The following is a 72,089-nucleotide window of genomic DNA, read 5'->3' as shown; positions in this document are numbered from 1 at the left end:
TGTTTACCACTGTATAATTCTGGATTCTGTTTTGGGAGACAGGGTCTCACTATGCAGCTCAGGCTGATCTTGGATTCATGTCAGCTTTGTTGCCTCAAGAGTGCAAGTCAGTCTCCCTCACCACACCTGGTTCTTCCAAAGCTCCCGGATTTACACCTTACATGCATCATGTAGTCCAGGCCTTCGTGTGTGTTGCTATCTGAGTCACTGGAGGATGGCCCAGGCATAGGTGAGATGTTTGCTGAAAATGTCCTGAGTATTGTAGATTAGCAATAAAATGCAATTATATTTTGATGAGTTTTCTCTTGGTTTATAATTTTTCTTTAAATTTCTGTTGATTGGATGGTTTGTGACCCACAGTGACCACTGAGCAGAGACTGGTGGTCAGGGAGAAATTTGTCCTTGCATGGCACACAGTGTTAGTGAAGCAAAGCTCGGTGGGGTGACACCAGGGGCCTGCATGCGGAGCAATGTGCCTGTAGCCTTGGTCTCTCTCCTAAGAAGCTGGACACCCATTTCCCATGCATGTTGGAAAGCAGTTCTTTTCAGTGAGGTAAAACAAAATTTAGCAAATGCAAGAGTGGGCTTGTATTGGCGTCGTCTCTGGGGTCTGCAAGCCATGCTTCTCCAGAGGCCCCACCAAGCACTTCACAGTAAGATTCTGCACATTCACAAAAGTGCCTTCTGGAACTTTAAAAGATGCGAATGTGTTTTGTTTCCTTTATTTGAAATCCCTGTGTGTTCCAGTGATTGCTAATGACAATAAAGATGCATTTGTTGCTGTGTGATGGAGCAGAGTTGGCTGGTGAGTATTGCCTCCGCTGGTCCAAAAATGGACTCTTTAAAAACTCCCTAAATAAATTCCCTGAGTGTTCCAAAAGCAGGGAACAGTGCCAAGGGGCAAGAGCCCAAGTACTGCCAAGAACTGAAATAGATGGGCTGCCAACGATGTATTAAGCACAAATAACAAAGAAATATGGTGTGTCTGGGTCTGTCCTGTCAGTTCTAAGTCTGTCCCCCAATTTCTGTCAAACTCTAATGTCAGGGAAGGAGAAAAAGCCACAGAGCGGCCTGAAAGCTCCACCGAGCAGCACACATTTTGGGAGACAACGGGAAGGTTAAGAAGCTTTGACAGAGAATAGTGGAGGGGAAGAATTCCAGCTTAAAGAAAGGAATGGCGGATCGAGCGGAAGGCGCATTATTGGGGAGCTACGGGAGCAGCCCCACAGGCACATTCGTGATTGTTCGCACTTCCACACGGCTCAGCAGAGGCAGGTCATATCCACCTTCGAAGCTAGAGAGGGTGGTGTTCAAAGAAACTGTTTTTGAGCACGGAGCTGGTGTGTCCAGGAAGGTGGCTCGCTGAGTAGTGAGGAGGTGGTCTTGGCCTCTACAGGCTGCTGCCTCACACTCTAGGAGCCCATGCCTGGGTCTTCCAGACCCTTGGCGTGTGCTTGCAGTGCAGGGACCTTAGCCAGTTCACATTTTCCTCAGCTTTCTCGTGCAGCTTCAGATTTCCCGAAGCAGCACTCACACAGGAGGGTAAAGATAGTCTTCTTGTTCTGAAAAGCGGCTGGAAGACAGAGGGAGAAAATAGCCTTATTTTAAACAGTGGTCTAATTGACTTAATACTGTGACCTGTGGTTTCTCTTTCTCCCTTGAGTACTGACCATAGTGCTAAAAGCTTCCATGGAGATGGACAGAAATGGGACCAGCGTGGCCCAGTTGCTGTGGGGTTCTGGGTACAGAGCAGGTGCACGACGTGATAATATTCCCAGTGCTTAGGTCCCTATTTCTGGGTCCAGATTCTATCCATTATTGCCACCATTTCATTAAGGCTGGTGCAAAAGACCACACAGTGAGAAACATTCCTCAAAGCTTAGGTTGAAGTGAGTTAAACTCAACATCCTTCATTTTTGTGTATGATTGATACCTTCTTTAGATTACTTTTAGATTCAAAGTTCTTCAAAGAATGTTTTACACCCTGTTTTCCGTGTCTTCCTGCCTTTGTTCCTTTTCCTGTGGCTATGATGAAATAAATACCCTGTCCAAGGCAACATAAGGGGAGAGTGGGTTGTCCTGGCTCCCAAACCACATCTGCAGTCAGGAAGCAGAGAGAGATGAATGTGTGTTGCCTCTCAGCTCAGCTCTCCATGCCAGCATCCTAGCCAGACCGCAGGGTTTTCCACACTGGGCAGGTCTCCCACGGAGATGAGCATGATCAAGGTCATTCCTTTAATGATGATGTGATCAAGATACATTGTATCAGTGTGGAATGGTCCAAGAGCAAATAAAAGATGTTCTGAAAACAAAGTACAAAGCAAAAATCATCCCCTGCAGCCTGACTAGAGGCCCTAGATTTCCTAGATGATTCTAGATTCTATTAAATTGAAAATGAACACTAGCTGTCCCACTGCCCAGCCCAGGTTCTTAGATACTGTATCAGATCACAACAAGCAGGAGAGACACAGGGATTCATTAGGGACATTTGAAGTAAGATTACAGGGTTGAAAACAGAAGGGGGATTTGTGGAAATTAGGTGAGCTATCAGAGGCACAGGTTAAGAACAACTGTAGTTTCCTAACCTTCAGGTCTGCTCCTCCTCAGTCTCCTGTGTCTGGGACCCTGGATCCTGACCCCCCAGAGCCCCAACTTCTCAAGCAGAGGACCTCACAATATCTCTAGCTCTGTGCCTGAGAGTCCCTGCACTCCACACACCCCAGCCAGCAACTGCTCTCTTTATTGTTCTGATGGTAAATAAGTCAGCTAGATTGTCTCTTGAAACACCCAGGAGGCAGCCTGTGGGCAGGTCTGAGAGCGCATTCCCAGGAGGGGATTACTGAGGGGAGAGGCTTCTTACCCAGAGGAAGCAGCACCAGCCAGTGGAGGCCCAGATGCATAGAATCCAAGGAAAACAGGGCTCTGCCTGCCTGACTTTGCTTCTTGCTTGTGAGTTTGTCTATCCCATGCTCGCTGCTGCTTCGGCTGTCATCCTCCATTGTCCTTTAGAACCCGGATTTTCAGTCCTACCAACAGGTGTCTAGCAATCTTGAGAATCAGGACTGGGAATGATGAGGCATTTGGGCCAATGGACTGAGAAGCCACCCGCATGGACCACCCAGCCAGAATCGTGGATGCTGAGCCCTCCCAAATTATGTTTCTTCTGTGAGTTCTGTCCCTCTGGAGAACAGTTGACCTCACTGCACCCTTAGGTTTCTCTGTGCATTTCCAAGTCCTGTCAGTTACATACTGACTGGGCGAGTGACCTTTTCATTTAACCCTCTGCATCCCCTCATTTTTCTTCATTAACTCTCAGACAGCTCTCCACTGTGACATTAATGCTGCTTTTTGTAACTACCAAGCTATAGCCAGCCTATAGTATGATGCTATACTTTGATTTTTTAACATTTTCAACAGCTTCCTGAATGTATGTTCTGGTCAAACCCATCTCTACCCTTTCTTTCCCTCTTCTTACCCACATCAGCTCTACCCATCTACTTCCATCAAATTTATGTCTTACTTTCATGTATTTTTGTTTTGCTTTTGTTTTTGTTTGTGAAATTCTGCTTTTAACTAGGGCCACACATGTGGGCATGGGCGTGATGCTGTCCACTTTAAAACATAACTCACCAATGGCTACAGCGCTGAAGACTATCAGTGACTTGCCTCCTGAATTGCCGTTAGCTCCTTTTGGTGTGGTAGGGCCTTAGGAGCCCCTCCTCCACCTATGACTGAATGTTCATAGGCTGAGTCTTATGCTAGACCTAGGTGTGAGAGACCCATCTGCTTTGCTTCACAAGTGCCATGGTAATGACTTGCCCAAAGCATTGTTTCATGGCTCTTGTCTCTATTGTCCAGCGCTTACATGTTTTCATGACTTTTCCTGAATATGGAAGGAAGGGTTAAGGAGGAGCATTTAAGGCTGCGCATCCCACAGTTACTTGTTCCTAGAACTTTGACCAACTATTCATCTTGGCATTGACTGCCGTTCTCAGCAAAGGGAATCTTCTCTGATGAGGCTGAGGGTCATGCTAACCTACTGGGAGGAAGTATTTGGGAGGCAGTGTGGCAACATTTCCACTTACAAAACAACACTAGCAGGTTCACCTCTAGCTTTGACCTCCCCAGCTATGGACCTTTGGCCATGTCTACAATAATGAGCAACAAGTTTCCCCTAGGGTGTAAGATTCTGATGCAATCAGAAAACAGAATTTTACCCCATCATATCTGTGCTACTATAGTAAATATTTCTTTCCTGGAAGCGACTGCTATAGAATTCAAGACCCAAATGTGTGAAAGGCCAGAGGAGACTTCTATCCTATGCAGCAACTTCCAGTGCTGTGATGTCTCCCAGCAGAAAATCTTCCGGTTCAGCTTCAGCGCTGCAGAAGGTGGTGGTGCAGTTAGCATTAGGGCCTTATCATCCAGTTCTCATTGGTAACCAAGGGCAATTTCATAGCCTGTATGATTAGGGGTCTCTGGGGCCTTCCCAGCTGGAAGCTCTTTAGGGGAGTGTCAGACACCCATGAAAAAGACTTTGATTTATAACCCATGACTTCTAAGGTCGTCATTACCTGCATATCTTTGATGTCTGTTCAAGAGACAATTCTATGATCATGGAATCCAGTCATGTTCAGACTCAGGAATCCTCCATATGACTCTGTGTCCCTTCAGTCATTTCCTATTGGAACCTCTTCTTCAGTTCAAGAACCAGCAAGCTTGCACCTCCTCGGGCCTCCTGCCGTAGAATAGCCTCATCACAAAAACATGAGCTGATGGGTGTGTACTTCAGCTTTTCTGTGCTTCACAGACCAGCACAGCCAGGTTCACCCTCAGCTAGCGAGTTCTTCATCTCCTTTGCCAGTCACCCTCCTGTTCTGGAGTCTTCCAGGTTCCATGTCTTCACTTCATTCTTAGGATTTTGTTCCCACACCCATGGCCTCTCGGGTATCCTCAGTGTCTTCCCTCGAGCTGGTCTGGGGTCAGGACCTCTGCTGTGTGTCTCAGGCTTACTCTTCATGGGCTCTTGTTTGCTACGGTGCAGCAGCTTGTTCTATGTCTTCTTAGATTGGGTTTTACAGTTCCGTCCTGTCTTCTCCTCCGCCCATTCCTGCTCTCCCCCTCCTCTGCAGGAGAGTCATCTGCCCCTCTCCTCCTCTTCACATCTGTTCCCTGCTGATGCCGTGGCCCCTGGGATTGGTACCAAGCAGGGTGTGACAGATGGGGGACTGTGTCTGCACTGGGCAGGAATGCAAACTGTCACCAAATAGACACTTGCAAACTCATTTCTGTGTCAACTCTCTACATAACAGTGATTTATCTATTTGTTTTGTTGCTGAGGGCATGGCGGGGATGACAGGCGTGACATGATCGAGGGGACATGTCTAAGCATTTCTTACATTTTAAACTACTATGTCCTAGTTATATTAGAAAAAATGGTAGGAGATACATAATGCTGTGATGGGATTCTGTATTAAATATAGACACAAAACACTACAATGGTGCAAATTTGACAGCATGGTAGCTGTGATGGGAATAAATAAAATATACAGCGTAAGATTTTTTTTTAATTCTTTAAAAAGATATCCTAGGAATGTTTAGATAAGTGACCTCTAAAACAGGCAAGAGAGATCTAAATGCTACATTTTGTTTTCTTTGAAGTGCATAAAAATGGTTTCAGAGTATCGTTTACTTGACAATATCAGTCAAATCTAGGAGAGAGTGTTGATGGGCTTCATGGGACAGGTTGTTCGCAACTTAGTTACTGGAATTTGAGAGGCATTTCCTGCAAAAGAAACAGACAACCTAAAGACACAGGACATTCCCATCCACAGAGCTGAGGAGCAATCTCGCTTCTGAAAACGGTAAAATGATGAATAGCCTGACTGGGAGAGTGCTGTCACCATTGTGGGTGTGGCAGCACAGGGATTAGGTGACACGTCAGATAGACCAAACCCAGGAGGGATCCTTCCGAAGGTCTCTGGGGAAAACACAAATGGTAAAAGGGATGAGGGCCACATGGAGATACAGGATCTGTGCAGAGATGGTCACAGAGATTGTGTGCATGATCCTGAAATTAGTTTAGAAGCTGGGACTCTACAGGCATTGGTGAAGAGCAAGGAGACAGGAGAACATGTTCATGGCGTACATACTTGCAAACTTTTGCAAGCTCTCTCCTGTGACTTTTATCTCTTGGAAAATTAGAAGGGCTCATTAAGTATCCTCTGACAACTCAGTCAGAATTTTGCTTATCCTCAGCATGGATTAGGAACTACATGCAGATTGCTCGCCTGACATGACACAGGGACAGAGGGCAGTTGGAAAGAATCTTCTAGTGATATCTGAAAAATCCTTGGTCATAATTTGTTCTTATAAAAGTAGTTTATATTGTGAAAACATTTGGGGAGAATGATGAGGTCATTCCATCTTCAAAGGGGGGCATCACAGACAATATGTTGGATATTTTGCTCAAAATAAAAATGTGAATTTTTCTACCCAAAATACCATGTGTGTACAATACCACAGACTTCTCATGTATGTAAATACCACAGACTTCCCATTGTGTGATGTACCACAGAATTCCCGTGTATGTAAATACCATAGACCTCCCATATATGTGAAAGACCACATACTTCCCATGTGTATGATATACCACAGACTTCCTATGTATGTAAATACCACAGATTTCCCATGTGTGTGAATCCATCTGGCCAGCACTGTTAGGTGCCTCCCATCTCACTGAAAAACCCCAAATATTCAGTTTATACATGTGACCCCTTTTAAAAGTTTAATTTTTTATTGTTGCTTGTTGATGAAAAGGCAGATGTAGTGAGGAGGTGAGCAAGCAGGTCTGCTTTTCGTCCTGCCCGGCTCACACACGGCTGCCTGGCTAGCTTATGCCCTGAAATAACAACACACAAACTGTATTTATTTAAACACTGCCTGACCAATTAGTTTCAGCCTCTTATTGGCTAATTCTCACATCTTGCTTAACCCATTTCTAATAATCTGTGTGGCACCACAAAGTGGTGGCTTACCTGGAAGATTCTAACCTGCGTCCATCTTGGGCCAGAGCTTCATCACATCTGCCTCACTGCCTTCTACCCAGCATCCTGTTCTGTTTACTCCACCTACCTAATTTTCTGTCCTATCAAAGGGCCAAGGCAGTTTCTTTATTAATCAATGAAAGTAACACAAAGACAGATGACCCTCCTCCATCAGGCGGAGTCTTGCTATTAGCTCAAGCTATCTTTAAAGTTGGCTTCTTCTCTAAGCACTGGGGTCAGAGGAGTGGGCTGGCTATCCAGTTCCATTTTGACTTGAATTTGTCACTATCTGAAGCTTCCTAGAGTCATTAAGGGAGGATAAACGTCTTTAACTTACATGTGTAGTGTGTTCTGTGCATTGACTATTTATGGAATAAGTGGATATAGTAATTCTTATCAAATTATGGATATAATGTTTTGTTTTAGTTTCTTTATCTATCATCTATCTATCTATCTATCTATCTATCTATCTATCTATCTATCTATCTATATCTAATTATCTGCCCATATATGTGCTGGCAAATATTTGAAAGGATGACCTTGGAAGTACAATACACCAAACGAGACAGTTTTGGATGAAGCAGTAGAAGTAAAATCATCTAAATTTAATATAGCAGTTAAATACAAATATAATCATATTAAATGAGGAGTGTTAATATGTTTGTCATAGTCCTGTCATATATGTGCATGCAGTAGAAACATAAAGCACCAGTTCTGTTAAATTATTCTCAGTTTAGATATTAGGTAAGTAAATAACGCCTCCAAGCAGTTCATGCTGGATGGTGGCCTGGTCCTCCTGGACCTGGATCTGGACCTTGAGTGGTTGCTAGCAGATGAAGAATCAAGAATACATTTAGGAGATTACTAGGTTTTAAGTCTTATTTAATTTTTAATTGCTTGTGTATGTGTGTGTGCACAAGAATGCACATGTATGTACAGATACTTTTGGTGCCTAAAAGAAGACACTTGATTCTTGGGAAGTGGGCTGGAGTTATAGGCAGTTGAGAGCCACTCAACTGAACTCTGGCCCTCTACATGAGCAGTAAATGCTCTTAATCTCTGAGCTTCTCTCCAATCTCCCATTAGTGTCCCCCCCCTCCGTGTTGTGTGTCTTTCTCTATCTCTGTCTCTATCTCTGTCTCTCTTACACACACACACACTTTATAAAATCGCTTAGGTTATAGTCCTATAGACTGAGGCCTAGATAAATGGATGAAATCTAATCCACACTCTGTGATTTTAGAATAGATGTCTTTTAATGACACATTTCCATGTTGACTTAGCATTGTGAGAAAAATACAGAAGACTCTCATATTTCTCATATTTGTGGAAAATATTTGAAAGTGAATGCGGACTCCATTACACCCTTATCTGCCTTTACTGGAGGTGAGGGCCAAGGGATGTCTCCCTTCAGGCTATGAGGGCTGTGAGAAACATTACGTGGGGAGGATTGCATGTTCCCTTGCTACTCGCCATGGGGAACTGAAACACCACACACATGGGTCCGTTTTTATACCTTCTCCCAATCCTGGATACAGAAATAGGGCTCTTCCTTGTGGCTTAGCATTTGTAACAGGAGCACGGCCCCGATTTCCCCTCTGACTCAGAGTTAGCAGGCCCCAGAGAAATAATGCGAAATAGTTAAATAAAATGAATTCTAAAATGGCTTAAGTATTCACAGTGGTTGGATTACATGCCAATAGTTGATAAAACACTGATTCTTGAACTTTTAGTGTTCAGAAAAATAATTTAACATTAGAAAAATTGTGATAATTGCCTATCAATAATGCTGAAACTACTTTTTGAAAAGGCCACGGCATTTCCTCAAGTCAAAAGAGAGATATTATTATGAACTCTCAATAATATGGCTACCAGAACAAGACTAGAATAATGACATCATCAACTGTTATGAACCTGAGCAGGGGAAATTCCACAAGGATATACACTTAGAAGAAACATGGAAGTCAATGAGAGAGGAGAATCACTGTTCTTCTGGGATGAGCTCCAATCTACATTGTCCAATACCGAATCATCAGCCTTGGACACATGTATAGTCAGGGGATGCTAAACGGACTTAGTAGGTTGTGTGCGTGTGTGTGTGTAGCAAAAATGAAAATGTAATGATTTTGGAAGGGAGGGGTAGTGTAAAAAGTTGCAAAAAAGTAGGAGGAGTAGGTTTACTATTCAATGTCTTAGGGGGAAAGTGTGGAGTCTAGGAATCCCAGTATTCTGGAATTGGCTGCTCATCCTGACTAAAAGATCAGTAATGCTGAGAGGCAAAACAGGGGTTGAGTATTGAATAACAGGAAGAAGAGCCAACAAAAGGCACAGATTCCCACGTCTGTCTTCCAGGTTCTAACCTGAGCATTGAGTTCAAACGAAGGAGGGACAGACACAGAAGAACAGGAGCTCCGTGGAGCTGCGCAATTCTGAAAATGGAAGGGTTAGTTGGATACCTGACTCAGCTCTGCTTCTCTAAAGGGTACAAAAGTCATTGCTCAGGGGCAGGCTGGTTCTCAGGAGATTGTGACCCATGCTCCACCAGCTGCTCTGGGGGTTTTCTGTCAATTTGACACAAGCTAGAGTCATCGGAGAGGAAGGAGCTTGAATTGAGGAATTGCCTCCATAAGATCAGGCGTAAGCAAGTCTGCAGGGCGTCTTCTTAATTAGTGATTGGTGGAGGGGAGCCCGGACAACTGTGGGTGAGGATAGACCTGGGCTGGTGCTCCTGGGTTACATGGGAAAGCATGAGCTAACCATGAGGAGCAAGCCAGTAAGCAGCACCTCTCCATGGCCTCTGCATTAGCTCCTGCCTCCAAGATCCTGCCCTGCTTGAGGTCCTGTCCTGACTGCTTTTGAAGATGAAGTGGTATATGGAACTGTGAGAGAAATAACCCCTTTCCTCTGCAAGTTACTTGGGATTTGAAATTACATAGGAGACACATCTCTGGGAGGGTTTCTTAAGGCCTTTCCATAAAGGTTTTTACATGGGACGTTGACTCACCATGAATGCAGGCAGAGAATCCAATGTGCTGGAGGTGTCAGGCTTTTTATCAGAAGTTCCTCGGTGTCTGTCATAAGATGAAGAGAAACACCCAGAAACGGTAGCATAAAGATTTATCCAAATATCTTCCCTTCCAAATTTGATCCAGTATCAAAGTCTTGGTCATTAGCGGTCGGAACAACCTTTGATGACCTTGCCTTATGACCATAGAGAAAACTGTGGTGTGCGTGGGAGTTGAGTGTTTCATTCATCTTCATGGAACAGGGAGTACTGTGATTGGTGCTGGAACACACGAGGCATGGTAAGTTGTTCTTCATGAGAGGCCAGCTTCATTGGTTTCCTTCTCAAAGACATAGCTTCTCTCTCTCTGCTCCACACAAAATGCTTGAAGCTAAAGCCTTTGGGTTTTCGGATGCTGTGATGGTCCACTATTGTGCTCTCACAAAACAGTCATTTACCCTTTACAGAAGGATTAGTGAAGGGGAAGAAAGGTCACTTCTGTGTTCTCAAACATTGGCCCTGTTGTTAGTCAAATGTTGACTTGAGGGCTTGCTGACTTCAAGATCAAACACCGCAACTAGATACAGGTGTGATGAGAGCGCCTTCGCTCAGGTGAATCCTTTCTCGTGTCATGTTATGTAAACATAAAGGTTAAAGGAGGAGCTTAGGTTTTACAAATCTCAAATTTATAGAGAGAACACCTTCAGAGTGGACTCCGGTGACATTTGTTTCAGGTGCTTTCTTTGGTGCTGCTCCTGTCGCTGCTATAACATATAAACAGAAAACCAACCAAACAGCTGCCCCAAAGCCCTGACCATATGACATGGAAACTCCACACATGGATCTCAACAGTATGCCCTAAAAAGGACCTGCGCAATGACAACACAACTTGACATGCCAACAGGGGCAGGAGAAATCCCACAAGGCCCCAACCCTGGATAAAGAAGTACAGGCAATTAGTGTCTGCTGAGGTGGACAAGTGTTTATGGGTTATCTAAGTAGTCAGCACAAAATCATACAAGTATAAGTCTTAATAGATGGACTCAGAATGGTCTCACTTGTGCACATGCGCGTGCACACACATATGCATATTCTTAAAATAATTTAAAAAACACCCAGCAGAAGCATCCAACTAGATTTGCCTCTCAGATTAAGTTATCAAAATATCTTAGAGAAATTTATCAAAATTTGTCAAATTTTATTCTTTTGTAGTTGATGAATATGAAACAATATCCGAATAACTTTATCCACTGCTTTTGATTGATGTTTCCATTAGGTCTCTTCTGTCTACATCAGGTGTTCTCTTTATTAACCCTGTCCTGGTTATTCTGTGTCCTTACACTAACAAGTAACCAACAACAGTATCTTAAAGGGAGAGGATTTGTATCAGCTCACATGTTCCCTGGAGAAACAGCTCCATTTTGAAGGAGCTGGTTACATTGTGACCACAGTCTCAGGGAGATGGATGCTAGTGCTCAGCTCTCTCTTCTTATTCAGTCTTGTCCCCCAGGCTCTAGAGTGTTGGCACCCACGTTAAGACTGAGTCCTTCCTACTGCAGCAAACCTGACATGGATAATCCCGCAGAGTTATGCACAGACTGATCTTCATGGTCATTCTATGCCCCATTGAACTGACAATCAAGACTGACTGTCCCAACTGTGGATGCCAGTGGATGCCAATGTCACTTCTGAACATGTAAAGTTTTACTCTGCTTTTCCAGAAATTGATAACTAGAGTTAAAAAAATCTGATTAAAAGTGGGTTAAACATTCAAGGAAACTGCTTCTCAATTGGTGTTTTTACTATGCATTGCATTGTATAAGCCAATTTCACTAGTTTTCCTGATGTTATGATTACAGTAAAAAAAAATTTAGATTTCCTATGTCATGAGATGCACTGAGTTAACAAACATGCCACATTTATAAAGATGGAAGTTCTGTAGAAACTGTCCTGGGTATAGAAGAAAGTGTTTATAAAGTGATGGAAGAAAACTGCCTGCTAATGGAGAAGCTGTCACTGCATTTCTGGGTGTTAAAAGGGAAGTGGAGAAGAATGGATACTGTCCCTAAAAGACCAAAGTTGTGATGACACTGGGCTATTCAGGAAGATGAAGACTAGAACTGACTTCATAGAAGTATATGGAGGCAGCAGGATATAGGGCATAGAAGGGCAACTCCTCTGTGGGCAGCAGCACTGCCAGTCAGTTGATAAAGACCAAGGAAGAGTGGGGTAGAAGTAGGTCTCCAATGCACAGCAGCACTCTACACACATGGTAGCGATTGTACCCACCGTGCAGGGGATAGTCGTTGTCTTGTGGAATGGTTCCACCATCTCTGGGCCTCAGAAGTGAGGACATGCTTGGAAGAAGGGCTGAGATATAAAGGTTTTTTTTTACAACACAGGCTTTCCTCCTGAGTGTGCTGGGAAAATCAAGACACTTTACTTCGCATGGGTCAGGGTACTGAAACCAAAATTCTTTCTATGCTCAGTACATTGAAATGCTGTCTCCCAGAGATCAGGAAAGCTGGAGCTGTAGACATGGATAGAGACAGCCCTGAGACATCAAGATGAACTACAGGTGTGAATTGCCATCCCAGATTCACCACTCATGATGAGTAACAGGGAAGGGGACGCCTTCTCTCTCATTCTGCACCGTTTCCCTGCCATGCTAGACAAGGCCTCGCTGGCTGGATCACTGTGAAGAAGAAATGAGAAGTTGATGGGGCGGAGGAGGAGGAAGACGACGACACTTCATTTGCCACAACAGAAGAATAAATAATTTTACATCTAAAGCTATTTTTGAAAGATTATTTAATTGTATGTGTTTTGTCTGCATGTGTGTCTGTGAACCACATACCTGACCTACAGATGTCAGGAAAAGGTATCTGGTGCCCAGGGACTGGCATTACCAGTGCTGTGAGCCATGTGAGCTGGGAATTGAACCCGTATCATCTATGAGAGCAGCAAGTGCTCTTAGCTGCTGAGCCACCCCTCCAGCCCCTTGATAACGAATCTTAAAGTGAGCACTAGAAATATAATAAGTTATTTCATTTTGTAAAATAAATACACTGTTTTCATAAATGTAATGAATATGTTAGTTTATTTTGCATTTAACCTTACTGAGTCCCTTTGGGGGAGTGTTCCTAGTCATTGTGTGTCAAGTGTCTACACTCCAACTCTCATGTCACAATGATTCACAGTGATTTCTGACTCCCCCCCCCCCGTCTCCAGCCTGCTCCATATTCCCTAATTTGAAAATAGACTTCATTTTTATAAACCAAAACTTTTTTTTGACATCTTAGCTCTCATAACCCAACCCACTGAGGCAAAGTTCCTTTCAATTACTCAAGAATGCTAAGATGCCATGTAAGATTTTTCAGTTTGATTTTAAAGCAGCCATCACATGTCTTTTATAATTGGGTGAAGCAAAAATGTTATTAAAATTGAGCTATAATTGTTTGCTTTGATATCTCTGTGTGACGATGTTTGAAGCAGTTGAAGACAGAGCTTCTTGTGTTAGCGTCACAGAGAGATGGCTCTGAAACTTAGCCAGAAGAGGAGGGAGGGAGGGAGGAAGAAGGACGAGGTGGGTGGTGAGGAGATGGGGCACACGCTGTAGAAAGGGAATGTTCCACTACATCATACAGCTACGCTCCTTCCAGACACTTAACGAAACATTGGCAATCCATTTTTGTCTGTGTTTGATATACTTGATAAGGAAAAGGATGGTCTTTGAATGATAGACTTTTTAATTAATAATTTTGTGGCTTACACTGGAATAGAACTTAAAGGCTTTGGTGACTTCCTTGGTCTGAATGTGAGGGCAATTGTGCACTCATAAGGAAACAATTCCATTTAACTGTAGTAAGCTAAGGCACAAAAGACTGAGTCCATTCTTCTTTTCTGAGAGTTTCCATCTCCTTCGGGTAGGGTTTCTCTTTGGAGTCGGGTTTCTCCTGTCTCTACCGGAAAGGAAACTGTATCTAACACACCCATCTACTCTGTGAGAGGAGGGTCATTTGTCTATCTGTGCTTTTATTGGTTAATTAATAAGGAAACTGCCTTGACCCTTTTTATAGGACAGCAGCTTAGATAGGTGGAGTAGACAGAACAGAATGCTGGGAGAAAGAAGCCAAGTCAGGCAGTTGCCATGACTCTCCTCTCCGAGATGGATGCCCGTTAGACTCGTCCCAGTAAGCCACACTCAAGTGGCAATACGGATATTAGAAATGGGTTAGATCAATATGTAAGAGCTAGCCAATAAGAGGTTATAACTAATGGGCCAGGCAGTGTTTATAAGAATACAGTTTCTGTGTAATCATTTCGGGGCATAAGCTAGCCATGCGGGAGCCGGGGCTGCCGGAACGCAGCCCACCCCTCTCCCACTACACTGTGAGTGCTTGCCCGCAGAAGCCCCAGCAGATAACCGGAAGCCATCAGAATCTTAGAATTCAGACTATTTCTCATCCATTCCTGCTTCTATCTGTCCCATTTTCAACCTATAGATGTGTGGATACTTGGTGGTCATACCACAGAAACACTGGGTGAGGTCAAGGAAGGGTCAACTGAGAGTTGGACTCTACTCCCCTTCAGGTTCCCAGCCTTGTGATTTTATGAGGGGTTCTGAAACAATGCTATTCGAGACTCAATTAGAAGGTTTCATTCAACCAACAACTCCACCACACACACACACACACACACACACACACACACACTGCTTACATGCATATATGTGAATACATACGTGTATACAGACACATGTGAACATACACACCTAGAGACACACATGCAGGTGAACAAGCGGAAGCACAAAGACATCTGCCCACATGTGCACATACACATGTGCACACATACACAGATGTACAAATGTACATGCACGTGTGGACACCTGCGGACATGCATGCACACACACATTTTAATTACCTAGGAATTACCTGGGTAATTACATGATATTACCTAGGATAGCATAGCAGCATGTTCTGAAGAAATACAAATTGCTTTACAAAATGGAAACTACCCATAATGTATTTCCATTTCTTGCCATTTCAATAACGTAATGTGTAGAATATGCATGGCTGTGGTAGCAATCAAGAACTTTTTCAAAATTTCCTCAAAGCCTTCCAAAAGATGGCAGTTTTTGTCCAGTTGCTAATGTTATTTATACTAATAATTTTCTGAATACAATAAAACTTAATACTACTTGATATAAAAATGCAGATGCTAGCACATTTCAAATAAAGAAACCCAGTCTCACCTGAGAAACGGGGGCTGAACGAGAAAGTGGGTTGTAGAGAGTGCCGCTCAGTGAGGTTTGCCCAGCCCTGCTTTCCTTACCTGCTGAGTTTGTATGCAGTGCACACGCATACAAACCCCACTGTGCTGTGTGTATTACCCATCACACACAGCTAAACTGGCCCAACCCCACTCCTGATTTGTTGTTCCTTACATTGCTATGTGTGTACCTACCTTTGTAGAGCTCCACAGCCTGCAGCCCAACAGGGGTCCTGCCTATCAGTGCCTTTGTCTGCACACAGTAGGGAGATGCCAAGCTGGCTGCCTGCACACAGTAGGCAGATGCCAAGCCGGCTGCCTGCACACAGTAGGCAGATGCCAAGCCAGCTGTCTGCACACAGTAGGCAGATGCCAAGCCGGCTGTCTGTACACAGTAGGCAGATGCCAAGCATTCACACAAATCACTTGGCCCTTGGAAGTGTTTGAATTCAACTGATGAATTAGCTCAAAGACACTCAGAGAACTGAGTTGCAATCAAGCACCAACTTCACACAGCAGAGCTCAGATGCCCTTGTTTGGTTTTAGATACCCGGGTATTCTGTTTAAGTGGCATTTTCAACAGATCCCTGGTACAAAGGGAGGCCACAGCCCTCAATGTAATTTCATCCATCATGAAAGTTGTTCACCCAGTGCTTACAAGGAATAGCTTGCAGGCAATTTTGTGACACATGATTGTACTCATAGAAGTTGTAGATTTTAGTGTTTTGGGACATCACTGAGTTGGTCATTCTGACCATATTCTACTGAGTGCCTCCCTAGACCCTGTCCTCTACCTATTACTAGTCTCTTTCTCCTCAAACTCCAGAGTCAAAAAGAACCATTTTCTGAATTTAGATGCTATTTTCATCTTTGTTCTAAGGGCAAGACAAATGTGGTAAATTTTTTATAGTCAAGATGACTAAATTAATGGCACAAGGAAGTCCTTCTAGTTTTATTTTTAAGTATGTGTATGTGTATCTGTGTGTGGGTATGTGTATAGGAGGACAGCCATCTGCAGGGGCCAGAAGAGGACATCAGCTGCCCTGGAGCAGGAGTTAGGGTGCTTGTGCAACACTTAACCTGGATGCTAGGGACCTACGTCAGGTCAGCTGGAAAAGGAGAAAATGCTCTTAATCTCAAGCTATCACTCCAGACGCAAGAGCAGGTTCCAAATGCCATTCTTACAGCTTTTCTTTAAATTTTAAATTATTTCAACATGATTAATAATTTTTCATTCTATCTTTCTATGCTGGGCTTTAATGACATTTTCCAACCATCTCTTAGTCAGCAGAGGTTAATATATCTATAGTTATATATTATATATAATATCTATGTAATGTATAGTTATGTGTTATATGTAATATGTATGCATGTAATTTATAGTTATATATTATATATAATATGCATGCATATAATATATATAACTGTGTAATGGATTAAATATATCATACATTGTGTATTAAATATGCACGATTACAGCAAACATGACCTTCACATTTGTCTGAGTCTATTAAGGGGAAGAGTCTGCAGGGTCCATTAGATATAGGCTTGTGATTTCTCCAATGAAGGTGTCATGACAGAATTGACTTTGTGAGCATTTACTAAAGAGTTGGAAGCTTCTGTCATGTACTGCCATAGAAGAAGCCAAGGTAGACAGGTGGATAATAGGGGAAGAAGGGCACAGGAGAAAGAAGGGTGGGAGGAGAAATTGTGAGATAGACAGATAGACAGACCGACAGACAGACAGATAGATAGATGACCGATAGAATGATAGATAGAATGATAGATAGAATGATAGATAGATGATAGATGATAGATAGATAGACAGACAGACAGACAGACAGACAGATAGATAGATAGATAGATAGACAGATAGGTAGACAGACAGATAATTTGATAGACAGAGAGGCAGATGTAGGGGGAGGAGTGAAGAAGGGAAATGGTAGAGGAAGAGAGAAGAGGCTGAGAGGTTGCAGTCCAAAACAAGCCCTAACAGTTCCTGTGAGGCCACCCCAATGCCACATCCATCTTCACAACAAGCTGAGGCAGTCACAGCATCAGGCCAACCACGGTCAGCAGGAACAGTGACCTTATGAACCACTAAGGTCTGGGTGACTTTCTAAGTCATAGGCCAGATGGCTGCTCACATACAGGAACACTGCTTCCTCAGGTAACCTTGTCTCATAAATGCATTCTGCGGCCCTATTCCCTTGCCGCATGGCCCTGCCCTCTTGCCTGGCGGCCCTTTTCCCAGGTCCCATTCCCCAGGAAGTCACAGAAACACTGACTTTGGTTCTGCTTCCGAGCCACCTTCTGGATATCTGTCAGGATGAAAGCACGTTTCAGATGGGCTGTGTGGCAGCAGGGCCTTCAGAGACAGCTGCCCATGCAATCAGTGCTGACAAACCAAAACTGCCAGGACCTGTGCGTGGGGATTATATCAACAGGGCCACAGGGAGTTTCTGGAAGCCCCGTGGCTTTCCATAGTTCATTTACTTTGCAGGGGAATTTTTTTTTCAGTGCCAAATGATTGTGTATCTTGACACTTCTTTGACCCTCATCATCAAAACAGACTTTCTCTTTTACAAGTGGTCCAAAATTTCTCGTGAAATGAATCAAGAAGAGCTCCATGAACTGCCTGTCTTTGACTGGGATGGGATCTATCTTCACCAGATGGGATGAAGCTAGAATGAGCCTGGATCTAATTATGACATCTAGATCTTGCATGCTGTTCCCTAAGGCTTCTTTCTCCTTTGCTTGTCTTCTAATCAAGCATTAAGAAGGCTTTTACTGTTGAGGAATATACCAGTATCTTCCTTTCTTTGGGGATCTTTTCTTATCAAATTACAGTAGGATTAATCTGGAGGTTTAATATCAAGAGAGAAACATAACTATTCAATGTTAGACAGAGGTCAACCCTGCTCACCTAAAACTTCTGTTTCTGGGGAGTTGAATTGTCATCATAGGGTGGAGGGTGGGCTGCTCTCTTGTTGCAAGCTTCAACAGAGGCTACGTACACAGCACACTGCTCAAGTAACTGAGGCAGGGGACTGGCTCCCATCAACTACTCTCATATTTCTGTTGTCACATGTCCTGCTCCGCTTGATAGCAAACCACATCTCCTACCACTCCAGTACAGTGTGCGGGAAATGTCTGGTGCTCTATGTTACAGCCCAATCCTTTGACTCTTACTCTCTTATAAAGGTCCCGATCAAATTAAGTGTAATAGTTGTCCATTGAGTCTAGAGGAAGAAAAACACCAGGATTACCTATATCCTTCTAAGCAACTGTGGCAGTTCCCTGCTGTTCCATGACCAAGGGCTGGATCTGTCCACTGTCCCATGGTGGTGGGAGCCTTTTCTGTTTGTTGTTCTTCAGGAAAAAAATCTATGTGAAGACAGACAATAAGGGAAGCGTCATGCTACATATATTTAGCATTCTTTATTTTCCTGTCCATAAGCAGGAGCAGCAAGGATCTCAGAGAAATAGTTTAAAGAAGGCACCCAGTGATCTTTACAACCTCTGCCCTAAAACTGAAGGATGTTTTCTTCTCTGAGCTCAATGCAGAAATCTATATAAAACTACAGAAGCACAATCAGTAGCTGGCAAAATGGCATGTTTCTTTCTAATCTTCAAACACATTATGGTGACAGAAATAAATTGAATGCACGTAGATAATTGAGTAACTTGTTAAAAAAACAGATATCTAAAGAAGAAAGCCTAGTAGCTATGCCAGCTCCTCACAAGACTGGAAATGGCCACTCTTGTAAGGAACCACTAACTGGCAAATTGTTAATGATCTCCAAAGACTTCTCACTCACATGATCTATATGTTTCTTACACACACACACACACATAGTACATATACACACATGTGTATATATAAGAATAAGCTGAAATTATCCTGATCTTCAAGTTCTGGTTATGTTTTGATCAATAATTCCTTAACTTCACCTCTCTCCTCTGACATTTGAGGTAAGGAACAGTTAAACCCATGATGTTCCTCCTATACTTTGCCTGGAAAGTTCCTTAGTAAAATGTCTGATGCTTTTAGTAAGAGCCAAGTATTTCTGGCCCAGGTATGTGTATGTGTGTGTTGTGTGTTTGTGTATGTGTTTGTGTATTTGTGTGTGTGTCTGTGTATGTGTGTATGTGTTTGTGTGTGTGTTTGTGTATGTGTGTGTATTTGTGTATGTATGTGTGTGTCTGTGTCTGTGTGGATGTGTTTGTGTGTGTGTGTGTGTTTGTGTTTGTGTGTGTATTTGTGTGTGTATGTGTGGATGTGTTTGTGTGTGTGTGTGGATGTGTTTGCATATGTGTGTGTGAGCATGTGTCTGAGTTGAAGACTCCGTGCTTGCCCGTGTTGTGCTCACAGGTCAGCACTGTTGGGGATCTGTCTGTTCCACTGCTCCAGCTCTCCCGTGTCTTTACTGTGCATGGGAACTGTACCGTGTACATGGCAGGAACAACGCTCTCTGGTGAAGGCTTCACAGCAGTGGGGAAGGAGGAGGAGAAGGAGGAGAGGTCCTTACTCGCTGCCATAGCAAAATACCCAGGCTAGGCGGCCTACGCGAGAATTTATTTCTCCCAGCCTGGTGGCTGGGGGGTTGTCTTTGAAGGTTTTAGTCGCTCCACTGTCTGGTGAAAAAGCTCTTCCAGGCACGCAGACAGCTGGCCGTCACAACAACCATCGCATGCAGATTTCCACTTGTCCATCGCCTGATTCTGCCACCAGGTAGAAGTATGTGGTACCTCTTACTCTGTATCCAACTTCTTCACAGTGACTGTGGTCAGGAAGGAATCTGGCTTGAGCATTGGTGAGAACCTCCGGCTGGTAGTCTTCATCAGTGTGTGAGGGTACCGGGCACCTCCTCTCACCTAGGGCATTTTGAGTTGTTTCCAGGCTCTCACTGAACACTCGGTCCCTGAAGCTCCCGATAGCTCTCAGCTAAGGCATTGGTTCTGCCGTGTGGGCCTTTCTCAGGCAATTCACAGCATAGCAGGCACCCTATGAGAGCCAGCTGCGAGCGAGTAAGGCAGGGCACCCAAGAAAAAAGCCACAGTGCCCCGGTAACCAGAATCTCAAAAGTGCCATTCCTTACAGCCCCGTAATTGCTGCCAAACTCTAAGCAGCCAGAAAAGCCTTCCGTGTGATTTCTGTGTTAGAGGAGGTAGTCAAGGGTGTGTCCATTGCAGTGTGGCTTTATCACAGCCGTCCCTGGCACTGCTGTCCCCTGCCTCTTCTACCGCATTTCTACCTCATGGGTGTTACACACCAGTGGTAGACACTGGTAAAACGGGGGAGGAAGATGAAGTATCCCATATCCTCTACAGTCCATAGCACGTTTACACGATTTGGAACAGCTACAGGTTGGACACTGGCTGAAAGCCACAGTGTTCAGATGAGCAGCGTGGGATGATTAATAATGCACGTGTTTACCATGTCCTTACCTTCCAGCCAACGTGAACTGTACTCCAGCTGGATCGAGGGGATGTGCTAAACTCTACTTATTTCACGTGGCAGACAGCACCACTGAATAGATTCTGTCATGAAATCATTAGACAGTGGCCCACGCCTCGTTTCTTTTCTTTAAAGGAAGAAGCAACAATGGGGAGATTCCTTTCATCATCGAGGGGGAGATTTAACGTAGTCGGTTCCTGCAGCATTTTACCAACTGCTCGTATTTATGAAGGAAAGAAAGGAAATATAAATCCACACATATTTCACTGCCGGGGAAATAGACGAGGCCCGGTGTAGGGAAGCTTGTCTTTAATCATGAAATGTGCAGCATTTGGCTGGGGAGAATTAGCCATTTGTCTCACTAAAGTAACTCCTCAAGAGCACCAAGGGCCCCGAAGCAAAACCCACAGGGCTGTGTGTGCCCTCCAGGGACCTGGGCATGAGCTATACCCAGAGACAAAAGGATGCCAGCAGGCACATCCTGGATCGTATTTCTGCCAGGAATTACGCCATTCTCTTTATCCCAAAAAGTCCCCATGAATATATCCATCAGACACATGGCACATTTGTGGCCACAGGATGCTGAACAGGAGACAGGAAGATGTCACTGTCTGGTGATTTATCTTTGGGCTGTGTCCTAGGCCTTGTGGGTGATGGAGTGATTTTTCTAGCTTCAGAGACTCACACAGTCCTTAGACCATTTTCTGCTCTTGTCTCCGGACCTGCTTTGTGTTGGGTTATTATCTAAAGAGGCATGAGAAAGAAATATACATCTGCATAGTGAAGAAGGCGAAACAAAATGGTCCCTGGTGGCTTATAGCTACCAAACATGTGGCTATTTTGATGAACTCGGTCCACACATTGTTGTGGCAAGCAATCCATCAGTGGGTCTGTCTCGGGTAGATGATGGCATCATAGCCGAACCTCTGGCTGAAGAGGCAGGCATTAATTTCCTCAGCTGTGGGTTACTAATGCTGGTTTACTATCCTAATCCTGAAGATTGTTTGTAAGGAATGTCCTCACCAGAGAGAGTGGTATTTTCAGATCCATTTGGCCAGATTTATGTTCTGAGCTCATCGTGCAGCTGGCGTGGGGAGGGGAAGGTTACCAGCAGTATTAAATCCCTCATTATCTCCCATCTCGTTTCTCATACAGAATTTTACATTTTTACCTTTTCTTCACATTTTAGAATGATGGCATTATTAAAATATCACACGAGGTTTCATAAACTTCCTGCGATTTTTTATGTGTTCTCAAATAAGATTTTATTTATTTTTATTTTCAGCGTATGATTTTTTTCTGGATTTGTAGGCATCACATAAATGCCTGGTACCCCAAGGAGGGCAGAAGAAGTTGTCTGGTGCCCTGGAACTGGAATTTGAGAGGGTCGTGAATCACTGTGTGAGTCCTGAGAACTGAACCTGAATCCTCTGCAAGGACGATAAGACACTATCTACTGAGCCATCTCTCTGGGTCCCAATCTATGCTGTCTTTTATTGTCCTCTGACATTTGGGGGAAGCAGCAAGATTCAGGGGTGCAAGGGTGGAGTTCTGCAAGAATGAGCTAGTCTGTAGGAGGACCCAGGGAGGGCTTTTAAAGGCCGACTAACAAGCTCAGCCCCAAATGCTACTGCTCTTGACACTGATTTTAGTTCTTGTCTGTTTCTTACATACATATAATGAATTTTAATCACTTCCCCCCACCCCTCTCTATCATCCCTTCCCTAGGAAATGCCCCTTATAAGACAATGTGTGGCTTTTTAAATTTTTTATTGATTTTATCTACTGAAGAATGGATAAGGAAAAGGTGATGCCTTGATACAATGGAGTAGTACACAGCAGAAAAAAATTATGACGTCTTGAAATTTTCAGATAAATGCATGAATCTACAAAACAACATATTGAGTGAGGTGATCCAGACCTAGAAAGACAAATATCATATGTACCCACTCACAAGTGACTTTTAGCCATGTGTGACTTTTGTGTGTTCTGTTTGTCTGTCTAATTAAAGTTAAATTATAGTTGCCCACAGGAGCATGGGTTGAGGTTATTTACTGGAACATGGGTACTGACCAATGGCCACATCACTGAAGAAAATGAGAGCCCGCCCAGCAACTGTTGCCTGCCAGTAGACCCTCAGGGGGGTCCATTTGGCACACTTTTTAATATGGGATTACACACTTACTTACAGAACCTACCAGAATGTTTACAATAGCAGAATTTAAAATTTCTTCAAGCTACTTTCAATTTTTTTAATCCCCTGCATTGCCACGGAGGTAAAGCTGGCAAGGGCACATGGAGGCCTGGGACCTCATTTGGTAGGTGCTCCACAGAGCATGCTCCAGGAGCTAAGCTGAACCGGACAGGTCTGGACAAAAGCAAAAGCAGTGACGGGTTTCCTGGATAAATTCCAGTCAACCAGGAGGTGTTGCATGTGGCGTTGTTCACAAGTGAGTTCCTAGACAGACTGGACTTGGGGACAGCTGGAAGGCTTTTATGACAAGGACATATAAGTTGTCCAGATGTTGGGAGCTTTTTGCAACAAAGTCTGTTCCTCTCAGGGTGCACGGCCCGACTCTCCTAAAGGGCAGAGGCACTTAGAACCCCATTTTGGTGTTTAAACTGGGGACCTTGTAGGCAGCTCAGCATCTAGGAAAAACAGCTGGCAGAGGAAGACCTATAAAGGACACTGCCTTCATCTGGCACCCTACAGTAGAAGTGAAAAAGGAGCTGAGGCAGGGGAATGTTTATTAGGAGAGCATGCTCAGACAGTGAGGACAGCAGCTTGGAGTCTCCCCTGCAACTTTGCCCATCCCCACTGTATCCTGTGAGGCCTTGGGATCAAGGTGCTTCCAGGCGAGGACTGCACACAGGCTACTGGCTCTGTGCCCCTGAGGAGGTAAAGGCAGGCTGGAAACACTGCCAACCTCTGAAAGAAGAGCAGTAATTAAATATCTTGATGATTCTGACTGTATTTTGAATTCAGCTTGTTCTTTAGAACAGGTGGTTATTCTAGGTTGAGGCGTTCAGTGCTGCACCTGGAGAGGAATAATGATTACTGGTTTTTAGCATAAGAAGTTATGAAAATATTTGGAAACATTACAAAGTTTCATTTCCTGCACACAATTACATATTACTTCTACCACTGATGACTCCTAACGTGTTTTTAAGACATTTCCCCAAACATAAATCTCTTAGGCGGGTTCAGCTGTCAATTTGATAGAGCCTGCGGTTATTGGATAGTCTCAGTGGGAGCATGGCCTGCATCAGACCGACCCACGGGCAGGCCAGTGGGGTAATTTGCTGATTGACATAAGTGGACCAACCCACGGTGGGTGATGTCCTGCCTAGACGAGGGATGCTGGGATGTATAAGAAAGCCGACTGAACAAAAGCTGGGGGACAAACCGTTAAGTAGCATTCCTCCATGGTGTGTGCTAGAGTTCCTGACTGATTTCCCGAGCGACGGACTGTGACCCCGGAGTGTAAGCTAAATAAACCCTTTCCCCTAAGGTTTTTGGTTTTGGTGTGCATTGCAGCAACAGAAGGCAAACCAGAGCACAGGTGTCTGGCCAGATTTATGTCAACTTGTCACAAGCTAGAGCCATCAGGGAGGAGGGAGCCTCAATTGAGAAAATGCCTCCATAAGAGCAGGCTGTGGGCCAGCCTGTAGGGCATTTTCTTAATTAGTGATCAGTGGGGGAGGGCCCAGCCCCAGCCCACTGTAAGTGGGGCCTGGGCTGGTGGTCCTAGGTTCTAAAGGAAAGCAGGCTGAGCAAGCTATAGGATGCAGCCCTGTAAGGAGTATCTCTCCGTGGCTTCTGCATCGGGTCCTAACTCCAGTTCCTATCCTGTTTGAGTTCCTGTCCTGAAGACAGAAGCTAAAAAGAAATCCCACACTAGCTCAGAACTGAGTATAATAAAGGGCTATTTATTTAGGGGGAAATCACAGATCACAGTCCTCTAATCAAACAGGGAACAGCAACTGAATCCAGCAGCCGGAAGAGAGAGAGAGAGAGAGAGAGAGAGAGAGAGAGAGAGAGAGAGAGAGAGAGGGGAGAGAAAGCACATCAGCATTTATAGTATAAGAGGTCACACCCAAGTGGGTGGGTAACTTAAAGGCTATTGGCTGAAGGATTTCCTTCCATACTGTCCTGACTCCCTTCAGTGATGTGGAAGTATAAATCAAATAAATCCCTTTTCTCCCAAAGTTGCTTTTGGTCATTGGTTTTATCTGGTCAATCAGTGATAACCCTAAGACAGAAATTGGTACCAGAAGTATGGAGTTTTGCTGTGACAGATCTGGCATATGTTGTCTGGGGAGGACTGTGGGAGGATGGTGGGAGGACTTTGGGAGGACGGTGGGAGGACTATGGGGTGACGGTGGGCAGATGGTGGGAGGACTATGGGGTGACGGTGGGAGGACTGTGGGAGGACGGTGGGCAGATGGTGGGAGGATGGTGGGAGGACTTTGGGAGGACGGTGGGAGGACTATGGGGTGACGGTGGGAGGATGGAAGTAGAACAATGGGAGGATGGTAGAAGGACTGTGGGAGGACGGTGGGCAGATGGTGGGAGGACGGTGGGAAGACAGAGGGTGGGGGTGGGAGGACAGTGGAAGGACTGTGGGAGGACTCTGGAAGTTTGTGCTAGAAACGCTACTCCTGTTAAGAGCTTGATGAGCTGCCCTGTGCGAACTTGGAAGGCAAAACCGAGAGCAGTGCAGACGATGGAGGCCTGGCCTGTGAAGCCCACAGAGACAGCTGAAAACTATATTGGGGCCCTTTGCTATTCTGAATTAGGACTCTGTGGTCCTGGTCAGCTGGGGCTGGAGAGTCAGCCATGATTAACAAGAGACCAGCGTCCCTGAAGTGAAAGAATTGCTTTACTGGGACTACCAATGCTAGATAGCTGAAGCCGAGAACTCTGTGGTGATCAATAAGAGACCAGCTTCATAGATGTGAAATCTTCCTCACAGTGTTTCCTAGGGATCAGCACACAGAATTTGTGTTCTATCGGTGACCAAGATTGTACCTTGTGCTGGCCCCTGAACTTGGTTACGTGTAAGAGTCTCCCAGGTGGTATTGGTTCCCTAGGTGTGAAGGGGTCATGGAGAGCAGATGAAGCTCAGTACTATGAGAGGCCAGGTGAGGCCATTGGTGAAAATGCAGTTCAATTGCTGTAGAAGACGCCAGCATTTTGGAGATGCCAGTAGCGTGGGATAACTGTCAAGACTAGCAGCAGCCATAGAGTGGAGCCCACCTGAATCTAGAAGACAAACTGTGTGCTGCAGAGGGTGGAGCCTGAGAAGAGACCCTCTGAAGAAGAGTGAAAGATTGTGAACGAATTCCGGATATTGGACATTGAGTGATTGACACTGTTGGGGTTGGGTTTTGCTTTGATCCGATTAGGACTGTGCTCTGATTCTCTCCTCTTGAAACAAAGTATTTAACTTATTTTTTGACTTTATAGGAGCCTACAGTTGAGAGCATTTTGATTGTAAAAGAGACTTTGGCTGGTCGGTGGTGGCGCACGCCTTTAATCCCAGCACTCGGGAGGCAGAGGCAGGCGGATCTCTGGGAGTTCGAGGCCAGCCTGGTCTACAAGAGCTAGTTCCGGGACAGGCACCAAAGCTACAGAGAAACCCTGTCTCGAAAAAACAAAAAAACAAAAAAAAAAGAGAGAGACTTTGGATTATAAAAGAGACTAAACTTTTAAAGTGTTTTTTTTTAATTTGTATGACTGTAGGACATTATAAATTTGTAAAATATTTTATATTGTGGTGTTTATATTAATGTATGATCTTGGGGATGAGCAAGAAAGGAAAAGTTGTGGCTGAACAGGGATATATTTGTGTGTCAAGTTGGCAATGGGCAGTTGTGCTGACCAGCTTTGTTTACTAGATACTAGGTAGGGGCATCAGAGAGAAGGGTACCTCAGTGAAGAAAATGCCTCCATAAGATCAGGCTGTGTAGGCAAACCTGTAGGATATTTTCTTAATTAGTGACTAATGGAGGAGGGCCCAGGGCATGTGGGTGGTGCCATTCCTGGACAGGTGTCCTGGATTCTATAAGAAAACAGGGTAAGCAAATCATGAATAGCAAGCCAGTAAGCAGCACCTGTCCATGGCCTCTGCATCAGCTTCTTCTTCCAGGTTCTAGACATGTTTGAGCTCCTGTACTGACTTCCTTCAGATGTGGAAGTATAAATCAAACTCCTTTCTCCCCAATTTGCTTTTGGTTATGGTCTTCGATCACAGCAAGGAACCTTAAGACACAGGGTAACATTTCTTTTAAAGGTAAACATTGCAGTATAGATTACTAATATGTGAATCTAACAAATTGTAGTCTTTAAGTATTTTAAACTGAAAATCTAGCCAAAGGATGCTAAACATATTTAAAGGTTACAAGTAAGCATTAGGCTTATTCTAGAACAAATTAAAGAGACAGTGACAGCTAAGATTATGTTGTTATCTCTGCCTTTGACTAGGACAATTGCTGTGTGTCCTGGTGCCCTGGGGGCTTTGTAATGCTTGCTATGACCAACAGGAATAAGCCTTGTCTGGTAGCTGGATAAATGTTTTGGGTGGGGGAACACCACTTATGTACATAGACAAAGCATGGGTGTTACTTAAAAATAAACTTCTATGCTGTTTCCTGCCTAAAAACATTCCCCTTTTTAGAATTTATCTTGAGGCTTCTGCAGAGGTTCTAGAAGTTTGCATGAACCACCACTTCAAAAGGACATATTCCATTGGTATGTTCAGTCTTTAAGAAGACTTCTCTGTTTTAGCAACTGTTTCTGAAATTAGCTGGGGTCATGTCCCCACGATTGACACCTTCAGGTTGCTAACATGTGACATTGTTGCTATCGAGTTCTGTCTGTCCTTAGGCTTCTTGTCTTGTGTGGGGTTTTCTCTGTCAACTCAAATTTGTGTTGAAGAGAAGAAAATTGTGTTTAAGTAAGTAAATGACTAGTTAAAAGAAAGCCATGCAGAGCTGCATTCACGTATATGATATTTTTATGAAAATGTCTTGCCACATGATATATTCTGGTCATGGTTTACCCTTCCCCAACTCTTCCCACATCTTCCCCAAGTCCATATCACCCAACTCTTCACTCTTTTTTCTCTCTATTTAGAAAACAGATTTTACATTTTTAAAACTCGGTGTGGTTCCGTTCTCCTTAATAACACTCTTCTTTGCTTCCTCCTGGGAGCTCTGGTCACAGAGGTGGACAGAAGGCTTCTGAGAGGCACCTCCCTTAGCGGGCACTCTTGTCACCTCACCCTTCTTGAGTGTCACTCCTGGACCCCGGGTTCTCTGGAACACTGTGGGGCTTCCTTGGGCTGTGGTCCCCAGAACTCAGTGTTCTTCCATCTGTGTCTCCTGCTCACAACTCTCTGAGGCCAGGCCTTCAGGTGTTTTCTAACAAGGGTTTGGAAGAGCCACAATCAGGAAACATGACCAAAAGATGCCGCTTTTGTGTCTGCTTTAGTGTTTAGGGAGACAAACTGGCACCAAATCTCAGCAGAGTGATCCCTCTGTTGTTACCTGAGGGAGTTTTTTCATTTGTACATCTTTTTAGCTGGTTATGTTTCGGCCTGGCATCTCTCTGGCTCTCCATGGCTGTCGTTCCTCTTAACTGTTCCCTGCTCCCCCCCATGGTTTCACAGTTTCCAGTGTATGTGTGTGTGTGTGTGTGTGTGTGTGTGTGTGCGCGCGCAAACGATTATGTGAGTAGGTGACTTGGTGTGTGTGTCTCCTCCTGAGGGTAGGCCCCCACTCTGGCCCCTCAGCGCAGGAGGGGTGACTTGATATGGCTGGGGAAGAGGGGGGAATTCTGGGCTGATTTTGGATTAGCACTAATGAGTTCCCTAACCTTGAGTGGGTCACTCTGCACCTCCAGGGCTTTCCTATGACATAGTCTGGACTGACTGCACAAGTCCCTTGGGTTTTAAAAATTAATTAGAGGGTTTAGGTGGCACAGGCATCTGGTCATGACTCAGAGAATGAGATCATGTGTGTCTAAATTCTGATTCTGTCATGTAAAGTACAGCAGGGAGTATCGCAGCCTCCTTCCCTATCCCGGGACATGCTGGACTGTGTTCTGCCCCTTTGCTGGTTTGAGGGGGACACAGGCTCTGCTTGGCCAGGCTTAGCTCTAGACAACACTCCTCATAGACTATGCTTCTGGGTAAAGGCTGCACAGCTGGCCGGACACATCCTGGCTGCAGAACATGTGATGAATAACCTTATTCCAGGATAATAGGGGCAGGATTATAGAGGTGAAGGGCAGGGTGTCTGGGATAAGAGCAGCCACAGGGGTCCAAAACATTTCTCCAGGCTTCAGCAAATGGCTCTGCCTTACCCAGTGTGTACTTAGGGACAGTGATGGTCCTACTAGCTGTCTCTTGACCCCATCTTTCTTAGGATTTGAAAACTTGCCAATAAATGACCTTCAACGAAATCATATATGTTTGTATGTTTATATATGTATGCATATACAAGTGTATATATCCTGTATCTGTGCTTAAGTATATATGTATGTATGCATACACATATATGCTTAAATCCTTCAGGGTCCTGTTCTGCTTCTAATGAAACAAAGGCCTCAGGGACCAAGGATGCTGAGGGCAATGTGGCATTCTGTTTGTGCAAGGCACAGGAGATAAATCAGTGATTCCCACCCACACTCAGGAAAAATGACAGTTCTCCCGGGAAGAGACCTGTAGACAGAGACTGTTCATTCCTTTCCTGGCTGCCCAGACCCAAATAATCACACAGAAACTATATGAACTGCAACACCGTTTGGCCGATGACTCAGGCATATTGTTAGCTAGCTGTAACATCTTAAATTAACACATTTCTATTAATCTGTGTATCACCATGAGGCTGTGGCCTACTGGTAAAGTTCTGGTAGTATCCTTCTCCTTTGGCAGCGACATGGCATCCCCCTGACTCTGGCTACTCTCTCCCTATATCTCTGTTCAGATTTCTGACATATCTTTATTCTGTCCTTCCATAAGCCAAAGCATCTTCTTTATTTATCAACCAATAAGAGCAACACATATACAGAAGGACCTCCCACATCACAGACCAGAATAGTTCTGGCTTGTTAAATGATCTGAGTCAAAGTGAATGTGTTAAAAAGGTGAACATCTGTGTGTATACAGCAGGCCACAGGGACACTGTTCTCAAAGAGAGTCAGGGGTGTGGGAGGCCGACTGGTGGAGAGTGTGCAGCCTGTCAGAAGCCCAATTCCATGCTTGAACTCTGTAGATAGTCTCTTGATCTATTCCCACTCCAAAATGTCGTGATCCTGGGATGAAACACAGCTCCATGGCAGAAGACTTGTCTCCTTGCCTTGGCATGTGTGAGGCCTTAGGTTCAATCTTCAGATCTGGCAAAAAGAAAATAGCAAAAATCTATGATTCAACAAACGTATAAGAGTTGAATAGAAATACCACCAACAACCTCAGTGTAACAGTTCCGGTCTCTCTCTCTTCCACTTTCTCTTTTTTTAAAAAATGTTATTTACTTTTATCTTATGTGTATGAGTGTTTCCCTGCATGTATGTATGTGCACCCTGTGCATGTAGTACTTGTGAAGGCCAGCAGAGGGTGTCAGATCCCCCAGAATTGCAGTTAAAGACTATTGTGAGCAGCCTTGCTCTGCAAGCACAGGTAGTGCTCTTAACTCCTGCGCCATTCCTTCAGCCCCATTCTCTCCTTTTCAACACCTGTCAAACCTTGCTCTAGCATTCAAAAGCTAAGGAGCCTTTTTCTTCCGGGAAATGGTATTGTTTCCTGTCATCTCCCCAGCACCTAAACGGTTCTAAGGACTGTTATAACAAACTTCCCTGTCACCTTTCCTCTGTGTGCTGTCTTGGTCAGAAATAACCCCTCCCTTCCTTAGTGGCTTTTCTTGGGTATTTTACCACAGTGTTGAGGTGACAAAAGGAGCTCACACGTTCAGCCTCAGTTTGAATCTGTGGTATCTGCTCTTACTTCCATATAAGGTCTCATTCACCATCAGTCCCTCGGTTTGTAGGTGACAATATTTAACCTGTCAGAGATCCTAATTCAGAAACACACAAAGAAGCAAACACCACTTACTCAGAGCATGCCCTAAATGTTTCTCCTGACAAGATTCCAGTTGTATGAGTCCAGCCTCCCCTTTTCACTCTTCCCACCTGAAAGAATGGTTTTATTGTCCTGCTTGGGATGATGCTCAAGGGGCAGAGGGGTTTGCAGTTAGCTGTGTCTTCTTGCATCCCCATTATCACGGAGAGCATGCAGCCTCTCCCACTCTCTGGCCTCCTCCTCCTGTTCTAAAATAGAAGTTCCCAGCACATAGGGGTGACATACTGCCTCTCCCCTCTTCCAGAGCAGCTAACCCAACCAATAGCTCACACACGTGGTGCTGAGGAAACATCTGGTGCTGAGGAAAACAGGCGCAGCCGCTGCAGAAAAAGCACTGCTTTTCTATGCAACAACGTTACAAGTGTTAGTAATGAATCCTCCTCCTAGGCAGTGCCTGCTGTGAGCTGGCTTCAAGGACAGCTGTGTCCTCTGAAGCACACACTCAGATCTGCACGTCTGGATACAGATAAGACATGCTAGTGGTGTGTGTGTGTGTGTGTGTTTGTGTCTGTGAGTATGTCTGTCTGTGTTTGTGTGTGTCTGTGTGCCTATGTCTGTCTGTCTGTTTATTTGCCTGGGGGGGGCACACACGTGCATATATGTGCATTTGTGTGTGTGAGAGAGATGAAAAGTTAACAGGCAAGAGCTTGCTCCCATTTTTTTTTTTTAACACAGACAACTCCACCATACTAAGGAACCAGGAAAGCCTGCCCCTGCTAACAAATCCAACTTGTCTCCAAATCCCTATTTCCTTCAGCCTCGGAGGGCTTGGGAGGGCGTGCAGATAGAACCTGGGAAGCTCTCCAAACTGCTTATAGAGAAAGACGGTGAAGGCGGCAGGAAAGACACCAATCTGCCTTTGTCTTCATCCAACCCGACCTGGCGGAGGTGAAGGAGGACATGGAGGACTTAGTTGGACTTCCTGGGCTTCTCTTGCAGAATCGGTTACTACTCTGTTTTCCCAGAATCAGTTGTCTGTTCTTAGCACCACTTTGTATAGTCACAGGTCTAATTCAGCTGCCTGCTGCAGGAAGCATGATCAGCAACCCACACTGCCCGCAGGCATTCTCATTTCTCAGTGTTTACTCTAGAGAAGGATACAGGGCTGGCTCTCCCCCAGCCTCCTTGCTCAACAGCAACTGCTATCAATCCTAGTGGGAGTCCCCACTCACCAAGACAGCCACCATCTTTGAAAAGTTTCACTGACAAAAGTCCCATGAACTTTGCCTGCTGCAAATACCATGGTGCGTCCCATAACTCCACAGCTGGTCACAGTGGGAAACAATTAGGAGGCATTATTAACTGGGGATAAGGCTCCAAAAGCTGTCAAAGAAAGGACTGGTATTTTCATCTTTCAGATGAAGCAGAGGATAAGAATGAGTAGGTGCTGTACAGGAGCTCACAGCAAAGGGAACAGAGATGGGAGACCAGAAACTCAAGACTCCAAATCCCAACCGGAATGTTGTGTGGCTGAGACCTAAGGGGCATAGCAGTTCACGTGTGCAATGGAAAAGTGAGGTGAAGGAAATGCTCAAGACTCAAAATAGAAACAAGCAATGCTGGTGTGCAAGTAAGATGGTAAACAAGACAAGAACAAAGTGCCAGAGGACTAGTATTGCACGGAAGCGAATTCAGGGTGGAGTGGGTGTGTGGCTGAGTGGTAGGACAAGGGCTTGCCCAGCATGTGAAGCTCTGAGTTCACTTCTACATAACACACACACACACACACACACACACACGCACACACGCACACACATACACACACACACCAGAGAGAGAGATCACTTAAGGGAATGGCCTCCCGTATTTCCTTATGTGTTCATCGTGTCTTAGAAATAGTGTGAAATCAGAAAATCCAGCTGTAGGATGAGAGGGTAACATTGAACTTGACTGAGCTGCTCTATCCCCTGCAGTACTGAAAACGCTGAGATCCGGGAAAACAAAACACAATAACCCTCAAAACTCGGTCTACTTGCTTGAGTGGAGAATTCATTTACGTTTTCATTTCCAAATGGCTTCTCAGTTGACTGCGAACATTTAATGTCTCACAAAACAGAACTCAGGAAAACAAATAGCCCTTTGCCTAAACTTGGTGCTTGTATATTGGATGAGGAGGCAAAGCAATGTGACCTGAAGACAGCCCTTCCCATGTGTTTGAAATAAGGGAATCTTTGCTTGCAGTCAGCAGTGCACAGATGCCAGCCTGCTGCTGGAGAAGTTGTTCAGTCTCAGGGTCACAGGGGTGGGGTGATGGCTAAAGCAGCCCGGGAGCTGGAAGGTGCTTATTACAGGCCCTGGAACCTGTACTTTCAAAGCCTGGCTGTTTTCATGTTTCCTGTCTTTCCTTTGTCATCTCCTCTTTATTCTCTTTCTGAGTGTGCTAAAGATCTCTTGGAAAATTCTAACCTGTCTCAGCTAACTAAAAGAACTCCTAAAGAAGCCCTCTAGGAAGAAGCTGTTTGTTTTAGGCTATATAGCATTGGTATTTTTGGAAAATAATTTGAGTTTTCAAGACTACAAATTATTACATCTTTTGTAAGCAAGGACAACTAGCCAAAAGAAATCATGACAGGTAATGTTTCCCTTCCAGGAGTCTGTTAGCATGGTGATATGCTCCAAGGTTCTTGTGTAGGTGGTTGTGTGGACAGGCTTGTAAACACGAGCAACCTGCTAATAGAGACTGGGTCCTCTTCCACATTTTGGTAACCTTTTTCTCATATGTGTTGTACCATCTGTACTACTACGTGCGCACTATGGGACTGTAGCACCTGTACTACGAAATGGTTTGTGAGTCTCAGGCACACACACACACACACACACACACACACACACACATACACACAATCAACCTTGAATTCTTCAAGAATGCCCCCTTTATTGTGTCAAGGGGCAGCTTTTATAGGGATCCTTAACTGACAGCCCCACCCCAGCCAAACCTACCAGACACCACTCCCTGCCATCAGGAACTCCTGAGGGTCTCATGCTCAGAGCAGCTGCAAACACAAGAAAACAAGTTGTTTTGCTCAAAGAAGCTCCAAGTTTAACAAGTCGTTTACTGGAAATTCAGGGTTTGGGGGTCCACAGCCCCAACAATATGTGTGTACTTATGTTCATTTTCATGGATGCAGAGGTGTCAGTCTCACAGAAAGATGCGTTTCATTTTGCTGACCCACCCTCATCCCGGCTTCCAGCTTGGTATGGGCTGATGCGTGGCACATGGATTCATTTCCACATGCATCTCCTCCATATTGTACGCTTGTCATGACTTCCCCCCGAGCATCTTGAGACTCTCATTATTGCCGCGTCTGAGGAAACATCTCTTTTCGACTGGTTATTTTGTCACTGTTTTGAATATTCCCATTTCTCTGTCTGCAGTGACACACAGAGATGTCTCATTATCCGCCTTGTTTAGGCAGTGATTAACACATCATTAACATAGGAAGAGTTGGGGAAATTGTTAAAGACTGTCGAAAAGTGTAGTAACTGTTAATAGTCGCCAACTGTTCATAAGGCATTTAGCTTAATTTGTAAGAAACCGTAGTGTTTGAAGCCTCACCAATCTGCATAAAAATTTGCCAGCGGTAATGGTCCTTTGCTTGTGGGCTTGTGATTGGTCTTCACACGGGGTCAGGAAGGATATCTCCCCATTCAAGGGTTTTATGGTTAGGGGTATCATGGGGGATTTTACTTTCTTCCATGACATCTGGCACCAACGATAGCCATGCGCAGATCTCCTGACTCAACGGACCATTCATTTTCCCGCAGAAAGCTATGTGAATTTTAAGAAAGCACCCAGGAGCGTCTGTAATTGAGGCCATGTGTTATCAATTACAGAGGAGGGAGAAATTAGTTTCTCTTAGCTCGTTGCCATTCTTTACGAGAAAACTTCTGTCCTAAGATAAACCTAGCACACCCCGAGGTTGTTGGGTCAAGGGCCATGGGTGACCTTTGCCAGACTCCAGAGAAGCAGCCATCACCCCTGTGTACCTGGGATGGGCAGGCCAGGTTTTCTGTGCCTGAGTGTCACACAGACACATGACACCAATCTTCTCGAGCACGCAGAAAGCAGCTGCTTCTTGGTATAATTTTAGAAGTGCTAAGCAGTTTTCCTCTGGCCTCAAATAATCCCTCCTAACTTTAGCAACTCATTTCCAATGAAAAATTATTTTCCAATTTCAACAGTCCCTTGCTTCTGTGTCCTTATCATAACATCTTGAGGGAAAGTCACCTCTGGTCTGTTGGGGACTATTTTACCCACTAAGCCTTGTCCAGGAGATTTCTAGGGTACAGCACCTGGTTGCAGAAGGAAGTACAGAGGGAGCTGTTTAAGGGTGGGTGGGACTCACTGCATGTGGGTAGGGAAGACAGAGTGGGAAACCAAGGAAGAACAGGATATCCTTCTGCTCAGGACACTGCAGGCAGAGAGCTTAGGGGTCAGTAGGCTCTGTGATTCAGGATCAGACACATTCTTCTTTTTTTTTTTTAAATATAATTTTTTTATTGAAAAAAAAAAGATTTCCGCCTCCTCCCCGCCTCCCATTTCCCTCCCCGTCTCCCTTTTCCCCCCTCCTCCCTCTCCTCTCCCCCTCCCCCCCTCTCCTCTCCCCCTCCCTCTCCAGTCTGAGGGGCAGTCAGGGTTCCCTGCCCTGTGGAAAGTCCAAAGTCCTCCCCGCTCCATCTTGGTCTAGGAAGGTGGACATCCAAACTGGCTAGGCTCCCACAAAGCCAGAACATGAAGTAGGATCAAAACCCAGTGGCATTGTCCTTGGCTTCTCAGCAGCCCTCATTGTCCGCCATATTCAGAGAGTCCGGTTTTATCCCATGGTTTTTCAGTCGTAGTCCAGCTGGCCTTGGTGAGCTCACAATAGATCAGCCCCACTGTCTCCGTGGGTGGGTGCACCCCTCGTGGTCCTGACTTCTTTGCTCATATTTTCCCTCCTGAAGAGCAACATGGCCTGCTGACCCCTGTGTTTCTGTGGAGATCTGTTCCTGACCCCACCCCATTCTCCTACCATCACCCCTAGAAGCATGGGCCACTCTTCCAATGTGCCCTGTGGCTCTGCCCCCATTGTGTCTCTACACTGGTCAGATGGACCTGCTCCCACTTTTTGATTTCCAGAGCTCTAAAAGAAACTTTGTTTCTCTAAATGCAGGCAATAGAAACTAACGCAGAGTGTGAGCACTGTGAAAGCTTTTGGAAAAGAGACCTTTATCCTGCGTGGCTTGCTATATAAAATATTATTTTGGTGCACTGGTAGCAGGTCAGGAGTTAGTTTAGGTGTACAGCAATATATGTCATGCTGTCTGGTAAAAGAAGAGAAGCCCTGGGCACACATGGTGATCCCTGGAAGCTGTAGACTATGTGATGACCTCATGGACTATAATAAGGGTTTATGGTGAATGAGAAGGCTTGAATTTTCCCTGTTCTAGAGAACTACACCTCAGTGTGATGGGGGCCGTCACAAATATTCACAGAGGACATGGCTGAGACAGGGTGTTCCTAACTTTGGGATGATAGCATTGAATGAAACAAGTACGGCCTTCCTGACACTTCCCATTCCAACCAGAAGTAAACATACATAAATCAGAGAGTCTTCCAGAAAGCACTGAAGGATAAGGAGAAGCCTAAGCAGACAAGAGAATATGGAGCTAGGGTATTCCAGTGGGGCTCAACTCTAGGCTGTAGCTTTGGAAGTACATCATCCTACAGAGTGCATAGAATGAAAGACATCAACTGTGACAGACAGCATCCTGAAAGGTGTTACAAGCCGTGGCCTCAGTAGGCAGTACATTCTCCACATACAAACAATAAGAGCATACTGAAAGTAGCATGCTATCCTCCTCTGTGGTATATAAAATACTTCTGGGAAAGATACTCCCTGATTCTCTGTGGGGTCTGACTCTTTGGGTGTTAAGGCCCAGCATCTACTACCTGACCAATGGGCAATGTAACTGACTTTTTGGAGACATTACAGTTGTCATAGGATCTCAAATTTAAAGAGCAACAAGATGGAAGGAGTAACAGATACACGGAGTGACAGGATACACTAGGCAAGAAGACAGAAGGGACATGAAAAGCAGAAGGGGCCAGACAAAGGCCTGGACAGAAGTTAAAAGGTGCATGTGTCTCTGCTAGCCACCATGCAAAGAGGAGCAGTTGATTTTGGTTTACAGTTGCAAAACTTTCAGTCCTTGATTCCTTATTCCCTTGGCCTTTGGGCCTCAGATAGGGCACTGTTTCTGGGCATGCAGGGAGATCATGGTGAAGATGTCATGTTTACTTTTCCTAGAAAAACATGAACAAACATAGATTTGCCCCAGATGGGGCAGAAATGTCTGGCTAACGAACCCCATCTCTGTTGGTTAGAAGTATGCTCCCTAAGCTTAGACATTGGAAACTTTGTCCCCATAGTGGTGCTGTTCAGGGAGTTGGGAAGGTGTGGCCTCACTGGAGGAACTATGACACTGAGGGCAGGCTTTGAGAGAATGTAGCTTTGCTCCCACTTCCGGTTGACCTCTTTGTTGTGGGTTGTGAAGATATTTCTCAGCTTCGTGCTTCTGCCACCCTGTCTTCCCACTGCACTGTTTTCCTGTTGCCATGGACTCTTAACTCTACAGAACTCTAAATTGCCAGGCTGTTTGGTTTTGGTCAGCTTGACACAAACACATGTATGTATCTGTAATCAATTCTGCGGGCCATTTTCTTGATTAGTGATAGAATTGGGAGGATCCAGCTTACTGTGGGTGGTGCCAACACTGGTTGGGTGGTCTTAGGTTGTATAAGAAAGCAGCTGGGTAAACCACAGGAGCAAACCAGTGAGCAATGTTATTCCATGGACTCTGCTTTGGTTCCTTCTTCCAGGTTCCTACTCGAATTCCTGCCCAACTTCTTTGGATGGTGGGCTCTAATATAGAAGTGTAAATCCAATAAACCCTTTCCTCCCCTAGTTGATTTTTGTCAGGGCCTTTTCACAGCAACAGAAAAGTAGTTAATATATTACCAGGTGTAGCTTGGTGAATCATTGAATTTAATTGGGATTACTCAGAGGAACACTGATCAAAGAATTATCTAGATACAGGAAGGGCTTGCAGGCTGTTGCTTTACTGTCAAAAGCATCCCTTCCCTTAGCAATAATTAGCTGATGTGGGATTCCCCTCTGTATGCTGTGAATATGTTTTATTGCCACTGGCTAATAAAGAAGCTGTTTTGGCCTATGGTAGGGCAAAAAAAAAATCCAGGTGGGAAATTTGAACAGAGATATATAGAGTAGGCAGAGTCAAAGAGATGCCATGTAGCTGCCGAAAGAGAAAGATGCCAGAACCTTACTGGTAAGCCACAGCTTGATGCTGGTACACAATTAATAGAAATGTAAGAGCTAGCTAGAGATATGCCTGAGCCATCAGCCAAGCAATGTTGTAATTAATACAGTTTCTGTGTGGTTATTCGGGTCTGGGTGACTGGGAAATGATGTGCAGTCTCTGTCTACAATTAGCCACTTACATATTATCACAGAGGTACAGGGCCTCATGCACTACCTCATGAGCCACTCTCAAGGCTCTTGTGCACCACCCTCTGTGTCCTGAGAGCCACAAGGGAGTGCTAAGGGTCCAGCCTTGTAAGGACCTCCTACAGACCATAACATCTGGATGGTAGTGGCATATGCCTGGAGGAGAGGGTTAACCCATGTCAGGGTTAAGGGTGTTTGCCTTGTGGTAGTAAGGAATAGAGAGAGGAAAAACAAGAAAGCGTTTGGATGCCACATGTCCTTCGCACAGCCTCCCAGTGACTTTACCATCTTTCATTAGATACCATTTCTTATCAGTCCATCTCCTAATGAGTATCACCAGCTGGAGGCCGAACCTTAAACATACAGACTTTGGGGAGATTTAATGTCCAGAGTATAGCAGATCTCTGCTGTCTTCACTTTCATTTTCAATTTTTAAACAGTTTGGAGAATTCAGCACACACACAATGTGCTTTGATCAAGTCCACCGCATTTCCCCCCACTCTTTTTCCTCTGCCAGTGTTCTCTTCCAAATTTATGTGTTCCTGTTTTCCACCAAGTCCACTTACATGCATGAATACAGGACCACCACCTGGAGACAGTCTCTCAGGTCCCTTTCCCTCAAAGAAAGCAGACTCTCCTTGACTTTTGTCTTAGGGTTTCCATTGCTGTGATGAAACACCATAGCCAAAAACAAGTTGTGGAGGAAAGAGTTTATTTGGCTCACACCTGCAAATCACAGTCCATTACTGAAGGAAGTCAGAACAGGGAAGAAACCTGGAGGCAGGAACCAATGCAGAGGCCATGGCCAAGTGGGGTTGCTTCTCGGCTTGCTCCTCATGGCCTACTTAGCCTGCTTTCTTATAGAACCCAGGAACACCAGCCTAGAGATGGCCCCACCCACAATGAGATGGGTCCTCCCACACTAATCTCTAATTAAGAAAAATGCCCTAGAGGCTTGCCCACAGCCTGATCTTTTAAAGGCATTTTCTCGATTGAGGCTCCTTCCTCTCTAAAGATTCTATCTTGTGTCAAGTTGACATTAAACTAGCCAGGACAATCTCGCACAGGTCTGTGCATGCTGTTACAATTGCTGTGTGTTCATATATCCAACCACTCTGCTGTGTTTGAAAACTTCCAAGTGTCTCATCAGGTGAGTACATTTCAAGTTTGATACATATTTCCCCATTAATGAGCAATTAATGATACATTTTAGATATGTATCTGCTATTTAGAAGTAGCCTTTGGCCCATATTTTTCTTTTAGTCTTCCTTTCCTTTTGTGACTAGGAAGATTATTTCTTCATCTTGGAAATTAGTTTGTCACATACGTCTCCTGAAGGTATCTTCTCCCAGCTGTGGGCTCCGCTACTTGACACACTCAAAGCTCAGTAAAGCTTATACTTTGGTGATTGTGTACCCATCCCCCAGATCCACCAACCAACACCCCAAACTCAGGGGTAGGGGCTGCTTCAGGTTGGATAAGGTCATGGGAGTTTTCTGTACTAAATCAGGTGTTGAAATAAGAGCGGCGGCGGGGCTGCGTCCCCAACACCCCGGCCGCTTGGCTAGCTTATGCCCGAAATAACAACACACAAACTGTATTCATTTAAAGAACTGCTTGGCCCATGAACTCTAGCCCTTACAGGCCAATTCTCGCACCTGGACTAGCCCATTTCTAATGATGTGTGTAAGCACCCCAAGGTGCGCTTACCGGGAAGATTCTAGCCTACATCCATCCGGGATTGGAGGAGCTTCATTGCGTGCAGCTGCCTGGGAGAGCTGAGCATGGCGTCTCTGCTCCAGCAGAGCTGTCGGGTCTCTCCGGGAGCAGAGCAGAGTCTGACCTCACTTCCTCTTCCGCCCAGAATTCTATTCTGTTTACTCCTCCCATCTATGTTCCAGCCATGAGGCCAAGCAGCTGGTTTATTATAACTTAACCAATGAAATCAACAGATTGATGTATGACACTCCCACATCAATCAGGGCCTTTACAAAAATCGACATGGGATTGCTTTCCATCTCTCTGCTACGCTAAGACTCAGCAAGGAAGTAGCTGTCTGCAAGCCAGAAGGGTCCTTAGCAGGGTCCTGCTGCACATGCTGACTCAGACTTCAACTGCAGAGCTGGAGAAAATAGTTTTTATTATTATTACTTTCATTTGTACATTTGTGTGTGTGTCTGTGTGTGCATGTGTATGAGTCTGTGTGTGTGCATCTCTGTGCATGCATATGTATGTATGTGTGTAAGTGTGTGTGCTGTGTGTATTGTTTGCGTGTATGTATGCATGCATGTGGAGGCTAGAGACCGACCCCAGATCTCAAATGATATCCCTTAGGAGAAATGTACTGTTGACTGAGGTTTCTGTCCCACTTGGTCCCACAGCCATTCAGCCCCAAAGAAACACACAGAAGTCTACATTAATTATAAACTGATTGGCCTATTAACTCAGGCTTCTTATTAACTTTTATAACTTATACCAGCGCATAATTCTTTATTAAGGTATGGCTTTATACCTTCATCAGCAAGGCAGCTATATCTTGCTACCTCTGTGTCTGGATGACAGCTACAGACTGCCTCTTTCCTCTTCCCAGAATTCTCCTGCTCTCGTTGCCCTGCCTCTATTTCCTGCCTGGTTGCCCTGCCTATTCTTCCTGCCTGGATACTGGCCAGTCAGCATTTTATTAAATTAATACAAGTGACAGGTACAGACATTTGTCCCACAGAAACATCCCTTACATTCTGGAACAGGATCTCTCCGTGGTACATACATAGTCATTACTAGGGCAGCCTAAACTGACTGTTTTGCTTTTGCCATCCCATGTAAGAAGGATTCATTTGTTTTAATAGTGCAGAGCATTTCCTTATATCCTGTATTGTTTTGGTTCTCATTAAGATCTATGAGCGACTTGAGATTAATTTGTTTGCTTAAGGTATGAGACAGGGATTTGTTGTAATATCTGTAAATATCCAATTAACCCAGAACAGTTCATTGAAGTGATCATCTCTCCAAACTATCACACACTCTTATTTTTATCACAAACTTGGCAGCTGGGTATGTATCTTTATATATGTTCTAGGCTTTTTATTCTTGTAGCAAATCTAGACCTTCTTAATTGTTATTGTCTTACATGGTTTTACTATAAAAATTACTCCGACCCTTGTGTTAATTTTTGTTCTGATTTACTATCATCATGATTCTTTGGGAATGTACTTAATTTCTATATAATTTTTAGAATGAACTCATCAAATTATGGCTTTTTTTTAAAAAATAAAAGCTTTTTTGAAATTTAACTAAGGATCACAAACTACAGATTAGCTAAAGAGCATACATTTTTCACCATATCGAATTTTATTTATTTATTTAATTTTTATTTATTTATTTGTTTATTTATTTTGGTTTTCTGAGACAAGGTTTCTCTGTAGCTTTGGAGTCTATTCTGGAACTCACTCTATAGACCAGGCTGGCCTCAAACTCACAGAGATCTGCTTGCCTCCATCTCCTGAATAATGGGATTAAAGTCATGTGCCACCACTGTCCAGCTAATATCAAATTTTATAATGTCTATAAATAGACCAGGTTTATTTTTTAGTAACTCCCAATAATAATTTACAATTCTGTTTTAATGTTTTTATAAAAGTTTTGAATTATTTTTGAATTTTTCTTAAGAATTTAATATGTTGATATGTTATAGAAATGTATGTAAGGTTTACATATTAATTTATATAACAGGTTTGATTATTTCATTATTAATTTTAATAACTCAGATTATTTGTGACTGTATGGACACAAAACAATACCACACCATAAGCAAATGTGTTGCTTAGCTCCTTGAGTGTGACAAAGTAAATGGCTGACATCATTGCAGGGTGGAGATTAACTTGGGTGTGCTCTGACACTATGATGGTCCTAGTTTGTTTTCTGTGGCAAAGACCATGGCCAAAGGAAACTTTAGAGAAAATAATTATTTGGCTTATACCTTATAGTCAGCCATGAAAGGAAGTCAGGGAAGGACCTGCTGTCATGTGCTATCATGGGGCAGTGGGGCTTGGTGGCTCCCTCTCCAGGGCCTGCTCGGTCTGAGATGGTAGATAACCCAGAACTATAGTGGTGGTAACACCTGCTGCTGTTGGGCCCTCTCCCATCAGGGAAGGACCTGCAGCAGAGGTCATGGGGCAGCACTGCTTGGTGGCTCCTTCTCCAGGGCCTGCTCAGTTTGAGATGGTAGATAACCCAGAACTAGAGTGATGGTACCACCCGCTGCTGTTGGGCCCTCTCAATTGTTGGTTTAGAAAATATCCCCAGATTTGCCTACAAGCAGTCTGATGAAGGAACTTTCTCAATTAAGGTTTCCTTTTCACAGGTGACTCTAGTTTGTGCCAAATCAACAAAACCAAAGGGCATAGTCTCCTACTGGTTAAGTTTAGTTCTGACTTCCCAGCCATCAGAATGCTGGAAGATGTTTCTTGTTTAACCTTGTTTTCCTGGAAGCTCTTCTGAGTGCAGAGTGGACTCTGGTCCACACTCTGAGTCCGTAACCCTAATTTTTGATGGTTCCTCTGATGCTGCTGTATAGTACATGGAGCACTGTCTCCAGCCCTGGAATACAAACTGTTCTTATGTTAGTGTTAAGCAGAGGCTAGGCTTGAATATACAAAGCCTGGTGTGTGTGTGTGTGTGTGTGTGTGTGTGTCTGTGTGTCTGCGCTCATGTGAATTGTATAGATTCCCAGACACAGCCCAAAAGAGCTTTATCTCTGACTGACTCTGGAGTTTTGTTCCAGAATAAAGTAATACATGACCCGATTTAATTCACGTGCCTGTGCATTTAGGGTGTGCCAAACAGGTGCACAGAGCCCCTTGGTAAAATGATATTCCAGGAATTTATGGAATATGTATGTCCTAAGCATCAAGACCCTTGGTAAAATGATATTCCAGGAATTTATGGAATATGTATGTCCTAAGCATCAAGACCCTTGGTAAAATGATATTCCAGGAATTTATGGAATATGTATGTCCTAAGCATCAAGCACTAAATTAACAGGACAGAAACCTCGGGGCTGCACATGGCAAGAATACTTATTATAGAACTGGTGAAGATGATCAGCAGCAAGAAAAATAATGATCAACTAAACAAACTCCAAGGACAAAGGAACATGATTCCTGGAGTTGCCGTGCTGTTATGAAGAATGTCCAGCCTTCAAAATGAATAAGTGATGGAATTTGGTCTATAAATAGGAGAAGGAATCAATAGAAAGTATCCCTAAAACATCCCAAATCTTGTTTTTTTACACAAATAATTTTATGTCATATCTCTAACGTATTTTCAGACACCAAAGGAACCCATTGAGAGCAGGATGAGAAGGAAGTCTCTGCAAAAAAAAATGAAATGTAAAAGACAAAAATCATTTTAACACTCACTAGTTATCATGTAGATGAAAGGTATAATAATTGGGGTGAAAAGTTAACCGTAGAAGTCCAAAGCAAATTGCATAGGCAAAAATGTGATGTCAGTTATAGTCTACAAAGATCACCCAGAAAACAGCTCAAAATATAATAAAAATTTGCAGTAAAATGATATAATAGAAAACATCCATTTAACAAAAAACAAGGGCAGGAAAAGACAAGCAGGGGGAGATGTGGTGTGCAGAGTACGAAGGCGTTGCTGGTGCTCAAGTGAAATGTAGGTGATGCCTAATACTCACCATGGGCAAAGTCTGTCAGAATGAATTTTAAAAAACTCTTTTGGGCTTATGCTCTCTACAAAATGCTTTAAATTCAATGGCATGAATGAGGTGAAAGGAATAGTTTAAAAGATGTACCCAGTAATCAGATCCACGAGGAACCAGAGTGGGAGCGGTATAAGCACCTCGGTGTGCACACTCCCTGTCTTTGCAGGGGTTTGTAGGGGCACAGCCACCCCTCAGTGTGCACACTCCCTGTCTTTGCAGGGGTTTGTAGGGGCACAGCCACCCCTCGGTGTGCACACTCCCTGTCTTTGCAGGGGTTTATAGGGGCACAGCCACCCCACTACTGTCCTCAGACTCGTCATGGCTCTCTCTAGCCATTCCTGCACTTGATACGCCCCTGGAAACATGGATTCTTGTAGCTGACTGGATAGTTTCTGTCTTCCCAGAATGCCATGCCATTGGAGCCACTGTAGGACACTGTTAGGAAATTATTAGTACAGACTGCTTTGAAAAGCTACAATTTGTTATGAAATTAACAAAATATAATTTAAATGTGATGACTAAAAAGAGACTAATAAGAAATGTGGGTAGATTGTAGAGAGTGGTATAAACAATAACCCTTGATTTTTTGGGAGATAATTGGTATAGCGATTCAAACCAGCTATGAGGTTTTGAAGGACATTTCCATCCCAGCGAGGGGAAACTAGGGAGAGGTAGGGTACAGACTCTTGCTGTCAGCTCTGAGAACTTTGCTGATTTCCTCTGGAAGAGAGATTGGATACTGGACCTTAAAATCTTAGCACAGGTTCAGGAGATAGAGATAGATAAGAGATAGATAGATAATAGATAGATGATAGGTAGATAGATAGATAGATAGATAGATAGATAGATAGATAGATAGATAGATAGATAGATAGATAGAATACACACAGGTCCACACCCCCAGGCATGTGCAGGCAGAGGCCAGAGGAGAACCAGTGGTGTCCTCCTTTTTGGTTTCTGTCTTATTGCTGTGATGCAGGGCCTCTCCCTGAAGCAGAAACTCACCGTTTCTGCTAGACTGCATATAAAGAGAACACAGCACCCATCACCCCTCTCTGTCCACTAGTACAATGTTGGGATAAGAGGCATACATGACATACATGGCCACACCCAGTTCTTTTTTCATCTGGATGCTGGAAATTTGATCTCAGATCCTCATTTTTGTACAGCCTGTGTTCTTACACTAAACCACTGTCAGCCCCAGAGATTGCCCATTAAAATAGAGTGTACAATAAAGTATACATCTGTGAAGTAAAGATAAAAAAGTTTAAGTGAAAATTATTGTTACTATTGTAAGTTTTAATAAATGCAGCCAGAAGATCTACTGTCTCCAAGGGTTTCAGCAATCACTGTGTACTTGGTCACAGTTATCTTTATCACTAAGACCGGTTTATGGTAGGTGGTGTTGCTATTGTGTGTGTGAGATTTTTTTTTAAAGACACTTAGGAGCTTTTTGAGTTCACACTCCCCCTAACCTAAGGGTAGTGTTTGTGATCACCAGGCTCTAACTTGGACAACTCTTTCACCTGAGGGGCTGAAGACATGTTGCTGTCTTCCCACAGTGGCACCTTTATTCTCTCACCTATCTTCATGATTTCTCACGGCCACTAGTCACAACGAAATCATTCAACTGGCTCTATAACCATGCTGGATGTCAGTTTTGCAAGGAGATTCCAGAAGATTACTTCCTGTTGTGTAAATTTCTGTCTGTAGTTTTGTTTCTCCACATCTTCCTCTGTCTCTGTAAAAGAAGACTTCGAGGTGATGGTTTGGAGGGATTCCAGATTTTCTGAAAGTTGCAGGTTGTGTCCTAGGCATCCGGGCAATCCAGTTAGTGTTTCCCAACAGTGTATGTGCTCGACAAAGATGTCATTGGTGAACCGATACTGGAATTGTCTGAACAAATTTTTGTTTATTTGTTTATATGCTGTATATTAAATGTCCAGACTACAATGCTTCTGTCAAAGTATGAAGGCAACAGAGTGTAAAATATGGTTCACCCCTGTCGGTAATAATTAATCCATTGAAAAGACAGCCTACAGACCTAGCAGGGATTTATTAATGTATTCAATTCTAATATTTGAGATTACTGCCCATAAAAAGAACTTTAACCATTTAAATATCTCATGCTGACCTTATAAGCTAAGAAAGTGTCTATAACCTCTAATTGGACATATGACTTCTAGAATTGTACACTGTCAAATGGTGGAGAATGGGCATGCAAAAAAATGGGCTGTGTAACTGAGTAACTGGAGGCCCTCCTTGTGTATAGAGGCCAAGAGGGAGCTGAGCTTAGAGTGGCCAAGGAACTAAGGAGTCATGCGGCTGGGAGCAGTGAAACCTTATAACATAGTTAGTCCTGAATCCAATGGAAGAGCTTGGTACGGGAGGAAAACACAAGCTACAGAGGTGACCAGGACAGTACAGAATCATGGGAAAATGAGCTGTCAGTCATTGCTGAGTGTGATGTATTTGGTACTTGCCATTTGATGCCCCAGAGACTGAAGCAGGGGTCTGGGTTGGGTGGGTAGTGGCTACAAAACTGGCTTACAGAATACGGCACACTCATGAGTGAGTAGCATGGGGAACCGTGGATGTATGCCCAAGCCGGAGACAGAGTGTCAGAAATCATAGCTTCTAGTCAGTGAACGGTTTCTTTCATTTGAGTCTTTGGCGAAGGGTGGCTGGGTTCAAGGTGACTTACACCATGATACATATTTTATAAAATTGAAGTAATTAATTTTAATCACAAACATCATAGGGCTGTGATTTTCCTCAGCGACAGAAGTTTGACTCCGCTCTATGCAGGCACTGAGCTTAGAAGATGCAGCTGTGCTTCTAAGTTGGACCCATGCCTTTTGCTCCCACAATTTAGCCAAAGATTAGCAGCCCACTCACAAACACTGGCCTCTTTTTTGTCTCACAGAATGGGAGCCTTCATTTTTCTTCTAAGAGGCTTATTCACAATCCCACCCCCTTCTATGGACGCTTCCTACAGAAAGTCACACAGCCACACAGGCCTCTAGTTGGTTTGGGTTCCTGCTGAGAGGCGGCGATTTATGAGAACAAGGATGTCAGCCCACATCGTGAGCTAGATTTTAATATTAACAACCGACACATCTGATTCTCAGGAAGGAAAACACAATCGGTCTAAGCTCAGAACAAACACTCTGGCTTCTCACACAGTGGCCTGAGTGTCCCCTGGCCCCACCTCCTGAGAGGATGAGGCAGAGGGAGAGAAATATACTCCTCATATTTATACTCTCAAATCCTGCAAGTTGAAATCTCACTTTTAAAACTCCCGGAGCTTTAAAATTATTCAGAGGAGTGCATTTAAATGAACTTGGCGATGAAACATGAAATATTTGGTTCCCTGCTGCACGCGAGCAGGCTCTCCTTTATTGTTTGGTGGCATCCTGTGAGACCTCATTCCTGCGGATAGCTCACCCCCTCAGATTGCTGTTTGCTTTAATATTCCCCAATAATTATGTAATTAGTTCATCCCCTCTCCCGTGCTCACCATCTCCCTCCTAGCTACTTGGCTTCTTTACCAGGGGGACCTTCTGGAGTTCTGTGTATAGAAATATTAAGAGGGACCATTTATTGCTCCTCCTGCAGAGTCATTCTAAACTCTGAACACTTTTACTCTCAACAACAAATGATGACACCTTCAGGCCACCATGGTGCTCAGCCATTGCTGATCCTGGCGTCGGCTTCACCTTGCCAGTTTTGATTTCTGAGCCTATGCATTTTTATATTGGAAGTCCGTTCTGAAGATATTTCCAGGTGTGGACACTCACTCTCCCAGTGCCAGAAGGGCCTGCTCAGTCTGGTGCAGATGTGAGAGAAGGAAAATACTAACGTTCTTCCTGAGGGTTGATGGGAGAAATGAAGAAAAAGCCCTAAAATCTTCAGTTAAAATAAATGGCCATTGTTTTGGCTTGATTATTTTTTTAATGTGCTTGGGCTCTGTGAAGTTAAGAAGTAAGACAGCCACAGGAAGGGAAAGAGACATGGCAGGAGAGAAGAATCCTGAACTCCACAAGGCTTTACTATGATCAAAATATTAGTGTGACTGGCTTGGACAAAGAGATGAGTGTTGCCTGAATGGTACATTCTACTGTGAAAAGGTTGCACGGACTCTCAGAATCACAGAGGAAAAATATGGAAATCATCGCAGCTACCAAATCCATCAGTGGGCACAGCATGGGGACCTCTCCTACAGGCTTCAGGTGCTATTTACCTACATCCTTAGCTTTGGGGAGTAAGTCACAGTTATCTGCTAAGTTCATATATCCTAATGGTGTGGGAGGTCCTTCTGTCTATGTGTGGCTTTTATTGGTTAATGAATAAAGAACTGGCTTGACCTATAGCATGAGAGGAGGAAGGCGGGGTCAGAAAGACACCATGGAGCTGCCACCAGAGATAGACACGGTGAAACTTTACAGGTAGGACATGACCTTGTGGTTATATACAGATTAAAAGAAATGGGTTATAAGAAACTAGAACTAATGGGCCAAGCAGTGTTTTAATTAATGCAGTTTCTGTGATTATTTCAAGTCTAACTTAGTCAAGTGTCCCGGACGAAGAAGCAGGCCCTCTTCCTACATCCTAAAACTTTACCTAATCATCTCAAAGACATTACATTAGAGGCAGAGGCCAGTAATGAATGGCTATGTGGGGAATTATGGATAGTCTGAGATAATTCTGATTCTTTATCTATAACATCCAACTCTCCATGATAAGAAGTTCTGGTCAGTCTTCAGGACCTGGATCTTTGGCACAGTTATTCCAGGGCACTTTGTTGAAGTGCTCACTGAGGAGTGATGAGAACCTAAAGACACCCCTCCTCTGAATGACAGAGGGGTCCCCCTCACAGCGTTCCTCAGCGAGAGCAGCAGGCTCCATCCAAACGTGTCCCTTCTCAATGCACATGCTGCAGACAACATATATGCAATCATAACAATCTATAAAGGAAATCAGCAAGGAAAGTCCTCATTGGCGTCCTGAGACGTCCCCCACTTTCTGGAAGCCAGATGAGAGAATGCTGAGTGGAAGAAATGAAGCTGAAATGGGGTTTAGATGAATTAAGCAAGAGTTTGGCAACAATCAGAACTGTTCTAAAATCATGACATTTGCCCCCAAATAGCAAACTGACCATGGCTTAAGGTATTCAATTTATTATCATTTACTTGGCTCACTTGGGGACAAATGTGGGTGTCAGCTATATCGTTACACAAAATTACCTAAAACTTGAGTGCTTAACCCATGGTTCCAAGCTCTATTCATTTCACCGTGTTTTTTGACAATTACTGACACGGATGCCTTCTTACATACAAGAGCTATGTAAGAATGGTTCTCCTTTCACTGCAGCGAAGCACTTCATAGCACCAATGTGCATCATTTGGGGTTATAATTTGCAGCAATGAGAAAAGCAAAGACATCACCCTGAAAAACTGCACTGAAAGTCAATAATTGCTGAAAATAAAAATGTGACAATGTTGTCAGCCTTTAATTTCCAAGAATGAGCAGATAATATTAAAATATTCCTTAGCAGCTGAGTATGACTTAGATGTATGGTTTATATACATATATGTATGATTTACATATATATGTTTGTAAGGAACACAGAGAGAGAAGAGAGAGACAGAGCTAAGATCCAGATAGATCCAAGACAAGAATAGTAAAGCAATTACAGAGAAAAGATACAGGGAAACTCTAGGGTAGTGCCTAGAACAAAGCATATGCTTAATCAATACATAATTATCAGTTCAATGACAGGTGGTAGTGGCACAGGCAGATCCCGAGTTCAAGACCAGCCCAGTCTACAGAGTGAGTTCCCCAAAGTTACAGAGAAACCCTGCCTTGAAAAACTAGAAAGAAAAACCCATCAGCCTAAGCCGTAATGAGCCCAAACTCCACTTCAGGGGACTGAGACTCCCTTGGTTGCTGGGGAATGTCTGCTCTCCAGCAGTCTGCAATAGAGGTCTCAAGCCCCCTCTCAGGTTTAATACTCAGATGGGCTACACTGTTCTAGATGCAAACAGGGAGATATTTTAATTAATTGACAGATGAGGGTGATTAACATTCTTTTTGTGATTAATATTGATTTAAGGCAGAAACAACAAAGTCAAGATAAATGTCTAATGAACTAATGGCAACGGTTAGGAAGAGAATACAAACAATATTCTTTCAAGATTAGCACATGGGCCAGTCTGGCCAGTCTTGTTTTCTCATTGGTTAAATTGTTGTTTATTAAGTCCATGGGATTAGATTAGACAAACAGCATAATGATACAGCAATACAATACCCTATATATCAAACTTAGGCACCAATAGCCCATGTTTTTCCAGAATATAATTCGACTTCTTTCTTTCTTTCCTATTTAAGTGCCTCTACTCTTCTTTTAAACTAAAAATGTTCCTAGTGTGTTTGATATTTGATTGAGTTCATTGCCTGGGGAAAATAGATTATGAAAATAATATCTGGGTTGTAACATTTTAAATGGTGGTGTGAAATTAATGTTTTCCATAACACATAGCATGTGGATGATCACAGTGGCTGAGAGAGGTCATTAATTTGTAAGTTTCTCCGATGAACAATGTCTAGATATAGGAGGAAAGCCTATTTAGAAAAATAAATCTAAACATGAAGGGAAACAAAAGTGCTGTTAGCAGGACTAAAATTATATAGGCCATTTCTGGGAGGTAAAATATCATCAAAATACGGCAGGAGAGACCTACAGTGTAAGTAAGAATGTGCTGCTCTTCAGAGGGACTGTGGGATCAAGCAGAGACCTGGGTGGGAACCCACACCATGTAGCTACTGAAAATAAGGATGTGCTCTCTCTTTCTCTTTCTCTCTTTCTCTCTCTCTCTCTCTCTCTCTCTCTTTCTCTCTCTCTCTCTGTGTGTGTGTGTGTGTGTGTGTGTGTGTGTGTGTGTGTGTGTATCAAGGGACAACTTTTGGAAGTCAGTTCTTTCTACTACATGGGTCCTGAATTCAAGACTTTGGGATTGGTGACAGGAATTCAAGGGGACTTCTTGCCAAACATCACTTAGTGATTTTTAATCCCAGAAGATGATACTTGTATCTGAAAATGAAACTGGAGATGGTTGAACAGAGGAAACATCTTGTAAAAAACCTATGTCAAATGAGTGAAATAAGAGTATAGAAGTCACAACTTGAGTGGCAATCAAAATAGCCTACATATCCTGATAGTTTTTTATCTGTGTGATCACCTTTACAGCACCCCATGTGATGAAGAACACATAGGATGCTGAAATATAAACAAAAGTGGATCACTAGGTGATGTGTGATTCCCCTCCATATGCTGTGAATACCATTGGTTAATAAAGAATCTGCTTTGGGCCTCTTGCAGCACAGAATATGGCAAGGCAGAAATTCCAAGTAGATAGTGGAGGAGAGAGTAGGTGGAGGAAAAAAAGCCGTGTAGCTGCCACAGGAGATAGATGCTAGATGCTGGACGGAACCTTACCGGTAGGCCACAGCCATGTGGTGATACACAGATTGATAGAAATTGGTTAATTTAAGATGTAAGAGCTAGCTCACAACATACTTAAGTGATTGGCCAAGCAGTGTTTTAATCAATACAGTTTCTGTGTGATTATTTTGGATCTGGGTGGCTGGGAATGAATGAGCAGCCTCCGACTACAACTAGGCAATTCTCCTGCCTTAGTCTCTCAATGGTGATAATAGGCATCAATCATCACACCTGGTCAAGTTTCTCTTTTTAATTACCTTTACTCTTTATTGTGCACACATGTGTGTGCATCCATGATGTGCTTGTGAAAGCAAGAGCACAATTTGGGAAAACTGGCTTTGTTCTATTATGTCGGTTTCAAGGATCAAACTCAGGCCCTCAGGCATGGCAGTAAGCCCCTCAAGATTAAGCCAACCCTTTATCCCCAAGAGTTTCAATTATTTTCACAAGAGTACCCATCATGTCATAATGCTTCATCAGCGTTTATTCAACATCAATTTTTTCCACATTAGATTTTTCTAGTGCCTTTGCCCAGTAGGAAGGGATGATATAGACAGTTTGATTCTGTATTCTTCTGCCTTAACAAAATCAGATTGTTTTGATTATTTTTAGTGTAACTCTTAAATCCACTAGTATAATTCTTCAAGTTTATTTATCATCAAAATTGCTATTGTTAGCCTAACTTCTATCCTCATGACATAATTTTACAATTACTCTGCTATTTGGAGGTGAATTTGCATAGTATTTTAAAATACTGAGTTTTTGTCAATTCCTGAGGTAAGGTGTTAGGTAATGAGTTCTTAAGTGTAAAGTATGGTGATGAAGGACATGGTTTATTCTAAGTGTAGAATGATCAGAAAGACATCTTAAGACTCAAAATGGTTGAAAGAATGGCCAAAACTGATGAGAAATAGAAGAGCAATGTAGCAAAAGGAGTGGACACCATTCAGCTTCATCTACAGTTAGTTTGTTTCCCAGTGTACGGCAGCTCAGCCCCAAAATAATCACTTGGAAACTGTATTAATTAAGTCAATGCTTGGCCCATTAGCTATAGCTTCTTATTGACTAACTCTTACATATTAATTTAACCAAGCTCCATTAATCTGTGCATCACTGTGAGGTTATGGCCTACCAGCAAAGTTTCAGCATATCTGTCTCCAGCAAGTCCATGGCTTCTCCCTTACTCTACCTCCCTTTCCCCTGTATTCAGTTTAGTTTTCCCTGCCTACCTAAGTTCTTCCCTATCAACAGGCCAAGGCAGTTTCTTTATTAACCAATGGTATTCATAGCATACAGAGAGGAATACCACATCACCTCCCCTTTTCTGTTTAAATAAAAAAGGAGGGCTTTAACTTTAATATGGTAAAATTACATATAACAAAACTGTTATCAAGCAAGCATTATAGTTACAATATTTGTTTCTACTTTATCTTTTATCATAACTAAGGAAACCTATAACTATAATGATGAATTCTTCAACTCCATCAAAGACTCCAGAAGGATATAATATTACCTAAGTAAACAATAAGTTATTTTTTTTTTGAGACAGGGTTTCTCTGTGGTTTTGGAGCCTGTCCTGGAACTAGCTCTTGTAGACCAGGCTGGTCTTGAACTCACAGAGATCTGCCTGCCTCTGCCTCCCAAGTGCTGGGATTAAAGGCGTGCACCACCACCACTCGGCACAATAAGTTCATTGCAAGCAACTTCCAAAACTCTAGTGATAGAGTAAGGTTATTGGTTAAGTAATAAAGAAACTGCTTGGCCTCATAGGTTAAAACATAGGTGGGAGGAGTAAACAGAACAGAATGCTGGGAAGAAGAGGAAGTGAGCTCAGAGATGCCATGCTCCCCTCTCCTGGGCAGACACATGAAGCGCAGACCCAGGATGGACGTAGGCTAGAATCTTTCCTGGTAAGACTGATGCTACACAGATTATTAGAGATGGGTTGATCGGGATATGAGAATTAGCCTGTAAGGACTAGAGTTAATGGGCCAAGCAGTGTTTAAAAGAATACAGTTTCCATGTAATTATTTCGGGGCATAAGCTAGCAGGCATCCGGAGTGCTGGGGACACAGCCCCGCCGCTCATATTACTACACTCTAGAAATAACAGAGACATCTCGCTGCCTAGTCAGTCACCCAATGTTCTTTTTTTTTAACCACTGAGGTATCCATCTTCAGCCTACAGGCTATAATATCCAGCATACTTTCCACGAAGCAGGGTATTTTAAAGACAGTTCTGTCAATATTGGCAGTTTGTCAGTCACTTTCTTCTGTGTTCTGCAGAATGTCCTACAGACTCCTTCATGAAACAGAAACCCCAAAGGATCATCTCACCTTTAGGCAAGTTCAGCAGTCATTTCTCTGTGGGTCCTGCATGTCTAGTTCGTCAAGCAGTCCAGGAAAGAGCAGTTTCTTGACCTATGGCTAACCAACTCCATGAGGAGCCCCTTCAATGCCCATCTTCCTCCTGAAGTTGATTGGTGCTGCCAGGAGATACTGTGTCTCACTGTCATGGAAAGTCCCAAGTTCTTAAAACATTTTAAATGTCTTTGAAAGATTTGAAGAACTCCTCTTCATCTGAAATACATCTCTGTACATCTAGAAAATCTAAATAACATGACTACAAGTTTGACCATTATCAATGATTATTTATTAACCTATATGTCTTAATTATACTTTAAGACTCAGCTACTTTTGGAACATGATCAAAAAGACTGATGAAAACTCATGAAGGGAATCAGTCTGCCATAACCAGAGACAGTGTTGCATCAGGGGAATGCATAGATACAGAGATGGACATTAGAAGCCTTGTATTGGACAATTAAAGGTATGATGTTTGGTAGAACCATGTTTTGTGGGAAAGATCTAACCACATCATAGCCTTAGGACAAATGAACAATCAGACAGGGTGATGCTATAGCCAATTGGTGGCCGAAACTCTGGAGCTACCTGTGGACCATACAGTCCACTATTCAGAACCAAGTACTCTCAAGTCCCCAGCAATCACTTTATTTCTGTAGTAAAATTGTTTTTGTGGAATATCTAATGCTGAAAAGACCTTTACTACAGGGCACCAGAACTCTATGGGACTTCAGAATGCTAAGATTCCAGAAGAAACAGTAAAAAAGCTGTGAGAAAAAAAAACACCAACTTGGCAGTAGATGCTAACTGTGCACATTAACAGAAGATCTTCCCATGGGCGTGGGGCAGGCAAGACAGGCACTGGATAATGTCCTTCAAAGGAAGTAACTACCAGCCAACAATACTGTGTCCAGCAAATGTATCTTTTTTCCATAGATAAATATAAATCAGTAATATCCATGACCACCAAGTGTGCATTGCTGAAGATAGTGAGAAGGATCCTATACTCAGAGGAAGACAGAAGATTATGTCAATCACAAGCACACAGAAAAGATTACATCAGGTGAGAGGAATTTGACCAGTACTCAGAACAAACAACAAAATCACAGGACTCATTGGACCCTTGTTTTAAGCTCTCAGTGTAAATGGTCATATCTAAAAAGATTAAAATGGATGACCTAGGAGCTACTAATTCATCCCCTGAACCCACATGATATGAGAAAATGGATTACTGCAGGTTGTACATTTGTCCTGAATAATAAATATATGAGTAAATAAATTTCAAGTCATCAAATATAACAATTATGACAAAATAAGATCCAACCATTTATTTTCAACAGGAAACACACCTCACTATCAAGGACATGCAGACTCCAAGTGATAGAAACGAAGTCAATATTTCAAGAAAATAGTAGTCAGATTTAAATAGAGGTATTCATTATTACTTCATAAACTAGGTTTCAAGCAAAAATTAATCAAAATTTAGGAAGATTCTATGCTATATATTAATAACTAAGAACCATTAATCATAACTTTAAACATATAACACTCAGCATAGTGACACCCAATTTCATAAAACAGACATTAATTTGGAAAAAAATGTAGATAGGTTCAGATAGAGTAGTGATGGGTGGCTTTAACACCTGCCTCTCAATAGATATATTATCCAGAAAAAAGCAACAAAGATACTTCACAGGTAAAGTAGACCCTAGATTAAATGTACTTTACAACTATCTGTACAGTGTTCCATGCCATGGGAAGGAAATACATGTTCCCTTTTAGCAGTCTGTGGAACTGTCTCTAAAGTAGGTCAAATTGTAGGCCAAAACAATCCTTCACAAACAAAGTTGAAAAACTTCCCTGTATCTTTATAGATCACAGGAAGCAAACCTAAAACAGCATTCAGTATTTGGAAATTTCATGAGACACTTCTTTAATGAGCATGAAGTCATTGAAGAAATGAAGATAAAAATCTAAAAGCTACTAATACTGAGTGAAAATCAAAGCACAGTCCCTTGGGACTTTTGGGGTCTAGCAGAGATGATGCTTGGGCATTTACATTGGAAGAAACCTAAGAGACGTTTCATATAACTCATTCATATACCTCATGGTCTTAGGAGAGGAAGAGTAAGTTAAATCCAAAATGAGTAGGAGATGGAGAAATATCTTATCAGTTGAGAGCACTGAGAGCTCTTCCAGAGGACCTTGATTCAATTCCCAGCACCAACATGGCAGCTTACAATTGTCTGTAACTCTAGTTCTAGGAGACCTGAAACCCTTACACAGATATACATGCCAGAAAAAATGCATATAAAGTAAATATAAGAAAAAAAGAGAGAAAAAAACAAATAGTAAATAACAAGGAAGACATTAAGAAACCAAGGGAGAATTGCAAACAACCAATGAAACAAAAATAAGATTGTTTGAAAACATATGAGCAAAAATTTCTCAGCCCAACTAGGCAAAAGAATGAGAAAGAAAATGAGGCATGAGTGAAGGAAAAGATAAACAGGGAACATCTGCAACAGACATTCATGAAAACCAGATCATTAGGAGGTGCTTTGGAAGCCTACCTTTCAACAAGCTGGAGCGCCAGGAGAAAAGGATCCACTTCTAGACAGAGATGACATGCCAGAATTAAATTAAGACGATATGACGCAAACCTGTGTAGAGAGGCAAAGATGACTGCAGAGGTAATAGAGCTTCCCAAGGGGGTAAGCCTGGCGTAAGATGGATCCACTGCTCAATCCTATCAGACATGTATGCTCTTCTTGCTTCCTCTAAGCAGGAAGGGAAAGACCAGAGTATGTCAGTCGCTTTTCTCATTGCTAGAAGAAGAGACTTGGCAAAAGCCACTTAAGGAAGATTTATTTTGGCTCCAGTTTCATGGTGGAATGTCACAGCAGTGGTAGTTTGAACCAGATGGTCACATTGCATTTACATTCAAGACAGCAAGAGATGATTGCTTTTGCTCAGCCACCTTTCTTCCTATACCGCCTGTGACTCCAGGACACAGAATGATAACACCATGGTTAGGGCTTGTCTTCCGTCAAAGATTAATCTAGATAATGCTTCCCAGGCATGCTAAGAGGCTTGTTTCCATGGTGATTCTCAGTGCTGTCAGGTTGATGGTTCATATTAGTCATCAAGTCTATCAGGTTCCTTCCATGAAGCCAATGTTACTCTGATACCAAAAGTAAAATAAAAGCCTTTTTTCTCAATGAACACAGACACAGGCATCCTCAGTTAAATACCTGTGAACTTAATAAGACATTGTAAAAAGCCATACACCATGGACAAATTAATGTTACTCCAAGAGGGCAGGGATGGTTCAGTGTATGCATGTGAATGAATGAATGAATGAATGAATGAATGTATTACAATAGGTAAGTAAATGAGGGGACAGAAATTACATAGTTTCAACAGAAACAAAAAAAAAGGTTTTGACAAGGTTCTACATCCCTTCTTGATAAAAGAAAAAAACACAACTGATGGTGGTGGTGGCCAGGTCCCAGAAAAGAGGGGAGGAGTTGGTGAGGGAAGGGTGAGTCGGGCATAAAGGTCCAGAGAATCTTGCAGCCTGATTCACTAGCAGCCAGAGTGCTTCTTTCTTTATACAGAATTCAGTACACAGGGATAGATTCATATTGTTCCAAAACAGAGTTCATATCATTTTTTTTGTTTTCCGGCACACGTATAACTTTTTGCACAGCTGAAGTCATAAGATTAGTCAGCACTGAATCTGTCACAGAACAGAGTTTTCTTTTGCAACCATTTTCCCTTAAGTTTAGTCAACAGAGTTATCTTTTATAGTCTTTTTTATTTATCAACTCTATAACCCAATTTTTAAAAATCTAGAGGTATATGACAGCCTGTTCTCAAGCTGGTAGTTCTTGTGCTTTCAAGGACACTAGACAGAAAGAAAATTTTCAAGCCAAATTCCCAAGAAGTGTATTATTAATTCCTAATGGTATTATTAATTCTTAATTCTTAGTGCCTAGAGTGCACAAAAAATTTTCAGGCCCGAACTGTTGCAATTATTATTCAAATTCTGACATAAGATAATGTTTATATCTTTATAGAATTTATTTTATATTAATTTATTTATTTATAAGTGTTTAGAAGCTTAAACACTAATGCTGGCGTTCTTGTGTTCCTCGGTGATAAGATTCCACACTGGCCCTGCCCGAGCTACCTTTTCCGAGAAAGGGAGGTCCTGGCACCTCATTCTTCTTTCATCTTTCTCCACCATTCTTTGCCCATCAGTGTAAGTCCATGTGTAGGGCAGAGGTGATCAGCTAACCTAAGTTTTCTGTTGTGTATGTCATGTACTCGCCTGAGGATAGAGTAGGAAGAATCTTGTCATCTGATCTGTGTCTAACTCCTCTAGCCCACCGAATCTCGTTGACCCTTTTAAATTACTTTGTTTCAATTATCTTGTGCCTGAGTAAGTAGAGGGACAGATATTTGAAGAACGTGTCATAGCTTCATAGAGAGACCTGTGGCTTCTTTATGTGTGTCACAACCTCAAATGCATAAGGAAGACCTTCATGTGAATAAGGTTATCTCCCTAAAAGTGGGAGGGCTAGTATGCTCAGGACTTTCCTGGAGAAGCTTACAAGCAGTACTCCTGGGAGAAGGCATAAATGATTCATAAAAAAATTTCTGGCGATCCACTATCCTCAAATTATACAAACATTAAAAGTCCCCAAGCATGCAACGTGAGATCAAAAACAAAGGTGGCATGGCGGCTACCAAGTGGCTCAACTTTGGTGGATCTTTGTCAAGCAGCTGTGCTGGCTTTATAAATTTTGCTGTTCCCATCAGATATGACTATGCCAAAACTCCAAACAAGACCCGAAGTCACGGAACATAGTAAGGCTACATTTAACAAACCTATAGCCAGCATTGCATTCCCTGGAGATAAACTGAAAGCATTTATTCCAAAGTTGGGAATGTGAAACGGAGTCTGCTTTCTTCCCACCTGTTCCATACAGAAGCCTCAATTCTTAGCCATAGCAATAAGAAAAGAGAAATAAATAAGAAAGATACAACAGGAAGGAACAAGGCCACAGTATTCATCGCCCAACATCTACCCTTTGGAGACGATCTGATCCTATACTTGAAAGACTGTCAATACTTCATCAGAAAATTCCTAGCTCTGAGGAGCACTTTCAGGAAATAGAATACAATGAAGCATGCAAAAGTTATTAACTTCCTTATACGCAAATAAACTTTATGGAAAGAAATGATGAAAAACTAGCATTCAGAATAGCTTACAGTTGTCTGGGAATAAACCTGCTGGAGAAGGCAGGGGGCATGACACAGAAACGTTTCAAATGTTGAAAATGTTTAAGAAGGGACTGGATGGTGCAAGACTTCCCAACTGAAAGAATTAACAGTGTGAAAACGGCTATGCTACTCCAAACGATGCAGAGATTTAAATTTGTTGTCACTTTTTCTCATGGAAGTTAAAGTCTAAAATTGTTATAAATCAGAAAAATGCCAAGGAACCAATGCTGTCCTAAACATAAAAAGTAAGTATGCTTTAATTTTTATAATTATGACTTCAATGTAGATAACTTGCAAGTAAAAATCATGACACAGCAAAGTTAGCCAGACCAAAAGTATGTATCTATATCTTTGCATGTATGTATACATAATACACATATATGAAGTGGTGGCGCTTCCAGTTAGATTTTACATTTTCACTCAAATATTTTAATGCACTTATATGTTACTACACATAGACATACATCTATAAAACCCACGACAGTGCTAAAATTATGAAAACTATTAGCTGTATGTTCTCTTTCACAACTCCTGTGCTCATTACCTGCTTCAGTCCTTCCTCATTAGCCAGTGTTTGCCCTTTCTTGTTCTTCTTTCTACATGTGCTGTAGCCACATGTATGTTTCTTTGTTACCTTTTGGTAACCAAAGCCATCACTCTATATATTTCGCATGATATAGATCTTTTTTCTGTTTCTGAAGTTAAGATGTCACTCTTTGGTAACAGTATGCAAGAGAAAAGACAGTAGGTATAACAATCTCTATTATTGCACTTAGTTTTATACTTAAAATCATTTATTTGTATCAACTAATTTTTGAATAACAGTGCAGGCTCTGGATATGATCTATAATAATCTATGTATCCATTAATGTGTTAATAATCTATCAGCTATTCATCACATATATCTGTAATCTACTGTCAATCATACATTAATAAATCATCCATCTTTCATCTATTTGTCTATTATTTATCCAAAAATCCAACTATCACATGTTTGTAGCATATCATCTACCTGTCTATTTATCTACCTATCTGTCTATATCATCTATGTATGCATGCATGTATGTATGTATGTATCTATGTAGGTATGTATCTATCTATCTATCTATCTATCTATCTATCTATCTATCTATCTATCTATCTATCTATCTCTAACTAACTGTGTATTTTTTGTTTCTTTGACATGAGCTCTCACTATGTCATACAAGCTGGCCTAGAACCTAGGATCCTATATCCTTGGGCTCCTGAATAACAAAGTTACCAGGGTACACCAACAACACATAGAACCTGGTAGTATATACTTTATACACACTTGTTTTAAAATATTCAATGACCTATTTCTCTTTGTCCTGTGACATTTAATGAACCAAACCAAGGCCAGGGCATGTAATTATAATATATTATAAATAATTACATCCCTTCTATATAACAGGCATATAGGTGAAGTTACAAGAATATTTGTTAATTATTTTTAAAATCAAAATCTATCATTAGAACCAGGTATGGTGACTCGTGCCTGAAATCTCAGTACTTGGAAAACTGAGGTAATGTATTCCAATGAGTTCAAGACCATCCTACACTACAAAGTAAGATCCATGCCAGCCTGGGTTACATGGCAAAACTCTGACTTAAAGAAAAACAAGTCTTTAACTCTTGCTGGAATCTGTGTATTTCTCCGTCTGTATAGATAATAGATTTTTATTTAAAAATTGGAGTTTGAATATTTTTTCTTTCTTCTCTGACAGTAGCTTTCAGTTTCTTATAACACATCTATTTCCAGTACATGGGGCTGCAGGACAGAAGAGATATTTGTTCTGGCATGCTTTCTCTCCAAACCTTTGAGTCGGGTCTTACAGAGGAGTCAGATGTGGTTTTATGGTGACATAAAATAGCAGACACAGGCAGGTTCTCCTGGATGAATTCCCCATGTGTGGGCAACACCGACATGTACAGGACAAGCCAGTGGATTACCTCATGCAGTAGAGAACCGTAGGACCCAAGGTCTCACCACATGAGGGACACTGTGCCTAAAGTTCTTATGTTCTTCTCTGAATGTCACCCAGACCCCAGGGTCCCTTTAAGAGAGAAGACGTAGTCTGTATCACAGCTGTTCTGTGATTTTTGAGGACCCTAGAAGAGACAAGTTAAGTTGGACATTTTCATACCATGAAAAGTTGGTATAATGTAGGCTATTTGATGGCAAAGCTAGGGTTCTGCTTCAATAAAATATTTAAGAGTATCATCAAGATTCATAGGACAGTGTTATGTATTTTGAACCTGGCCATGCTGGAATCTTAAAGGTTGGGTACAAGATATCAAACAATATAATAAAATCTCATTTTCATAAATTCAATCAGGCCACAGCAGACATCTGTCCCCAAGAGAAAGGAAATGGTGAGAACTATGGTCGAATCAGGTCATATCCGCTTCCAGTCCTGCTGCCCTTGGTAGGGAACACAGGCAAGGGAGCTCTTCATGTGTCCTGGTTTCCTTCATCAGAACTGGATGCTTCTTGCCACCCATTGCTGGGGTGATGGCTCACATCATTCACACAGGAAATGTCTCAGTGTGGCCCTCTAAGTATCTCTTTAAGTTCGGTTATGTCAACTCTGTGAACTCCTGTTTATAATTATACTCGTTTAGTGATTTGGATGTGTATGCCTATCATTGTTTTTAATTGAACTCGGCATAGCAACTAGTAAAGAGTTCCTATACAGGGAGAGACATGGCTTGTGTTTTGCACTTCCAGTTTGTTCATGAGCACAGGCAATGCTTAAAAAAATACACATCACAACTTCTCACCAGACAGAGAAGATATGCTGGAGCAAGCGAGTTTCCTGAAAAGCATCATGTCTAGCAATATGGAGATGGTTTTGTTCCTTCGGCTTGAATGCTGCCTTCAAACGCACCAACTGATTTTTGCTGATCTCTTACTAGAAGGCCGTTTGTCATCCGAATGCTCCTGCTGTCGACGACACAGGCGGAAACAAACCTGTGGTAGTCGCAGACATGTGGGTCTGATGCTAGTGCTGTTGGACGTGGGACTTTAGGATGGATGATACATGAGGTGAAAGAAACACCTACTCTTATTCTTGGTTATAACAAGTCTCAGTAGGTATCAGAGAGCACAAGTCATTTACAGCTGACATCTTTAAACCATCACAGAAGGAGGGATGGAAATGAAGGCATCTACCCTCCAGTTGCCACATATTTGGATCCTAGGCTCAACTGATGTTTGCATTGCTTGTGGCAAGTTCTTAAAAACTTGGAAGGATGTGTATGCTCAAACAATCATTTTCCAATTTTCCATATCAGTATGTGCATATCCAACTGATTTTAGGGCCTTCTAATTCTGTGACTATATCACAATCTGTGTAATTGGTCCCCTATTGACAGATTATCTACTACCAAAACATATTGATAACTCTATACTACATTGTAAGATAGATATTATCAATGCAGACTATTAGAGAACAATACTAATAAGGAAAAACATAATACATACCAGAGCCTGTTTCTCATCTTAAGGCTGCCCTACAATGAACAGTCCAGTAGTTTAGTGCTGTGTGATGCCACATGGGATCTGGCTGTAAGGTAGTCCTGGGACAGTAATGAACTGGCTGATGAATAACACATAGAAATGACTAAGGTTAAAAATCCATTCCTCTAATGCAGGAATAGAATTTATTCATAAGACTCCTCCAAAAATAGACTCAACTTTCAAATAGTACACACCCGAGAGACCCACACCGCAGCAAATGTTCCATGCAGCTTGCCCACACCATGAAGTACTGACAACTCCTTTTGACCAACAATTTGGGGTATAACTCGAATGTCCTCTTGTCAGTGTCCAATGCCACCTATAGTTTTCGTGACCAGCGAGCCAAGAGCCTGGAGGTGGCTCTGCTCAGCACACCTTCCCCTCGGGGGAGCTCCAAGGAGCCAAGCCAGTCTGTGAAATGTGTCTTCCACCGTCACATTGACAAGGCTAGGACAGCATTCATCTGGAACACCCCGCCAGATGCTGCCATGGTGTCCTGTCAATATGCTCACTTGGCCTGTCACGGCTGTCCTGACACAACGCTTGCTCTGTCTGGTAACTGTCAAAGATACTGTTACATTGGCAGCCCCGGCGGGTGACGCACTTGACTCTCTCCCTCTTTTGCAATCTCATATGATCATAGATAAAGAGAAGGACTGGCGATAAGTCAGTCTGTTTCTAATGAGTAAAGTACCAGAGTGAATTCATGCCTTCCGTTTAAAACAATACGACAGATGGTTCATAGAAGAGAGAAAGCAAGGCAGACCCCCCCTCCACTACACACACCCCACTCACATGCAGGTGTCCTGCCCTGGGTTCCCCCTTCCTCTTTTTTCCCTCACCTCTCTTGCAATCTGCTGAGTCAAGCAAACCATACCTCAATAAAGCCTTCAGAGTTTAGAAAAATTATTGAATATTGTAGAAATTCTTCAAATGTGGATGTTGTAATAGTGGAAAACATTCTACGTGCAACAAGGTTTGGGCTCAGGAGCACTGTGTGCAGTCTCCCTCCTTGGGGGTGTGCAACTTGCTGTGTCCAGGTTGATCAATTAATACCTTGACAGGAAACCAAGGTCCAGGTTGCAGTTTGAGCAAGATGTACCAGAGGGAAGCTGGATCAATGCTATGGTGAAATGTCACTCTTTTGGCAACTGCCTCTGGCTTTTAACTGCTTCAAATTAAAACATTTTTTAAGACTCTGAATGACAAAAGACCAGGTTTGAGTCTTGAGAAAGGAACTTTCTGAAGACAGGAGGCTGCATCTTTGTGAGGAAACACTGGCTTGCTCCCCTGTGGTCTCTGCCTGTTGCAGTTAAGGCACATTGGTTCAGCTGTGTCCACACATCGATCTGTTGGAGCCTTAGAGTGTTCAGCTTGAGAGAACATTACTTCAACCTTTAAAGAAATGTTCAGCCAGAAAACACTGAGGGCTCAGAGCAGGCAGCCGTCTCTTAGTCCCCTGAGACACAAAGACAGAGAGACAGAAACACAGAAGGTGAGACATACAAAGAGGGAGAGAGACAAGAAGAGACAGGGACAGAGAGAGAGAGACCCAGAGGGTAAGACACACAGAGACGTAGGCAGGCACACACACACAGAGAACGAGACAGACAGACAGAGAGGCAGAGCATGAAATACACACAGAGAGACATGGAGAGTGTGATAAAAGTGCCCAGCAGATTCGGTGCTTAAAATAGCAACAGCAAAGAAGCAGGAGATGCATGGAGGGCAGAGGTTAATTCCATAAGCCAAAAAGCTAATGCTCTGATTGAAAGGAGGAAGCATGCATCTGTACTTACAGTTGCAAGCAAGAAGGCATGCCGGCTGGGTAGCCTGCAGCCCACAGAATTAGAAAAATGCTTTCTGAGTCTTGTCGTTCTTTATAGACCAGAGGAGAGTCTTGTCAGCAACACACAGAGAGCTCTTCTCCTCATCCCTCGGCACAGGAAAAGCCTCCCGTGGGGGAGGGGGTGTGTGAAATCCTGTGTAGGCACCCCCCTTTATGCCAGGGCATATTTGATCCACATAGGAGGAAAGTTTTAAAAATGGCTGCATGTAGCTCCAACACTGACCTGCTGCTGGTCAGGCATCCAGAGCCAGAACGTGGCCACAGCCAATCCAGTCCCAAAGTCTCTGGAGAAGACTTTCTGAACAAGCTATGGCGGTGGCAGCTGGAGGTGGGAGTTGGGGATACACAGGTGCTACTTAAATACTGCCGTGGGGAAGGGAGCTAGATGGACCAAGTACGGATAGAAGATTTTGTGCGTTCTTGTTTGAGTTATGCATGTAAAACTCAGCCCCATTTTAGGGAATGCAGTGGCTTGTATTAGGAATTGGTCCCAGATGGTCTCTCCCGTTTTATCTTCCATCCCATTTCCACTGAGGAAGCACATCCTGCTAGCCCAGTGTTTGCTGGGATCTGGAAATAAGAAAACTCAACTCAGATGGAGCATAAACAGTACCTGTAGCTGCCGCCTGTTTCCCCAGCTTAAATGGTCTCTTGTTGCTGTTTTGGAAATTTGCTCTCTCTTTGCCCTGCCCTGCTCCTGCCCTGTTCCTCTGGCTTCTATGCGGTTTGGCTCTCCACCCACCATTATCTTAATTGTCATTTGAGATTATCCACTTATGGTCTATAAGTCACCCTTGGAGATGAGGAATACTCGTGGGCTTGGACTGTTCTCAACCTAGGCAACCCCTTCTTCCACCTCTTCCCGAAGTTGGGGAGATCTGCTTTCCACCAAGATCTTCCAGTTTCCTGTCCACACTTGAGCCTACCTAACCATCAAGATCTCATTTCTTCGGTGTGGGATGTTTAATTCTAATATTCCAGCTAATTCATTATCAACTCCTGGGTGTGAGGAAGATGGCTCTCTCAGGGAAGGTTCTGGAGGGAATTTCCTTGTACATTATCAAGACACTCTTCCACATGCTCTGCCCTGGTCCAGACAGCCTTTCCTTTCCCGGGGAATGGTGGCGAAAGGAAATGAAATGGTCTGTCCTGGATGCTAGGATCTCACTGCTGATTCAGTATGAGACCTGCACACATTAAGCTAGAGAGAGTTACTCAAGCTCAGAGTTAGCATGGGAGAAACCTCTCCCTCCTTCAGGGGTGAAACTTGATGGAAAAATATCAGGTGACCTGAAGTTACCTCGCCTACTTACCATGAGCCAAATAAATGGAAGAGGGGTTTGCTTTGGGTCAGAACAGCTCTGATGATTGAAACAGGCATGATGGTACCCTGGTGTCCCACCCAGTCAGACATAGGAAAATCCTCTCTTCTTTGCAATGGCAGAGAAGGGTTCTCCACCACTCTCTGCACCTCCCCTGTGCCAGTGTGTTCTCCCCTCCCTTCCTCATTTCTTTCTCCTTTCCTCCTGCACTCTGATGTAGAAAAATGAATTTGGATTTTAGTCATAGGCATTCAAGAGTGATCCAACAGTGCTAGCTGTTCCTTCACCTCCTGGGTTGCTTCTTTTTCCATCTCCTCTCTTCAGACACTCCCCTTTACATGCGCACCCCATTTGCTGTTGCTCAGTGTTTACAGAAACCAGAACTTTGTGTCTGTTCTCACTGTCGTCATTTCAGTCCCCTATCTCCAGTCTGCCTGGTGTCTCTCCAGTCTTTCTGGCCACACTGAATTATTAAAATCTGGTTCCAGTTCAGTCAGCCCAGACGCCTTATCTTCCTTTTTCCTGTATTTCCTCACTAGTACTATGTGGTTTTATATTTCCAATATTTCATTATCCTCTGTGTTTGAAGTTCATTATTTTCTATTCCATATGTGAACATTTTATACTATATGATTGAATGAATCTCTTGCTGTCATTTTGGACCCCTGGTCTGACTCATGCAGGGTATCCCACAAGACTCTGGAAAAGTGACTTTGAGTACAGAAGAACATGTTGGTCTTGTGATTCTGAAGGCCTTCATCAGTTGTCTCCATCAAATAAAAGAATGGCCAGACTTCAAAAGAAATAGTAGGTATTAATGTATTCACATAGCTGCGCAATTGCCAACGCCATTAAATTTTAGATTATCTATATATTTTAGAAGTCTATTTTCTCCAAAAAGAAATACTTTACTCTTACACAGTGACTTCCCAATCCTCATTCAAAAAGTTTTCAAGCTGGATGTTTTAGTGATATTTCATTTGTATTTTATTTTATTTTATTTTTTTGTTTTTCGAGACAGGGTTTTTCTGTAGCTTTGGAGCCTGTCCTGGAACTAGATCTTGTAGACCAGGCTGGCATTGAACTCAAAGAGATCCACCTGCCTCTGCCTCCCGAGGGCTGGGATTAAAGGCATGCACCACCACCTCCTGACTTCATTTGTATTTTAACAAATAAAGCTTGTGTGAAGATCAGGAAAAGCAAAACAGCCAGACTGGCCAGTCTTACAGACCAGGTAGCAATGGCACATACCATTAATTCCAGTAGTCTCAGTGACACACACCTTTAATCCTTGTAGCCACACTAGTTGCCATAGAAACCAGGCAGTAGTGGTGCATGCCCTTAATCCTAGAACTGGAGAGGATTATAAAACAGGAGGATACAGCTCTCAGTCTCATTCTGAGGTTTCTTGGAGGCAGAATCGCCATTTTCAGACTGAGGTCTAGGTAAGAGCCAGTGGCTGGCTTCTTTGCTTTTCTGGTCTTCAGGTGGAACCCCAATATCTGTCTCAGAGTTTTTAATTAATCGTGCTTCACGAAGTTGTCAATAGCTCCTACCACCATAGAGTCTTCTGTGCTACACATTTCCTCCATGTGAACACATGTTTTTAGGGTCCTTCTATGTCAACATATGTTAACATCTCTCATACATCTCATAACTCTATTTCCTCCGATTGCTGAATGATATTCCATCTCATGGTGCCCCTTTATTTCATTTGGTAGAAATTAGGATTGTTTCTATTATCATGTTGTTAGAAAAAGTCCTAGTATGAACAGTTGTGTTCAGGCTTCTGTGTGGTCAGCGGCGAGCAGACTGGTCAGTGGTTATCTGTTTAGCATGTGAGTCCACATCTTCCTGAGCACCGGGCTCTAAGCTATTGTGCAAGGAGGCTTCCATCTCCTGGTTATGAATAGCAGACGTGTAATTTCTGAGTTATGACTGCCTATCAGGAGTCATTGGCATTTGTCAAGCTGACTTCAGTGTCCTGGCATTTTCACCATATTCCACCCCCAGCAAAATTTGAAAATTTCAGTACAAAATTTCCATGTTTTCTTATCTTTTATGCATGTACTGATATCTCCTTGTGGATCTCATTCCCACAATGAATTATGGAGCTTAATTTCCCGATGTGTACCTGGTGTGACACAGCCTCTTGGCTGGGGTGAAGTACCCTTCAGTCCCTGCCTGTTAATTTTTTATTTTTACATCTACATTTTTAAAAGTTCTCTGTACCTTATGGAAATGGTATTCGTATTTGTAACTTTTCATATATTTTTCCTCCTGTCTCTAGCCTTTCCATTTTTACAAGTCTTTCAATGGTAAAAAATAATTTTAATTTTAGTGAACACCCAATGAAAAGTTAGTTTTAAAAGATGGCTCTCTTGGTAAGCAGGAGCTTTGTCAAAATATGGAATTTAATAGTTATCATCTGGTAAATGGGGAAACCTATTATGGTGTAGCCACACAGTAGCATACAATTCACCAGGAGATAGAGATGACTACCACTGTGCCAAAGACAAAGCAGAATCCCAGAGATGCTGTGCTAAATACAAGGACCTTTGGAAAAGCTGAGACTTTTAAGTAAGTTAGAGGAATATCAGGTGGCCTGGGGCAGGAAAGGTATCACAGATATTTTGCAAATAGTTAAATGGGAATATTGTGAGGAGATGGGGTTGTTCTAAGACTAGACCGAGGTAAAAGCAGCATGATATGATACTATTTTGAGATATGAGTGCATCAAGGTAACATTTTGGCTCCTGTGTTGCACATGGTAGATTGTATATAAATTGTTGATTGTTCTTCAGTCACCAAAAGTTATACCAGGTGTTATAATCCTGCTCCTCTCTCATATTCATAAAAGAAAACAAAACATCAGGGTTCATGAAAAGGAAGCGAAGTCAGCAAATATCTTAGCACATTTCTGTTTCCCTTGTGTGTTTCTCCAGACATGAATTTGGGGCTGGGTTTGGAGAAAAGATGTCTTGGTCAGATTCAAGCCTAGCACGTGGAGCAGACAAATATGAAATGCCCTGTGGTCAGGAACCAGAAATGCCAGGGTCTGAGCCACAGCGCAGCAGGTGACGTGGGCAGGCAGGAGTCCTGCCCCCAAAGGCCATAGTATCGGGAAACAGGGCGTAGAAGCAGCAAAGCCAGAAGGATGATATTAACTGATTTGAAATGCAGAGGCTAGGAGCCAAGGTTGATGGCTGCTTCTAGAAGCTGGAATACAATGGTAACTTCTCCGTAAGAACCTTCCAAAAGCAGGCAGACCTGCCACAGCCTTGACATTGTGAAATCCACTGTGGAGTTCAGATATCTAGAAGTGGATAAAGAACCGGCATTTTTTTAATTTACCAAGTTTGTGTAATTGATTTTACTAACCACAGGAAATGGATGCAGCCTCTACCTGATCTGTTCTCACTAGAAGTTTCACATCTACAGCGTGCTGGGGGTGACGGGGACGGACTTGTCACTGACTTGTTTACTCACGAGGCCATTTCACTATATAAGCAGAAGTGACTTCTATTGACAGAATTGCTTTCTCTGAGACTGTAGGATGATATTTAATTATCCACGTAATTAAAGTTTCTGGCAGTCAAATCAACAATGCCCAGCGTTAGCTCGTACAGTTTCTTTTCTAAAGATTGCACCAAGGTCTCACGAAGTTGAGACCAAGTGTTGTCTTTTTCTCATGTTGAGACTTTCATCACTGAAGCCAAATGGGTTCCCAGCAGCATAAGGGAGAGACATGGCACTTCCCACTTCTGGGCGATTGTGCGGATATAGGGATGGCCAGGTATTGTCCCAGCCTTTCACTTTAAGACCACACTAATGGATTGGCCCAGGGTGAGCATGGCATGTGCCTCAGGACTGGTTCTCTTTTTCTCTGCTGTCTTGATTTTCTGCGCCTCAAAACAGAAATCGCTTCTTTATCTCACATCATACTTCTATCTCAGATCATAACGCACAATGAATAATAAATAACATTAATTTTAGCCTTAGGGATGAATAAAATAAAGGAGTCTAATTTTTTACATTTAATATTTTTAGTGTTAATCAGAGCAGTTGGTATGTAACATGCGAGGAAGCCTTGATCTAAGACTGAAGAGCCAACATTTCCATACAGCCTTACCATGGCTTAGCTATGTGAGTTCTGGCTTTATTTGCCCAGTGTGTCTGAGACTGATTATGGACAATGAGGAAATTCTACTATAGTCCAGCAATGTAGGTTTGGCCAAATTATCTAGACTGTCAACACATAGATTTCTGTATCTTAAAAAATAGAGTGCCATGGCCTCTGTCTTGTCAAGATACTTTGGACATCATATAAAGTGCCATTCATAAACCCCTTAGCATAAATGTATAACATGATTAGTCTCAAGTTAGCTAAAATCATAATCATGCTCCACACTCAAGTTATCCATTGTTAACAAATGTAGATGTGTTCTGATATTCTCAATACCAATACTAAACAGTACAATGATACCCATCACTTTGCACATTAGACATTTATTTGAAAGCAACATAAATGAATGATGAATAATTTAACCTGTAAAATAGATTAGAAGGATACCAACTCACTCACGAAAACCCTGGAAACCCAGAGAACAAGCTTCTGAAAGCATACAGGCAGAAATGGCAGTCCATTGAGGTCTCACAGCTGAGGATGGACAGATGCCGCTGTCCAAACACCTGCTGCCCATGATAGACGGTAGAGTCAATCCTATCATCAGTTCCGGAACTTACAGGGACAGGCACTTGTGGACACGATCCCCAAGGCCACGGTCACAGGTTGACAGATCACAGTGTGGATCAGCATGAAGAGGTATAGAGGATCCAGGTTGCAGTACCTGCCTCGCGATCTCAGTTTCCAGGGAGGAGAAACCCTGTGCTCTATGCTGGACCTTCTCCACCAGAGAGGAAAATCTAAAACTGACCAGATCTAAAGAATGCAGATAACCCTCTATGATGTAATTGTAGTAAATAGGCAATCCAAAGATTTCAAAGAAAACAAAAGGTAAGGTTGATGATATAGTGTTTGAATTTAATTATGTGTTGAGTTTAACATCTATAAAGTATCTCTATCAGAAATCCTCATCTTCCAAAGAGTGAGTATATTTCCTCCTTGCCCTCTGTCCTCTCCACGGACAGCTGGTTTCCTGGGCTCCTGCGGTGGCATGACCACACTCTCTCCTGAGGGAAGCCGATTCAGAATAGCTGTGGGGCTGGGCTATGTGGCCCAGCAGGAGCAGGCATCAGTGCAGACACAGCTGACCACTCAGATGGACCCCTGAGGCTTCTGTGTCTGGAGTCTGCTGTTGCTTCCTCTCTCTGTCTAGAGTCAAATCGTTTCTAGTTGCCACTCAAACTTGAGCAAGCTCCGCCCATGCTTGCCAATGAAGGACTACACTAAGCTTCCAGCTCAGTACACGGTGGGAGAATGAAGCCTTTGTTTCCATAGATTCTTCAAGCAATATCCCTTGGACTTTGTGCCCTGGCTTTTGTATTTCCCAAGAGCACCCTTTTCAATGCTGCTCTAAAGAAATAGCGTTGGTTGAACACAGCGGCTGTGTAAGTGGTGAATATGAAACCCTTGACACAGAGGTGCCCTCCTGAGTGTTTTCACAAGTAGGGTAAAGAATTCTACCCCGGGCTCCATAAACAGCTAAGACCCTCATTATGGGATGGCATTGTCATTCACTACGACAATCAGAAGCACCACATTTAAATATGTATGACTATGTGTGCATATAAATATTCATATTTGTACAGTTTATTAGTTATACCCTGTGTCACTAAGCCCAGAAGTATGGTAATAAAACTTGCAATACACATGCCTCATTTCAATATTTGAAATACTTAAAGTCTTTATGAAATATCTTGTAACTAGCAATGTTAATATAAAATCCCCGTGCTGGAAAAGTGAACTTTAAATATTTATATGAAATATAAAAGTGATTTTATTACATGTATTCTTATACATCTGTTTTCTGATCCATAACAACAGCTAAAATGTTAAATGATAAGAATGATGAACTACATTAATCTCTAGAGAGTC

General features: G+C 43.0%; 1 long non-coding RNA gene across 1 annotated transcript; it reads right to left on the bottom strand.

The window, feature by feature from the left end:
• Window positions 1–29,715: 29,715 nt before the first annotated feature.
• Window positions 29,716–63,863, bottom strand: LOC126497694 (uncharacterized). The gene is made up of 5 exons (XR_007590668.1): window positions 63,738–63,863; window positions 62,825–62,939; window positions 56,601–56,690; window positions 33,865–33,917; window positions 29,716–30,182 (listed from the first exon to the last, which is right to left on the bottom strand). It is a non-coding gene; the product is annotated as an uncharacterized lncRNA (long non-coding RNA).
• Between the last annotated feature and the right edge of the window lie 8,226 nt (window positions 63,864–72,089).

Source organism: Alexandromys fortis, unplaced genomic scaffold (genome assembly GCF_014885135.2).
Source record: "Alexandromys fortis isolate MF-2015 unplaced genomic scaffold, M_Fortis_MF-2015_v1.1 scaffold_23, whole genome shotgun sequence".
NCBI lineage: Eukaryota > Metazoa > Chordata > Mammalia > Rodentia > Cricetidae > Alexandromys > Alexandromys fortis.
This window is presented reverse-complemented; position numbering and strand designations above follow the sequence as displayed.